At 33.7% G+C, this 60,072-nt stretch overlaps 2 protein-coding genes and 1 long non-coding RNA gene across 6 annotated transcripts; 2 read left to right on the forward strand and 1 right to left on the reverse strand.

Annotated features, from left to right (window-relative positions):
* Window positions 1–10,501: 10,501 nt before the first annotated feature.
* On the forward strand, window positions 10,502–15,151 carry LOC130801011 (probable pectinesterase/pectinesterase inhibitor 40). The gene is made up of 3 exons (XM_057664763.1): window positions 10,502–10,886; window positions 10,933–11,010; window positions 14,922–15,151. The coding sequence occupies exons 1-3, from the start codon at window positions 10,502–10,504 to the stop codon at window positions 15,149–15,151; spliced, it is 693 nt and encodes a 230-aa protein (XP_057520746.1).
* Window positions 15,152–17,883: 2,732 nt separating this feature from the next.
* LOC130801692 (uncharacterized) lies at window positions 17,884–20,695 on the reverse strand. Its single transcript, XR_009039659.1, has 3 exons — window positions 20,334–20,695; window positions 20,119–20,255; window positions 17,884–18,957 (listed from the first exon to the last, which is right to left on the reverse strand). It is a non-coding gene; the product is annotated as an uncharacterized LOC130801692 (long non-coding RNA).
* An 803-nt stretch (window positions 20,696–21,498) lies between these two features.
* Window positions 21,499–31,380, forward strand: LOC130801326 (diaminopimelate epimerase, chloroplastic). 4 transcript variants are annotated; one of them, XM_057665153.1, is made up of 13 exons: window positions 21,543–21,791; window positions 25,502–25,700; window positions 25,844–26,042; window positions 26,148–26,225; window positions 26,784–27,085; window positions 27,213–27,380; window positions 27,724–27,794; window positions 28,611–28,668; window positions 29,705–29,884; window positions 30,433–30,517; window positions 30,610–30,669; window positions 30,812–30,885; window positions 31,029–31,380. In XM_057665153.1, the coding sequence occupies exons 5-13, from the start codon at window positions 26,795–26,797 to the stop codon at window positions 31,143–31,145; spliced, it is 1,104 nt and encodes a 367-aa protein (XP_057521136.1). In that variant the 5' UTR covers window positions 21,543–21,791; window positions 25,502–25,700; window positions 25,844–26,042; window positions 26,148–26,225; window positions 26,784–26,794; the 3' UTR covers window positions 31,146–31,380. The 4 variants fall into 4 exon arrangements, with proteins under 4 accessions (XP_057521135.1, XP_057521136.1, XP_057521138.1 ...); XM_057665155.1 differs by lacking the exons at window positions 25,502–25,700; window positions 25,844–26,042; XM_057665154.1 differs by lacking the exons at window positions 21,543–21,791; window positions 25,502–25,700 and having other exon boundaries at window positions 25,829–26,042.
* The last annotated feature ends 28,692 nt before the right edge of the window (window positions 31,381–60,072 follow it).

The raw sequence follows: 60,072 nt of genomic DNA on the forward strand, positions 1-60,072 counted from the left end.
GAATCGTCGAAATTTATTGATGGCGTATTAGAATTTTGTAATTTTGCGGTTGAACATCAAGTTAGGACGGGGGAAGTTGGTTTTTATTGCCCATGTGTCAGTTGTGACAATGTATCAAAGGTAGATCGTGTTGATATCCTTAGGGAGCACATACTTCAACGTGGGTTTAGGCCTCAATATCATGTTTGGGTTTGGCATGGTGAGGAGGGAGTTTACAAAGAGAAAAGTATTGTTCAGGGCGTCAATAATGTGGCTGATGTCAATGAGGATGTAGTAGATCATGTTGATGGGTATGAGACAGATGAAGAGAATGTCGATGAGGATGTGGATCGTGTTGATGGGATGATGGAGGGAGTCGAGGATGAGTTAGGAAAACGTCCTCGTGTTTTTGACTTGTTGACAGAGGCTTCTCAAAAGCCTTTGTACCCTGGATGTACAAAGTTCACCAAACTAACAGCAGTGTTGACAATTTTCAACATTAAGTCAAAGTTCAATTGGAGTGACGCTAGTTTCACAATGTTATTAGAAGCGTTAGGTGAGATGCTTCCTGAGGGAAATGAACTTCCAAAGTCGACATATTATGCCAAAAAGCTCATGTGTCCTTTCGGCTTAGAGTACCAGAAGATTCATGCGTGTCCGAATGATTGTGTGTTGTATCGGAATGAAAACGAGAACTTAGAAGAGTGTCCTAGGTGTAGGTTATCGCGCTACAAGCGTAAAGGGGCTCGGGATGCTCAAGGGCCCCCAGCTAAGGTATTGTGGTATCTTCCAATAATACCTAGATTCAAACGCTTGTTTTCTATAAAGAAAGATGCGTTAAATTTGAGGTGGCATGCAGATAGGGTAAAGAAAGGTCACTTGCTCACACATCCGTCTGATTCTCCATAGTGGAAGAGTATTGATAGGTTGCATAAGACTTTTGGGGATGAGGTTCGTAATTTAAGGCTCGGACTGTGTACGGATGGAATGAACCCATTCGGCAATCTTAGTTCTCAACATAGTACTTGGCCGGTACTTTTAGTGATCTATAATTTGCCACCTTGGTTGTGTATGAAGCGTAAGTACATAATGCTTTCGCTTCTTATCTCGGATCCTAAACAACCTGGCAATGACATAGATGTGTATCTTGCACCTCTCGTTGAGGATTTGAGAAAGATGTGGGATGAAGGCGTTTCTGTGTTTGATGCATATGCTAATGAGGAGTTCACCTTGCGAGCAATGCTTTTATGCACCGTTAATGATTTTCCGGCATATGGCAACTTATCGGGGTATAAGAACAAAGGGAAGAAAGCATGCCCAATATGTATCGATGACATGGAATCCACGTGGATTCCTAAGTGCAAACACGTATTCATGCACCATCGAAAGTTCCTCCCACGAGACCACCAATATCGTAAGAAGAAGAAGTTGTTCAACGGGGAGGTTGAGGACCGTGTAGCTCGTCGACCGTTGACCGGTTATGAGGTTTATGAACAGGTTAAGGGAGTTGAGACTGTATTTGGTAAAACGGGGCAAGTGCAAGAGGGTGAAGACCGATTATGGAAAAAAGAATCAATCTTTTGGAAGCTTCCATATTGGAGAGATCTACAGGTTAGGCATTGTCTTGACGTTATGCATATAGAGAAAAAAGTATGCGATGCCATACTCGGGACTCTCATGAACATTCCGGATAAGACAAAAGATGTTAGGGTCGTGCGAGATTGGTTTGAATGTAAGGGTCTTCGTCCGGAGTTATGGGCACATGTTAAGGTGAGTAAGAAAATAATAGAGCTGATGAAGTTGGTGGCAGTAAGAAGAAGATGAGTAATGACAAAGTTTATTTGCCTCCAGCTTGCTACACATTGTCCAAAGCAGAGAAGCGGACATTTTGTGAGTGTTTGTATGGCATTAAGGTTCCGTCTGGGTACTCATTCAACATGAAGAGATTTGTGAGCCTAAATGGTGAGCTGAAGTTGGGAAGTATGAAATCTCACGATTGCCATGTAATGATGCAAGTGTTCTTACCAATTGCAATCCGTGGAATACTGCCAAAACATGTGAGGTATGCTATTACCGAGCTATGTTCGTTCTTCAACACAATTTGTAGTAAAGTTCTTGATCCCTTTAAACTTGATGCACTTCAACTCGACGTGATTGTAACTTTATGCAAGTTTGAGATGTATTTTCCACCTTCTTTCTTTGACATAATGGTTCATCTTATTGTCCATCTTGTTCGTGAGATCCAGCTTTTAGGTCCAGTTTTTTTAAGGTGGTGTTATCCTTTTGAAAGACACATGGGTGTTTTACAAAACAAGGTGAGGAATCCAGCACAACCCGAGGGAGTATGATTCAAGGCACTGTGAGCGATTAGTAACTTTATAGCCGAGTATTTGGCCATGGCAAAGCCTATTGGACTTCCCACCTCTAGACATGAAGGAAGGCTTGAGAGAAAAGGAACAATTGGCTCCAAATCGGTCACACCTCCTCGAGAAAGCCTTCTACAAGCACACTTGTATGTGTTGCATCATATTCCGGAAGTTCATCCTTTTTTGAGTGAGCATTTTGATATATTGCGCGCAAAACATTCTTCTAAAGGGGATAGGGCATTGATGCAATTGCATAACAAGACGTTTATTAATTGGTTTCATAATCGAGTAATATGCGAAGAACTCAAGGGTGTATCCGAAATTGTTAAGTGGTTAGCTTTTGGTCCTCGTGATGATGTCAACAAATATGAGGGTTACGATGTCAATGGCTTCACATTTTGGACTGAGGGTCAAGACAAGAAGTCATCGTATCTACAGAATAGTGGGGTTTCTATTTTGGCGTCATCTACATTTTATGCGAGTGCGAAGGATCAAGCACCGGTTGATGCTAAATTGGTATACTACGGGCGGGTACATGAAATATGGGAGATTGACTACTCTACTTTCAATATTGGTCTTTTCAAATGTAAGTGGGTAGATAATAATCAACGATGCATTAAAAATGACGACCCTTGTGGATTTACTCTTGTAGACTTAGCTCGTTTGCGTGATAGTGAGGAGCCATTCATACTAGCTACACAAGCCAAGCAAGTATCTACATTCTCGACCCGCCTGATAAAAAATGGTCTATTGTTGTACCGGGAAAAAGAAGTATCCTTGGTATAGGTGATGTTGAGGATGAGGAAGAATATGATGCTTTTGAAGACTCCCCTCCCTTTATCTATCCAAAATCAGTGGATCAAGATGATGTAGATGATGTAGATGTTGGTTATATGCGTGTAGATCACACGAAAGGAATACATTTGAATTAAGTGATTCCCAAGGTATGAAAATATTTAAAGCTTTTTAAAGTTTTTTTGGCACTTGGTTTGTTTTGCATGAAACATTGCACATAACACTATTTGTTATATATTATTGTGTTGAACGTATTAGAATTGTTTGTCATATTCTTAATATTACTTTTGATCATTTATCCTTTAATGAACACTGTGCACGTCTTCGACTCAATACAAAAACCTCAAAGCCCACCTCGCAACACAAGATTCAAATCGTTGTTGAATGCGTACGTAATATTAATTATTTTACCAATTTGATTTAATTAAGTGTTATATATATATATATATATATATATATATATATATATATATATATATATATATATATATATATATATATATATATATATATATATATATATATATATATATATATATATATATATATATATATATATATATAAATAGTATTACTTTTCCCATGCGTTTCAGCGCAATGAAAAGAGTGCGTGGACAAATGGGATCTACATCTAGAGCCACATTTCCAAAATGGATAGCAAGAAAGGTACACAAATTCGATTTTAAGTTGCGATTTTAAGGGTTTTTAAGCGTTTTTATCAATTTCGCTTGTAACGTAGGTCAAACATGGTTTGTTATGCACGAAACATGGCACACAACACTATTTGGCATATATTATTGTGTTGAAATGGTTAGAAATGAAAATAATAGTCATATGCTAGAAATTAGGTGTTAAGTTGCGATTTTAAGTATTTTAAAGCGTTTTTGTCAATTTCGCGCGTAAAGTAGGTCAAACATGGTTTGTTATGCACGAAACTTGGCACACAACACTATTTGGCATATATTATTGTTTTGAAATGGTTAAAATTGAAAATAATAGTCATATGCTAGAAATTAGAAGTTAAGTTGCGATTTTAAGAGTTTTTAAGCGTTTTTGTCAATTTCGCGCGTAAAGTAGGTCAAACATGGTTTGTTTTGCACGAAAATTGGCACACAACACTATTTGGCATATATTATTGTGTTGAAATGGTTAGAATTGAAAATAATAGTCATATGCTAGAAATTAGAAGTTAAGTTGCGATTTTAAGTATTTTTAAGCGTTTTTGTCAATTTCACGCGTAAAGTAGGTCAAACATGGTTTGTTATGCACGAAACTTGGCACACAACACTATTTGCCATATATTATTGTGTTGAAATGATTAGAATTGAAAATAATAGTCATATGCTAGAAATTAGAAGTTAAGTTGCGATTTTAAGTATTTTTAAGCGTTTTTGTCATTTTCGCGCGTAAAGTACTCAAACTTGGTTTTGATGCGAAACCGGGGCTGATTAAGGCCTTGGTTATGCAAGGATTAATGTTGTGCGTAAGCTTTGATTAATGACACAGTCAAAAACTACAAATGATCATGAAAAGAACACGAAACAACCACAAACACTTAAACAAAATTCTGATCTAGCAAACTGTCGAGCAGCCCTCCTTCAACTCAGCTTCTAGGAGTCCACGGGGATTTTTAGAATGGTTTTAGGACCTTGATAGCTAGATCCAAGTATCAAGATTCCATTTCCACTTTAGCCTAGGTCCTGGATGCATAGGTTTGGTCTCCACGTGTCGTGCAAGGTGGTCTGGTCACTAGTTTGCTGCTGTGTCAATTTCGCGCGTAAAGTAGATCAAACATGGTTTGTTATGCACGAAACTTGGCACACAACACTATTTGGCATATATTATTGTGTTGAAATGGTTAGAATTGAAAATAATAGTCATATGCTAGAAATTAGAAGTTAAGTTGCGATTTTAAGTATTTTTAAGCGTTTTTGTCATTTTCGTGCGTAAAGTACTCAAACTTGGTTTTGATGCGAAACCGGGGCTGATTAAGGTCTTGGTTATGCAAGGATTAATGTTGTGCATATGCTTTGATTAATGACATAGTCAAAAGCTACAAATGATCATGAAAAGAACACGAAACAACCACAAACACTTAAACAAAATTCTGATCTAGCAAACTGTCGAGCAGCCCTCCTTCAGCTCAGCTTCTAGGAGTCCACGGGGATTGTTAGAATGGTTTTAGGACCTTGATAGCTAGATCCAAGTACCAAGATTCCATTTCCACTTTAGCCTAGGTCCTGGATGCATAGGTTTGGTCTCCACGTGTCGTGCAAGGTGGTCTGGTCACTAGTTTGCTCCTGTGTCAATTTCGCGCGTAAAGTAGATCAAACATGGTTTGTTATACACGAAACTTAGCACACAACACTATTTGGCATATATTATTATGTTGAAATGGTTAGAATTGAAAATAATAGTCATATGATAGAAATTAGGTGTTAAGTTGCGATTTTAAGGGTTTTTTAGCGTTTTTGTCAATTTTGCGCATAAAGTAGGTCAAACTTGGTTTTGATGCGAAACCGGGGCTGATTAAGGCCTTGGTTATGCAAGGATTACTGTTGTGCGTAAGCTTTGATTAATGACATAGTCAAAAACTACAAATGATCATGAAAAGAACACGAAACAACCACAAACACTTAAACAAAATTCTGATCTAGCAAACTGTCGAGCAGCCCTCCTTCAGCTCAGCTTCTAGGAGTCCACGGGGATTGTTAGAATGGTTTTAGGACCTTGATAGCTAGATCCAAGTACCAAGATTCCATTTCCACGTTAGCCTAGGTCCTGGATGCATAGGTTTGGTCTCCACGTGTCGTGCAAGGTGGTCTGGTCACTAGTTTGTTCTTGTGTCAATTTCGCGCGTAAAGTAGATCAAACATGGTTTGTTATGCACGAAACGTAGCACACAACACTATTTGGCATATATTATTGTGTTGAAATGGTTAGAATTGAAAATAACAGTCATATGATAGAAATTAGGTGTTAAGTTGCGATTTTAAGGGTTTTTTAGCGTTTTTGTCAATTTCGCGCATAAAGTAGGTCAAACATGGTTTGTTATGCACGAAACTTGGCACACAACACTATTTGGCATATATTATTGTGTTGAAATGGTTAGAATTGAAAATAATAGTCATATGCTAGAAATTAGAAGTTAAGTTGTGATTTTAAGGGTTTTTAGCGTTTTTGTCAATTTCGCGCGTAAAGTAGGTCAAACATGGTTTGTTATGCACGAAACTTGGCACACAACACTATTTGGCATATATTATTGTGTTGAAATGGTTAGAATTGAAAATAATAGTCATATGATAGAAATTAGGTGTTAAGTTGCGATTTTAAGGGTTTTTAAGCGTTTTTGTCAATTTCGCGCATAAAGTAGGTCAAACATGGTTTGTTATGCACGAAACTTGGCACACAACACTATTTGTTATATATTATTGTGTAGAAGTTTTTAGAATTTAAAATCATAGTCATATTCTAGAATTTACGTGTTAAGTTGTGATTTTATGCGTTTTTAACCGTTTTTGACACTAATTAACATCTATTTTCTCTTAGTGCTTTCAACAACCTTCTTCTTCCGTTGACTGCGGCTACTACGCGCTGAAGTTTATGAACGATATTATAAATTCCGTGAAGGACTTTGGAGTCGAAAATATAGATGCCGTAAGTATTTGTTACCTTCTTAATTAAATATATTATTGGTAATAAAATCTAATGTTAATATTAATCTTTGATTTTAATATTATATATAGGTTTTAAACGACATTTCGAGGGAAACACGCCCTTTGAGAAGTGAAGAGATGCGCGAATTAAAAGACAAGATTGCCGTGCATCTTGCTAATATTTGTCCTTGATAAATTGTAATTAGTAGATTATTTTTTACACTTTAATGTGTGTGTATATATATATATATATATATATATATATATATATATATATATATATATATATATATATATATATATATATATATATATATATATATATATGTACGTACATAATATTATATTATATATACGAGCGAGAGTTTATTATTATTGCATTATTATAATGTTGATTAATGTGATTATCATTGGATTAATCACTGTATTATTATTGCATTATTATAAAGATAAACAGAAAAAGAAAAAAAAAAGAGTATTTGCTGCGGTTCTTGCCAAAAACCGCAGCAAATAAGGACTGTTATTTGCTGCGGTTTTAGCCCATGACCGTAGCAAATAACACTCCTTATTTGCTGCGGTTTTAGCCCATGACCGCAACAAATAACACTCCTTATTTGCTGCGGTTTTAGCCCATGACCGTAGCAAATAACACTCCTTATTTGCTGCGGTTTTGAACCGCAGCAATTAAAGTAAGACATTTGCTGCTACCACATGCTGGGGGCCAAAACCGCAGCAAATAATGGCAAAAAAACCGCAGCAAATGATGTTTTTTCCACTAGTGAAATTCTGTAAACAACACGGCATCAAAAAGGAGCTCACAGTCAGACGCACACCACAACAAAATGGTGTTGCAGAAAGGAGAAACAGGACAATTGCTGAAATGGCTCGGAGTATGCTGCAAGGAAAAAATTTGCCTAAACATTTTTGGGCAGAAGCTGTCCACACAGCTATTTACATACTTGACAAGTCTCCCACAAAAGCGGTAAGAAGCATGACGCCGTTTGAAGCTTGGCACCAAAGAAAGCCAAGGGTTGAGCACCTCAAAGTTTTCGGGTGCTTTGCATATGCCCACGTCCCGAAGGAGAATCAGGATAAGCTAGATGGAAAAGGTGAAAAATGTATCTTCATTGGATACAGTGACGAGTCTAAAGGATATCGTCTCTATCAGCCCGAATTCAAGGAGTTGATCATCTCCAGAGATGTCATATTCAATGAAGGAGCACAGTGGCAATGGAACAAGAGCAATCCAGAAGTTCGCAATCCAGAAGTTCCAGTGACAGTCATTCCACCTCCAAGCCCAGACCAAGGCGAAGGCACAAGCAGGCTAAGATCAACACCAAATAGCCCAAGATCACCACCAAGCAGCTCTAGATCACCATCAAGCTCGAGTCCAACACCAGAATCAAGTCCAAGTTCGACGATCACAAAGACCCAGACGTCCTCCAGCCTTCTTGGATAAATATCAGTGTAATCATGCTATCATGGCTCTCATTGCCAACGAACCACAAGGCTTCCAAGAGGCAGCAAAAGAAGAGGAATGGATTGACGCCATGAATGAAGAAATCAAGATGATCGAGAAGAACCGAACATGGGAGCTTGTTGACAAGCCTCGAGACAAAGAAATAATAGGCCTCAAATGGGTCTATAAGATCAAATACAATGAAGATGGCTCCACTCAAAAGTACAAGGCTCGCCTAGTTGCAAAAGGCTATTCACAACAACCCAGAGTTGATTTCAACAAGACATATGCTCCAGTTGTTCGAATGGAGACGATCAGGTCAGTCCTTGCACTCGCAGTTCAACTTAAATTACATTTTTTTCAATTAGATGTCAAATCTGCTTTTCTTAATGGCGAGTTAAAAGAAGAAGTATATGTTTGAGCAACCGCAAGGATATGTAATCGAAGGCAAGGAAGAAAAGGTGTATCGCCTTCGAAAGGCCCTTTATGGGCTCAAGCAGGCTCCTCGTGCATGGAATAACAATATTGATGGCTATCTTATTCAAAATGGGTTTACAAAAAGCCCAATTGAGCCATCGCTTTACATCAAGACACAAGAGTCACATGATTTTCTCATCTTGTGCCTTTATGTAGACGATCTCATTTACATGGGCACTAACTCAAAAATGATCGAAGATTTCAAGAAAGCAATGATGTCGGAATATGAGATGACCGACCTTGGAGCTATGAAATACTTCCTTGGCATGCAAGTTAAGCAAGGTCCAGGAAGAATTTTTCTCTCACAGGAGAAATATGTTGAAGATATGCTCAAAAATTTCAACATGAGCGATTGCACGCCAATGACGACACCAATGGGTAAGAATGAGAAACTTTTCAAATATGATGGAAAGGAGAAAGTAGACGCATCGCTCTATCGTGGCATGGTCGGATCTCTCATCTATCTCACAAACACAAGACCAGACATCGTTCATGCAGTCAGCATCATCTCAAGGTTTATGAGTGAGCCAAGCAAAGCTCACTTAGTAGCAGCCAAGAGGATACTCAGGTATATCAAAGGAACAAAAAGCTATGAGATAATGTACGAGTCCGAAGCAGACTACAAGCTCATAGGCTACACGGACAGTGACTGGGTAGGAAGCATCGATGATCGAAGAAGTACGAGTGGATACGTGTTCCAGCTAGGGTCCAAGTCTATCTCATGGTCATCAAAGAAACAAGCTACGGTAGCACTATCATCATCAGAAGCAGAATACGTATCAGCTACAAGCGCGGCATGTGAAGAAGTATGGCTAAGAAGAATCCTAAAAGATCTACAACAAAAGACAGAAGATGCAACTACCATCTATTGTGACAATATGTCAGCAATAGCCATGACAAAGAATCCAGTCTTCCATAGTCGCACAAAGCATATTGAGATACGACACCACTTCATTCGAGAATTGGTCGAGAAACAAGAGATCGAGCTACAATTCTGCAAGACAGGGGAGCAACTCGCAGACATATTTACCAAGGCACTTCCAACGGAAAAGTTCATCGAATTTAGAAGACAGCTTGGAATTCAAGATTTTTCAGATTAAGGGGGACTATTAGATGTTAATCTAGAAAAATCTATGTAAAAAATCTAAACAAGAAACTTGTAGAACATGTTTCTAGAATATTGTTAGTAAAAATCTTAGGAAAAATCTAGAATTAGCAACCTAGAATAATCTCAAGAATTATCTAGATATGTATATAATATTCTAGAAAGTGTATAACACTCTAAGCTTAGCTAGAATAGCCTAGAAACTAGGAGACTTACCAAGGCTATAAATAGCCACTTCTTGTACTTTGGAAAAATTAAGTAATGTAAGCTATATTTACTTAACAATTCAAAAATATTGTTCAACTCATCTTTACTCCTCCCCTAACTTGCAACAATAACCCACTAACTTCCGCATATTAATTCTAACAAAAAATATCAGTTTGTTTATTTTAAAAAACTCCTTACGCGGCCAATTATGAGTGATCAACAACAAATAGCTCCTTATCAAGGGCCGGGGTCCCATTTCCTTGCATCTAAACTTCAAAATCATCTGTAAACCATACTATTCTTGTTTATGCAAAGTTAAAATAAATCACTCACTTTATTTCCCTTTTTTGTATCTACATAATCCATACACTAAATACTAAAACCAATTAACTCTATCACTATTTAATTCCCCCCTTTGATTTTAAATAATAAAAAATAAATAATAAAAATTTAAGAAATGGGTGAAATATCACCAATTTTATTTATTCTTAAAGGTTGTCATCATAAACAATTATTAATTTTGGTGATTTATATTTTAGTGATTATAAAGCAGTTAGTTAAAGGTGATCAAGATGAGTGTTCAGTGACAGTAGCTAAAGATGGAACAGGAAGTTATTGGAGTGTAAATGAAGCAGTAATTGCTGCTCCATCGTATAGCAAGACACGGTATTATGTATGTATAAGGTCAGAAGTATACATGGAGAATGTATTTGTAGGTAGAGATAAAACCAACTCGGTTTTTGTTTGTGATGGTTCAACTATTACTAAGATTACTGCTAGTAGACATGCTCCTGATTTTTCCACCTCTTTCTCTGCTACTGTTTCTGAGTTTTATTTCTTCTGTTTTTTTATACTTTTATTTGAATTATCGGGTTAATTTTGGATTAGGTATGTCTAGTCGGTTCAAAATCGAATCTTATATCCACATTGGTTTTTACATGATTTTAAATTCATTTTTAGAGTCAGGTTTGTTTTAAACATTTTTAGTTTCAACACTCATCAATAGAGGCATATTAATAGACATTTTAAATTGCTAATCTCATAGTTATGTATAAGTAAAAATTTAAAAAAAGCTAATTTATTAAAAATTAATCCCTCCTATTCACTATTATTGTCCCATTTAATTTTTTGATGCTATATATTCATCCATCACCCTTAATTTGTATTTTGTACATAATCTTTAAGTTAAAGTATAGTCAAGTAGGATCTTGTTTGATTCGCTTTGACGTAAATTTTATTAAAATCAATATTTAATAACTAAACACAATTTGAGATATTTATGATTAAATATATGCATTAACAAATGTGTAAAAACCAAATTAGACAATAATAATGTATAGGAGGGAGTATATAAATTATCGGCCTCTCTCAAGAGAGACCATTTTTTCTAAAGACGGTTCTCAAAACTCCAGCCCATTATGTTAATTTAAAAAAAAACTGATGCGCGCATGTAATTGTAATGTGAAAAGTCGCACAATATATTTGGAGTTATAACAATATTTATTTGGGGTTATAACATGATATAATTGAAGCTATAACAATATATAATATAATATATATATATATATATATATATATATATATATATATATATATATATATATATATATATATATATATATATATATATTTGAAGTTATAACATAATATATAGTTTAGTATATAATGGTTTGTGTTTGAGGGTATAGTATTTTTATAACACCAAATATATTATGTTATAACTAGAGGTGTTCATTCGGGTGATCGGGTCGGTTTCGGACGGGTGTCATTCGATTCGATTGTATTTTGGATCGGTTATTTTTCGGCTGTGTGTTACTACGGGTCACACTGGGTCGAGTTGGTTGGTCACGGTTCGGTTGAAGATCAGTTATTTAAGCTATCGGGCTAGCATCGGTTAGGTGTCGGTTGAAGTTCGTGTCGAGTGTCAATCGGTCTCAGGTTGTAATCAGTTACTAATTGGTTCAGTTTTTCGGGTACAGATCGGGTTTGGGTTTTATTTTTTAACAGAATTCGGCTACGTATTATTAACTACTATTGATCGAATCAATATCAGTTATTTTTTAATTAATGACAAGATTTTCTTTACTTAAAGCAAAATAGTTAAAATGCAAATCAATTAGTAATCATTATTACTTTGTTACTTTTACTTGTTTGATCGGAAATTAAAATTATAATGTTCTATCAATTTTCATCTAATTCGATTAAATGTAGTTAAATAAAAATTGACCATTGATTATTAACTCTAAACATATGAAATCATGTATTTATAAAATTTAATTTATTAAAATATCTACACTTTATTAGATTAACTAATAAGATGATTGAATATGAGTCTATCATACTTCTATGTTAAAAATTGGTTCCGATTTACAGTAGTTCGATCTAAAATTCGTTCGGTTTAAGTCGATTTTAGCCGGATAGAATTCGGTTTCGAGCATGATTCGGGTCGGATATGACTCGGGTCGGTCATTATTAGATTCGGGTAATCTCGGTTAACGGTTATGTGTCGGTTACAAAAATTGGTTACAGCTCGGGTTCAACTTTCCCATTTTCGGTTGTCAATCGGTTCGGGTACTGTCGGTTCGATAAACCTAAAAAAGAAACACATTTTAGGGTCGGTTTACTTTCAGTTTCGGTTCGAGTTTTCGAGTCGGGTCACTTTTGAACAGCTCTAGTTATAACCCAAAATATATGTTGTTATAACTCCATATATATATTATATTATTACTTCAAATATACATTGTTAGAATTCTGAATATATTACTCCCTCCTATTCACCTTAGGAGTCCCATTTGACTTTTCACGGATTTTAAGGAGAGTCAAAAGTGGGACTCTAAGGGTAGGAAAGAGAGTGGTATTATGGGTTTTTTAATGTAAGGAAGGAAAATTAGTATGGGTAATGGAGGGTATAATTGAAAATAGGATAAAGTTACTAAAGGCATAAAAGTCAAAAACCCATACCAAAAATAGAAATGGGACAATTAAGGTGACTTGACCATAAAAGAAAATGGAACACATAAGCTGAATAGGAGGGAGTTTGTTATAACCCCAAATATATTATGTTATAACCACAAATATATGTTGCTATAACCCCATATATAGTATGACCTCAAATATATATATTGTTATAATTTCAAATATATTACGTTATAATCCAAAATAAATTATGTTATAAACCTCAAATATATGCTGGTATAACACCAAATATATTATGTTATAACTTCAAATAAATGTTTTTATAACCCCAAATATATTATGTAACTTTTCACATTACACTTAACATGCGTGTTAGGTTTTTTTAAATTAATATAATGGGCTAGATTTTTTAGAACCATTTTCTCAAGTAAGAATTGTTGATAAATTATAAGTAATATATATTGTTATAACTTTGGCTATGACTTTTTTTAACTCCCTTACTGTAAAATTCGGATCCGCAGTCTAATTAATAAGGGTTATTTGAAAGTGTCCATAAAATACTTGAAAATGAGACTGAAAATTGCTGCATATCTATCTACACTACACATATTTGTGGCACTATGTTATTCCGTTCTTAAATACTCGCTGCATTACTCTTATTGATATTATTCATCGTTCAACCTTATTTTATATATTTTGGTTAATGCGTAAGCAAAAATATAGTCAAGTGGGATCTTGTTTAAATTGTCATAATATTGACTTTTTATAATTTTTAGATGTGTATAATTTAATATATAAATGATTAAGATAATACGTTGAGTTGCGTAAAAGTTAAATGTAGTTAGTATAATGGAACGGAGGAAGTATAAGTGTATAAGTGCAAATGTTTCTTTTGATTATGTTTAAACTGATGAGTTTACATGTGCAAAAACTATTAGAAAAGTGGCAAAAGAGATCTTGGGGGTGTCGTCGGGTAAACCAAAAGTGTTCAAAGAGTCGTGGTGGTGGAACGATGAGGTGGAAAAGAAGATAAAGGATAAAAACAAGAGATTTAAGAAACTTATGGCATGCACGGAAGAGGAGGATAGGATAGAAAAGAGTTGAGCTATAAAGAAGCAATGCGGGGACCGAATGTTGGCATGTAAAGAAGATTTTTGAACATAAGATGAAAGTTACAAAATGCGTATGCTGAGGTGAATGAATGGGCACACATTGATGGATTGAATTAAGAACCAAGAATTTAGGGACAAACTAGGGGTAGCCCCTATTTCTGAAAAAATGCGCGAAAATAGATTGAGGTGGTTTGGACATGTATAGAGAAAGACTTTCGACGCCCCTGTGAGGAGGGTAGAAAGCATTATAGTAGTGGGTAAGAGGAGTCGAGGAAGACCCAGGAGAACTTGGGATGAGCAAATAAAAGTTGACTTGCATGAGTTAAACCTCTCTGAGGGCCTGACTAGGGATAGGGGTAGTTGGAGGCACCATATCCATGTGTTTAGACTACTGATATCCTCTTATATTACCTTTTGGTGTTCTTGCGCTCTTGCTTCTCTCGGTTCTTTTATTATTAGTTTTTTTGTTTTCTTTTATTTTGTAGTTGGTTCTACTTATTTATTTTATTTATAGGCATTTAATTTATCTTTCCTGTGTAGTTACGTCTCTTTATCTTTCTTGAGTCGGGGGACTCCTTTGGTCGCGCTCTCCTTTATGGGTATGAGTTGCTGCCGTCCTTCCCTCCCCAGACCCTATCCATAGTTTTTCTATGAGCGGGATACACTGGGTAGGATGATGATGATGATGAGTTTACATATGTTAGATGTGGAAGGAGATGGATTTATAGCAAAATGATACATAACATTTGAGAACATAGTAGGGCCACAACATGGACAAGCACTAGCAGTTCTAAACATGGCTAGTCACTCAATTTTCTACCAATGCACATTTCTTGGGTACACATATAGATACCTTATTTAACAAAAAATTTCTCCAATTCTATCAAGACTGTGATATTTACGATACAAGAGACTTTATATTTGGTGATGCAGCGACTACTTTTCAAAATTGTAACTTGTATGCTCGTCTACCAAACAATGTCATTATTTTCACTGCACAAGGCCGAAAAAGGCTTGGTCGAAACACTGCATTTACGATCCAAAACTGCTCGATAACTGTAACGGTTCAGTTTAAGTGACCCGAAAATTTATATGAAAATACAGATTCCGGTTCACTCTTTGGACTCTAGAAAAGACTTTCCTCTAGGATCGTCAACGTTCCGTCGATAAAGAAATGTAGCTAAAACAGAAAACAGTACCAGCGTGAAAGAAAATAAGTCAGCGGAAGCTCTTACCTACAACTCGAGAGCCTAAAAGCCTCTAGACAAACTAATTGAAATAAGCGGAAGTGAAAAGTAAACTACACTATCTCCTGTTACATAAGTACGGAGTTTCTTTCTACTCATAATCCAATACAAAAAGGTAAAAGCATAGTCTTGATGATTACGGGTTCTAAGTCGAAACCTCACTCCAGACCCCACCTGCAATCAACCTACTAGTCGTCGTATGACAACACAGAGTAGGTTCCAAAGAAACAAACCAATACACGTCAGAGACTTCATACAAATATCAATCAGGTTGAATACAAGCAATATGTTTATCCTAGCATGCATAGGCTCTAATACAATCATTATTAGTTAATCCCAACTTGTAACGTTGCCCGTCCTGTTCGGGTCGTTCAAGTATAAATTATTCATTATTAGATAATTCCAACTTGTAACGTTGCCCGTCCTGTTCGGGTTGTTCAAGTATAAATCCAATCCTTTTGGAGGAATACACTTGGGAGAGCTAATCCCAAGGCAACCACCGACCTAAGACGTTGCCCGTCCTGTACGGGTCGTCAAAGGCTAAAGTATGCATACCCCCATGGTGACCGTAATGATCCAAAACTGCCATGGGAACAATATTGTAATAATCCAAACAATACGTTAACCCCTTTGGGTAACATAATATAACCAAACGTCAACCCCTTTGGGTGACAATACATAAATTCTCAATTTCAAATTAATTTCTTTCAAATTATTTGAGGTGTCTAATCCTTATGTGATTTACAAAACCTCGATTAGAAATGAAACAACACTACTTGCACAACCACATAAACAGTATGGTCTAAGCGTGTAACTTTAAGCGCTGCAACCAAACGATATTTAACCACGATAGAAATTTTTCCCTCTTATGAATCGAGGTCCTAAATAACACACACACACACCAAACAATCACGTATTAGAACGTGTTTACACATTTAATCCACTCCATACTACTAAGACATCACTAGAATTTGATAATTTTAAATGTTTTCATCAAATTCCTGATAGTTCCAAACTGTAAACTTAAACCGGAAACTTAAATGATCGATTTGGACAGTTTAGAAAATTCAAATGAAAAATCTGACTTCGCCGTTGCGTTCGGAACGCGTCAATTATCTTGGGTACCAAATTTCATAATTTCTAACATCCAATTACTATTTTTAATTATTTTAAGCGTTTAACGAGTTTTTTAACGCATAGGTATATAAAACAACGGGACACGACTAACGTTCCCGGATCAGCACTATTTCCGAGACAGGACTGCTGCTGCTGCCGAAAGTTTTATTATTATTATTATTATTATTATACATATATTCATTATTCAAATGACTAACCTTTTAAATCTCATGACCAAAATAATTCTAACAAGGTCACATTCACAATTAGTAACATAAAACAAACAAGACTATTTTTTCTCACCCAACCACTTGATATTTCCACACAGGTTTAATACTCAAACCCCATCATCAACACATATAAAATCATCAAATAAAAAGAAACATGCCCATCAACAAAATCCTTCAAGAACTTAAAATTTCATAAATTATAACAATTAAATTAAATACTTAATTCTCTTAACAAATTAAAATTTTGTAGAGAATCATAAAATCAAATCACCCCCTTTTAAAACAAGACATATATATATAAACACAATCCTTCAAACAAAATAAATTTTGCTAAAGGATTTATAAATTCTTGGATGACTACATTACTTGATCCATACCATTTAAATTTCATCTAACAAATAGAAATTTTGTTAGAGAAAAGTAAACCATAAGAAAATTATTTAAATATCAATATACTTTAAATTCTTAGTTCTTATAACAAATTTAAATTTTGTTAAAGAATATTGTTCAATAAGTTATTTTCTTAATCCTTTTAACAAATTAAAGTTTATTAAAGGATTATTAGAGAAAATTTTCATATATAAAAGACAAGTATTCAATCCTCTTATAAGTCATAGGATATCATCATACATAAAATATAATTCATTTTAGAAATCTTTGTATATAAAATCTATAATTAACAATTCAATTAAACTTACCCTTTGATCAAAAGATTGAATTGAACAACAAGAATTTTTTTTTTTCTTTTGAATGTGCCGAAATCAAGGAGCAAAAGGGAGAAAAATTTCTGAATATTTTTGTTTACTTGAAGTTTTGAAATGGTGAGGAAAACCAAAAGAGTTTAAGGATTAATAGGCACTTAAAAGCAATGATCTTAATTAGCCATAATACACAATTATGAGAGGAGTTACAAGACTCCTGCCATGCTTCCACCAACTGGCCACCCCCTCAAATTCCCTAACTTTTATTTTTTTAAAATTTAATTAATTAATTAACTAATTATTATATTATTGTTAAAACAGAAAAGAAACGTCATGCGATAACATCGTACGCGATAAAACGTTTTACCGTTAAATTTTAACTTACTTTATTTCTTGTAATTATATATGTAAAATAATATAATTTAATAATACATATTTATTTTATTTTATTATATTATCTTTTTAAACCCGATAAATTACGGGGTGTTACAATAACAATGGATCCGAGCCTAACTTCTTCACTTAAGACTTCGATTCGAGGATTTCTTGATTGGTCTTGGTTTAGTTATTCAAGGGTGATGGTTATGGAGTCATATTTGGATAGTATTATTAACCTTCTTGGATGGTTTAGTTGGGCTAAGGATCCGATTAATTAATTGAGTTATCGAGAGTTTAGGAACCGGGGGCCTGGATCTTATACACAATCAAGGGTTCTTTGGAGTAGTTTTAAAGCTGTGACTTGGGCTAATGAAGCTAAACCTTTTTACTGCTTCTAAGTTGATTGATAGAGATGCTTGGATTACACAGACTGGAGTTCCTTATTATGGTAGTTTTGCAACCAATGTATAGTAAAATATTTACGGCCTGTTTGATAAGTGGTAATAAACGGTGGTAATGGGAGCGAAAATTAGTGTAATTTTGGTTGAGAAATCTCTTGGCTACCTTGATGGCCATGCTTGTCAAGCTTCAATCATCTCATTTTCTTCATAAAATTCATTCCAATACATTACCATTAGAACATGTTGTATTAGACTATTAGGTGGTAATAGAAATTTGTGAACAAAAAACCTTTTTTGTGATCAAAGTTTCATTACCATGTAAATGAAATGGAGTTTTTGATAAAATTTTACACTATAAATCATTCTCATTACCTCCATTTAGTACCACTAACCAAACAAGCCGATAGTATGTATTTTGATATGTGATCTTCACTTCTTTTCGATTATTATGAGTGTATATTAGGTTTGGGTGTAACAACCTGACCCACCGTTGACTGAGCAAACAGGGTCATCACGGGGTTCATTTCCCAAGAAACTTAAATCACACTTTCAAAACTTGAGCAAAAGGGTCACCATCTCTTTAACGTAACTAACTCAACTAATTCTCAAACCAAACATCTAACTAAAACACAAGTAATCATACAATTCACTTCGAATTGAGTATAACCAACACAACCAAGACTAATAAGCATTTATCCAAAAACATAATACAAAACTACAGATTTTCATGTGCTCAGCTCAATATGCATCCTTGGAACGCTATTCAACACCACTAACCCATCGTTCCCGACCGGTTTCGATCTGTGATCAAACTAAAAAATGGAAACAACAGAGGGTCAGATTAAACTGAATGAGAAGTAACAATCCAAAACAACAAAACACCGTAATTAAAAAAAAAAAGTTTAATAGCAACATCAGTTTCCTAGATCTATGTGCGCACAAGGAGTCTAGTTTGAGAGGTGCCCCATAGCTCTAAGGCTATGTAGCTCTCGGGTGAAGCTAGTCAATATTTGAATGACAACTCGCCTCAAAAACAGGGAGTAGGGAACAATGTTCCTCAACTCCATCAATGACCAGCTCGTAAGCCCGATCCATTGACCATATCATAATATCAACATAAGCAGTCACAACAACATTTGTCTCAACAATTTTCAATTTCAAAAAAAGTTTATTTACAAGAATGTAATCTGGCCAGACCTCTTTTTGGGACTGTTACTACTCACTAACAAAACACTTCAAAGAGCCATGATCGATTCGCAGCTATCAACTAGAAAGAGCGCGCAGAGAAATCGTTTCCCGAAGAATAACAAGATCATAACATCACTCAAGAGCGTTCGGTACAACTTTACTAACACAAAACTTATTACATCTCCTCCTAAACTCAAGCTTAACCAAAACTCTTATTTTAGCATTTCTAATCATCAATAGTAAAACTTTGATCTTTAATTCACCATTATAAAATAAAGTTCATGACCAAATCTAGATTGTTCAACCTCTCATGCTCACCACATCCAAAAGCTTCCATTTATACATTTTATCAAGCACAAAAGTAGTCATCGAAGCCCGTAATTGACCATACTCATAAAGACTCATAATTCCCCTAATTTGACAAGTATTTCCAATTAAACATCAATATATACATTCAAACTCAACACTGAAAATCCTCAAAGAATCAAATAATCCCTTCAAGAATATCAATTATTCAATAATTTTACCCATAACAAACTTTTTTCCAAAATCCTTAATTCTCAATATCCACTAATTTAATATCAAACATCTAAAGTTCTATCTACTTTAATGACCACAAGTCTATTTATTTATCTACTAAATCATGAAATCCACTAATAATCTTACGTTAGTGTTGATACTTGATGATTAGCAACAAAATATTGATGTAGTACAAAAGTAAGAGATCTTACTGCAATTTCAAAGAATAAATATTAAGGGCATAATAATTAAGTTATATATTGTACCCTTGATTTACGGTTCTAGAGACCAAGAACAAGGAGCTTGCTATTGTTTGCTTCAAGAATTAGTCAGAGGAAAGAAGAATGACCACCACCATCTTGTTTCTCAGAAAGATCGGGTTTGTGACGAGCATGGCTTGATTCTTGAAAGGAAAAATCAGAATGAATAAGGAGAAGGAATCAAAACAATAACACATAAAAAAAATTAAAAGGATTGGAACCTTAATTTGACACAAAGAATCGAAAGGGAAACCCATTGATTTGTTCAATGGAACGAAGGCAAGCAAGATTTGCGGTGTCTCTTGCGAAAACCAAATGTAGAAGATGACTAATGCTTGCTTTGCCCTATTGTGCGAAAAAAAGGAAAGGGTTTATGCCCTAGATTTCGAAATTTCTGGAGGAAGAAGGTGGGTAGTGCTGTTCGGTTTTGACGCAAGGAAGAAGAGGAATAATCCATGGTTGAAGACTCATGGTTGCTTGCGAAAAAATCAGAGGAAGGGTTGTGATTTGGGTTATGCGAATGAAAGAGAAAGAAGGGTTTGGGTATTTTTAATCCAATTAAACGAAAGGAAAAGAGAAAAAAAAAAAAAGTTTAGAATATATTTATATTATGTATATTTAAGATCATTCTCATACTAGCAATTCTCTTAAATACACTCATCTTAATTATTTATTTCTCAAATATTACATTGGGTTCGATTAATTGTACTTGTATCAAACAATAATATTTTATTATTTTGATGTCGTTTATGGTTTTTAACTAGACATGATTCAGTGGATTAACTGTACGCATCTATACCATTTTTATTAACAAAGTTGTTTTTGATTTACTCTTCATTGCAAGAATTACCCTAATGTCATAAACATGGTCATACATGAAGAATGAAGAAGAAATACATATTATAGATGACTTTGCTTCAACAAAATGATATAATTAGTGAGTAGCGGAATGGAACTGAGCTTCAACATTGACATTTAATTACCCCAATATTATAAAGTGGCTTCCAATTCGGAAAATCAGATGAAAGCAACATTACCTTTTAAGTAACGAAGAATATTTTTGTCTTCATATTCACTTGATTTGTAAGTCATTTACAAATCCATTAGTCCAAATTCAATGAACTACAAATCTTTGACTTTATGGAGCATTACAAAGGTCCCTAATCCAACAATAGTATGAGATGCAAAACTTTAAAAAGGTAAATTACTCATTGTCAATACTAATTGAAGCACATTATAATTAGAGCACTTAATCAACAAAAAGAAGGAAGTACAAAATTACAATCTTTCCTACAACCAAATTTGATAAGAATATTTAAAGGTTGTCAAAATTTTAAATATATTTTAAAATTATTATTTATAACTAAGACTTATGTACAAACTTATATTCATTAACATATTTATAAGTTAGATGTCTCAAGTTTTTAATTATTGACAGCAGTCATCTGAGTTCAAGTCTCAACAACAACATTTTGAAACTTTTTTTTTCAACACCCAATATTACAATGCAGTGACACGCATACTTCTCACAATTCTCCTCTCCATTTCTCTGATTTAAAACCTTCATCCACTGTGCCGCCAGCCTCCAGCTCTTCCGGACACCGCACAGCCTCCAGCCGGAAGCCACCGCCCAGTAGCTCTTTCTGCACTGCCGCAGACGCCGGCCGACAGCCACCAAAGTATATACCTTTTTTCTTTTTCTTTTTTTCCCTAAGAGTTTTAATTTCAATTGTTATATCTTTTTAATTTCTTTGAGTTTTAATTGTTAAACATTGTTTGTTCATTAATGATTGATGATTATACAATACCTCAAACCATATTTGTAACCAATTTAGGGTTTTGGTTTAATTGGTGTTAAATTTCTGAATTTAGGGTTTCATAATTAATTTCTTGGAATTTATTAGAGTTTTAGTTGATTAGTAATTTAATTCTACAATTGGTTTAGGTAATTTGTTTGAATTTCTAATTTCTTACAATTAGAGTTTAGATAATTGATTTAGGGTTTTTAGCTATACATTTTCAAATAGTGGATTAGTGATTTAATTCTACAATGATTGAAACTTGAGGAGATTAAAATCTAGAAAGATTTGGGTTTTTCTTACAAAGTTTTGGTTTTATGATGAGAAAAACCCAGAAAAGATTAAACAGTGGTTTAATAATGTGCAATCATATTAATTAATCATAGCTAAGTGGGTGTCGGCTAATTCGGGGAAGTAAATTTTGGTTGTTGGATTATTATTAGAGATGAAGAAAGAAAAAATGAGAGGTGTTATATGGTAACATAGCATGGCCTTAGAACTTAGAAGAGAAGGGATGATTAAAAGATAGAGGCCATAAAAAAGGAATTGAAGGTCTGAAAGTGGTAGCAAGAGTACAGTAGACAAGAGCAAGCATTATTAACACTTAGCAGACAGTAGTAGAGGAGGAGTGAACGAGGGACATCCAACCACCAAGGCTTTTGACTTTTGTGTTATGTTGATGATCATAGAATATAGCTCATAGATGTAATTCAAAATAGATGATAGAATATAGTCAATTACAGTTCAAATTGTGAATTTGTGATCTATTAGTTTGATGGTTCAAAGGTTGTATTATAGTTAAATTAATTAAAGTTTATTATGTAAATTAGTTTGATAGTTTAATCGCGATTAATGAATGTATTTACAGTTCAATCGCGATTAATTAGTTTGACATCACTTTTTTTTTTTTTTTTTTTTTTTTTTTTATTTTGGATCCGCACTTGTCTTCAAAATTATTTAGTAGAAATAATTTAGAAACAAACTCATGTTAGTTAAGACTCTTATATTATAAAACTAATATTTAGAAGGTTGTACATATTAAATTTAAAACTAAAAAGTTATTTGCTTATTCTTTCTTTCTTGGTATCAAGAGCAAGTTAGTTTCTTGTCCTCGGAAAAGTATCGATTATAACCACCACCATGAAATCCGACGGAAATTCATATTCGGTCAAACTACTCTTTAATTTTCATTTATTAAATCTCTTAGGAAAAGGGTATGTGGATGAATTATTCATTGTCATCATTGATGGGGAAAAGAAGATTGTTTCAAATGTTAAAAATAGAAAAGAGCACGAAAAAAGTTCATCCACCATCAATGGAGACATCTAAATCTTTAAGAAAGATCAGGAAAGTAGTAAGGTAGCTCCAAACAAAAATATTTCTTTTACTATCAACTTTAAAGGGAGTATTACCCATGGTTGTTAAAATCGTGATCTGGATCGTAGAATCGTACGATTCTACGACCCAGATCGGACCCTACGACTAGGATCGTTAGTAGAATCAGAATCAGGTGGGACCGTTAGTAGGATCGAAATCAGGTGGGATCGTTAGTAGGATCGGTAGAATCGGTCAGGATTGTGTAGAATCGCGATTCTCTAACGATCCTAAGGCAAAGCTTGTGATGCGTGTTCATTTGGGCCTAAACCTTATTTAGCCCACAAAAACCCTCAAAAACCCCTAATAGTCACTCAGCCTCCTTCCTTCTTTCCCCTCAAAACTCACATGCCCCTTTACTCACTTAACCCTAATCGCCATTTCTTTATTGGCTGCTACAACGCAGTTGTTCTTTCAGCCTCCTTCCCACTGCAAGTTCTTCACTTCATTCAGTTCATCTCATTCTCGCTCTTCCTTTAAAACTTCCCTCACCATAAATATGGAGAATCGTAAGGTTTATTGTATCCATGATTTTAAAATATTATTTTGGATAATACAATTTCTTAATAAGAGTTAATTACTAGTGTTTTTTCTGAGGCAGCATCAGTTCGATCTTTTCTTTAAGCTTCTTCAAAGACTGAAAAATCCTCACTTCCTCTTGATGTTGTTCAGATTGAAGGCTTTGTTGTTCTGTGTCCTTTTCTTTGTTATGCTTTCACTCTCCCCGTTCTTAATTAATTCCTACATAGTGTTTTAAGTTATTTTTTGAATTTTAGGAATATGTAATTAATAAGTTGAAATTATAAGGGAAGGAAATGTTGCAATTAATTTGGGACCACCCAAAGCTACTAACTTGAGACGTAGAGTAATAGAGACTAAGATTATTAGAATGTTGTTCGTGATTCACTTGAATTTCATGAATTTTGTTTTTTTTTTTTTGAATGGTACTTATTGTTACTCTTTGAAACCGAGTAAATCATGTTTTGCTTATTTTTGATGAATTAAATCAAACTATGTAACCACGACACAATAGTTGCTTTAGTGTGTATGTGTTCTAAATATATTGTGAGTAGTGTATATCTTATATATATTTTGTCATTTCATTAAGAAAAATGAACCAAAACAACAGCAAACAAGCAATATGTAAACGTTAAGACAATGTATGTGTTTTTAATGCTTTTTATATTGAAAATGATCAAACAATAAATATAGTCATAATACAACTTGTATTATCTGCAAATCTGTAGGATCGTACGATCCTACGATCCGATCCCACCAGTTGTTTTCGAACCTACGTAGAATCCCGATACTGACAACCTTAAGTATTACCGGAAAAATTGAAGGAACCACTAATGAGGTAAAATCTTGATTTGAAAAATATGAGGAAAATGTGGGTGAAAAGGAAAATAGGAGAAGGAGAGCATGAGTAGTTCTTGAGATAAGGTGTGATGGAAAAAGTCACAAAAAGAAGTATTTAAAGGTACAAACAAAATCTGAACCTAAAATCCTCTATTCCTTATCCTAAAAAGTTGAAACATGGGAGATGCGTAGCAACTCAAATCATTCGGATTTATGGCTAGTTTTTTGGGCTAAAACATTCCTCTATAAATAAAGCTAAATTGGAATCCAAATCTTATAACAAAAATTGGCCAACTTCACCATGGAAAAAGGAAGAAAACTGGATTATTGATTACGAAGCTATTGATACTATGCCTTATGATCCAATAGATAATTATCCTGTACACCTAAAAAATTGACTTTTAGTGGTGGTGCATGGGTCAAAACTTGAGGATGAATTTGATTATGTGTGGTGCTTGTGTCTTGGAATGGGGTTTTATTCAAGGTATGAGGAAACGAAGATGGGGATGCAAGGTTCATGCATGATTGGTACTTTGGTGATTGTCGTGATTCTTCAAGGGGCGGGTGAGTGGTAACTCTAGTAAGGCCAGGGGCGAAATCAAGGGGTATCCGGGTAGGCACTAGACAACACTTAATTTTTTTCAACTATTAGATAAAACAAGAGAAAAAGTTACTCTATGTTCTTTTTTGTTTGTCCACTTTACTTTTTGCACATATTTCTAATTAGATAGTTGGTAAAGTGTTCTTGATGATAACCCAAGCATCCCATATTCGAATCCCCAATTTACCCTTTACATTTTTTTAATTGTTGCTGTTTTGAAATTTAAACCCTAACAAATGTACATACTCCTACGCAGCCCACATCCAAACCTTCATTCCTAAATACCAAAATAGAACTGCCTCCTTGTCTCCATCGAACCCGGTCATGGCCTCATCGGGCACCTCAAAACTTCTCCCAACCTGTGCAGCCTCTCCTTATTAGGTCATCATTCTACTGATTTGTCCCCTGCTTCCCTGTGGTACAGCCATAGTACAATCCCTCAACGTTTCAATTAGGTATATTTTTGTCTACTTGTTTTATTAATTTCTCTTTTGATTGAATTTGTTTCTATTTCTTTTGATTTATCCACTGATGTATCTGACCCAATTGTTGCTGTTTTGAAATTTAAACCCTAACAAATGTACATACTCCTACGCAGCCCACATCCAAACCTTCATTCCTAAATACCAAAATAGAACTGCCTCCTTGTCTCCATCGAACCCGGTCATGGCCTCATCGGGCACCTCAAAACTTCTCCCAACCTGTGCAGCCTCTCCTTATTAGGTCATCATTCTACTGATTTGTCCCCTGCTTCCCTGTGGTACAGCCATAGTACAATCCCTCAACGTTTCAATTAGGTATATTTTTGTCTACTTGTTTTATTAATTTCTCTTTTGATTGAATTTGTTTCTATTTCTTTTGATTTATCCACTGATGTATCTGACCCAATTTTGCGTTATAAGTCGCGAAATCGACAAAGGGTAAGACGAAAAAAGCAACTACAAATTGCGTGAAATTGTTGGAATTCCTAGCTTGGTGAGGTTAGTATTTTTCTTCAATCTGAAGAAATTCCAGGGTTTATGTAATACAGATTGATTGTAGGACATTGCCGTTTTTAGCTCAATTGTCATGCTGTAGCTCGCATTAGTTTTTTTAAAGATTTCATTTTCAGCTCAAATTATAGACTTGGCTTTGATTGCAGTGCATGAAATAGTTACTGTTTATAAAAAAAGCTTTTATTTGAATCCACACTTTACTAGTATGTTTTATGCTATATCTCTATTAAAAAATTTGATAATTTGATAATTGGATTATTTAATATCCTTGTTAATCTACTGTCTATAGTGCTTAATGTTCAATTGTGTTCTCAACGAGTATAAGTAATGAATGGCAGCATATTATTCAATATCTACTGTCTATGGAGCTAAATGTTCAATTGATAATTTCAATTGCAGTGCATGAAATGTACTTCTCTGAATTTGCTGCGTGATCTCTGTACTTGGTTAATTTTTTAATTATTCGATATCTTGGTTAATTTGCTTTATTGCTCATGTTGAAAAAGAAATAAAAACCATCTTTGAAACCAATTACTATGGCAGCATACTAATAAATGGCCGCCAACACCACAAGCTCCATTTCAGTATCGTCTTCATCCTCCTCATTGTTCCCGAGTTCTCGAAGTTATCTGCCCACTTTGGTTCAATCCCAGAATCGTTTGTTTTTAAGAAACAATTTAGCCTTGAACAAATCGATTAAAGGAAGTTCGACTTTCCGGATCATGGCTGTTTCATTGGCCCCAAAAATTCAGGAGAAAGCTTCACTCTCCTCCTTCCTTGATCAGAAGGAGAACGGATTTCTTCATTTTGTCAAGTACCATGGACTCGGAAATGACTTTATTTTGGTAGGCAATGCCCCCTTTCTCTTGCTTGGAGATTGTCTTACTGAGTGAATTGAATTATCCTTTTTCCATTTCTTCTGTTAAGAAGTTTGCTTAATTTCCATCTAATTATGTAGTTTGTGTGGATTAGGTTGACAATAGGGACTCAATAGAGCCCAAAGTAACTCCTGAGCAAGCAGTGAAGCTATGTGATCGGAATTTTGGTGTGGGTGCTGATGGGGTGATCTTTGCAATGCCTGGAACTAATGGTACTGATTATACTATGAGAATTTTTAATTCTGATGGAAGCGAGCCAGAGGTGGGTTTCTTTCTATGAAAAATTTTGTTCTCATAAAAGTGTGATTAGCATGAAATTTGAGTGTTGTGTTGATGTTTGAGAGCAAGGGTTGTTTCTTTTTGGTCTATGTTTGTTTTTTCAATCCACAAGTTTAAATTTACAATGATAATGTTGAACATCAGTCAAATTGTTTCATTTCTTGAATGAAATATGTGTAAAACTTTTTATATGAGATAAACTTTCTTCATTTTAGTTGTTCCAAGCATCGAGGGTAGGTTTCATCCAAAAGAATTTTAAAAAAGTTGCTCAAGTTGTTAGTCTCATATATTATTGAATTTAATTTATTTCTTTTTACTTTTTCTAGATGTGTGGTAATGGAGTGAGATGCTTTGCTAGATTCATTGCTGAGCTTGAGAACTTACAAGGAAGGCATAGGTATATGCTACTTTTATGACACAATTTTCCCTTAAAGCTCCATGTAACAAATTAGTGGTATCCATATCATGCTTCCTGGCCATGTAGAAATTTGTGGATTAGTTATTTGACGTCTGATACAATAAATTATTCATTGTTGGTACCAAAAATTTCATGCATATGAAGATTGGTAGAGTTCTGAATGTTGATTTCAGTATTCTGCTAATCTAAATAGTTGTGATGTTGCTCTCTTCCTTCGTGACTATCTAGTACAAATTCAACTCAAGCTTTAAAATATCTTTTACTCATTGAGATTGATGGACCTTGCATTTGAATTAATTATAAAAACTTCCGTTGTTTTCTCATTTACTCCCACATTAGTGTGAATGCATCTTCATTAACCTTACCCATCTAATAACAAAGAGGTTTACAAACATCATATACAACTTGACATAAATAGTAATCACAAATTTCTATACCTTTTCAATGTAGTCCATTGTAATCAAAAAATTATAAATCATTGGCTCTATCGAGAATGGGCATGTTTGTTAATACTGCTCCATACCCAGAATTTTGAGATTAAGGCTTTGAAGTTACTGATAGTGGTGGTTTTGGGGAGAAGAACGAGCAGGGTTCCCTCCTAGTTCAATAGAAGATTAATGCATATGTATTGCTCCATGATTTTTTAGAATAAACGTCAGATGATCATTTTATTCATAATATTATTATTGCATTTGTTCTTATGGTTGCTAAATTTTAGGTATTGTCTATTAAACACTAGTTTCATCTTTGTTTTACTTTACTGACTGTCTTGTCTTTTCCTATGCTCTGTTTCAGTTTTACTGTCCATACTGGTGCTGGTTTAATTGTCCCTGAAATTCAAGATGATGGACAGGTACATTCCATTGCTTCCACCTCCTTAATTGTTATCCATGTCAATGTTTTTTTACCTTGTTTCCCACTGCAACTTAATATGTAGTGGTTGCAATTTATAATTCATATTTGTCCATCCTTGATGAAGCAATAAAATTATAAATGGTCCATTAAATCATGTGCACTTTTTATTTATATTAATCAAGGGTTAATCGGAAATAACCTTGTTTTTAGAAAGGTAAGATTTAAACCACTTAATGACGTTAGGTTAATTGAATGTTTAAGCTATACAATGAAACAATCAGAATTTCTACTCATGTATATTAATATAGTAGGTTCTTAATATTTTTTAATCCCTTGTTCCCTTTGAAATTGACACACTTTCATTTAAATCTTTCTCCTTTCGCCTCTATGTATCTATAACACTTTCTATCTGCATCGGTCCTAGAACTTCTCTACATTTTCTTTTTTGGCTGTGGTCCCACATTCTCTCTTTAATCTCATCCACAAATTGATTATCTTTCCTCATCCCTTATTCCCATCCATATATTTCTTTTATTCACTTTTTTTTGTCTTGTTCTCTTACTAAATATCTATAAACTAACTATCTCTAACATCTAATTAAGAGAAGAGGGAAATACATATCTATAGAACCCTATTAGTAATACAATCGCATCTTTGAGGTTCTACTAGTAGATATGGTTGTTACATCATACATAATGATTAGTAAAATTTTTACATTTATGGATACAATGAGATGAAATGGTTCGTAAATGTTAATGTATAGTACTTTCACTAAACCTATTTGTAATAATGCAACTTAATTTATAAAGTTGTTTTAATATGCCAGTATCAATAAATCTGATAGTTAGAACTATCACAAGAATCTATTGCCCATTTTGTAGATATGCAAAAATTTATACCCTAAAATTATAGGCTAGGTTTACTCTGGTGTCCTGGAATTTGACAATTATGAATGCTCATAATTTGCGCAAAAATGTCTCTTTTTTAAACATGTCAGCTTTTTATTTATTCTGTCTTTGCTTGGTGTATTTCAGGTTAAAGTTGATATGGGTGAACCAATACTTACAGCAGCTGATGTACCCACAAAACTACCTGCAAACAAGGATTATGCTGTAGTTAAATCAGATCTAGTGGTTGATGGAGAAACCTGGATTGTCACTTGTGTGAGCATGGGAAATCCTCATTGTGTTACTTTTGGAAGGAAAGGAGACCAGGTATAGCTTTATTTGTAATGTAAAATCACAAAGTGATTGTATGCAAGTTAGAATTCAATCTGTTGAAGAGATTAGTTGGAAACTGTTATTTTATGATTGGTTGGAAGTTCAGTCTGGAATCATGTCTGTCATTGTGGAATTGTAGATCTGTGGTTCACCATTTTTCTGTCTTGTAGACAAATGGTTACTCTCTTTGACGCTGTCGTGAACACAAAGATCCTTTGTAGTTGACATTTACTTGAAGACTTTCTTTCGGCTTCCAGTCCTTCTACTAAATTTGGATATCTACTTTTTCTACATAATCTTTATAGGAATTGGTATTATCCAATCCAATTTGGGATAACCCCTTCTGCCTTGTGGCAAAGAGAAGGTTGAAAGGAAAAAATTCTTTCTTTTTTGGTATTTGAGAATTACGGTGAGAGGAAGGTTGTGTGAAAGGAAATAATTTCACATGTTAGTTGTTGATTTGCTTTTGTTTGCTTTTCCTGTTGGATTTTGCTTGTTTTCATGGGTATACTTTTGACTTTTTATGTTCCATGACCAAACAGAATTTGGTGGTTGATCAAATAAACTTGGCTGATGTTGGTCCAAAATTTGAGCACCATGACGTTTTTCCAGCACGAACCAACACGGGTGAGTTTTCATTTTTTTGTTTATTCTGGTTGAAAGTCTCTTGGCTAATGAGGATCGTGAATATTCAAAAAACCATTGTATTGATCTTGCAGAATTTGTTCAAGTTTTCTCTCGATCACACCTTAAGATGCGTGTTTGGGAACGAGGAGCAGGTTTGATATTAATTCTTAAGAGTGGATTACATGCTTAGAAACCTTTCTAGATATATTTTTGAAAGAAGTGTTTTTATCCAATTATCTGTACAACACCCTTCAGTCCACATGCATGTGAAACTTTGTTTGTTCGGCTTTTCAGGGGCTACTTTAGCCTGTGGAACCGGAGCTTGTGCAGTTGTGGTTGCTGCAGTGCTAGAAGGCCGAGCTGAGAGGGTAAAATCTACTCTGTTTATTTAAATACTTTTTTACGCTTTCGGGTATTCCTTTCTTTGAGCTTTATCAGTTTCTTGTTACAAATACTACTAGACATGGTTCCTGTGGCTGAATGTTTACCCCCGTTTTTTGGTTCATAATAGAACTGCACGGTTGATCTTCCTGGAGGACCATTGGACATTGAATGGAGGGAGGAAGACAACCATATCTATATGACAGGCCCAGCCGAAGTTGCATTTTATGGATCTGCCCCACTCTAATTTCTTCTGAAGGAAATTTAGCTTCAGTCTATCATTTTATTGGCGCTTATATTTTTTTTTGAAAGAAATCTAATAATTTATTGATAAAAATGTCATACGATATTTAAAATAGAGTAACAATCGATCGAAATATTGGCGCTTGTATTTATTGTTGACAAGATTACTGAAATACTGGTCTGAAGGCATTGGATTATAGACTCAGTTTTGTTTCACTTTGATAATATCTTTGTAGTTACTCCTCGGTTCCATTTCCATTTTGATTTTACAATTAGTTTTAAATGCTCTCATTGATAAGCGTAACGTAGATTTTTTTTTTTATTTTTTTTTTTAACAATTATTAAACCTTACCCAACATTGCGATACTTATATTTCTATTATATACAATATCATGTTTTTAGTAGAAAAAATATATTAAATCACTATGTTAATTTTTATTAAACATTCAACTTCATTTTAATTAAAAAAACTACTAGGTTTTCAATTTGAAATTTAGACTCTTTTTTTAATTTTTCATAATTTTAGTGAATGATAGAAAATGACTAAAACATCATTATTCCAATTAGCAAATGTTTTAAAATAGATATTATCCAAAAATATTTTTAAATAGAAAGGTTAGTTTTACATGCAAAAACTGTTATTATTAATCAAAGCTGAATTTTTATTGTTTTGAATTGAATTTATTTTTACAGAAAATTTTTGAATTTCAAAATTTCACATATATGATCAAATGTCCTTTTTTTACTATTTCACTCTTAAATTGTATTTTATTTTCAATTTATAAAAATCAAGTGTAAAACATAATTAAGTTGGATTTTGTCATTTCAATTATAATTAATATAATCTTATTATAATTTTAAACCAAACGTAATTAGAGATATTTAGAATTTGATTAAAATATGTGCGAGTATTATTTTTTTATCTAATATTTTTTTGATTGCTTTACCTATTCATATCGATTCTTGTTACCTAACACTAATGCAAATATATAATGCAAAAACAAGGATTTTTGGTGTAATAATACTTACTTAAAATGCATCCAAAAATGATAAAGGTACTTTAAATGAACAAATGATATTAAATAGAAATTTTATATATTAATCAAAAGGTGAAATTTTTATGACTCAAACTGATTTTAACTAATTAAAATTGATTGTAAATATGTAATTGATTTTAAGTAATTTAAATTAATTTTTATCGGTTAAACCTGAAAACTATTGATTAAAAATGTTTTTAGTGAATACTAATTTTTTAAGGTAGAGGAAATAGGGTGTTACTTATTTTTCTTTGAAGAACCCAATTTTATAATAATAATTTATAGCAATGGTATTTTAAAAATTTGGATATATTGATGTGTTACATTTAAAAAATGCTTAAACCAACACTATTCACCATTGTTCATTTTGCTTTCTATGTGATTTGATAGTGTAAGTTTGCAGAGAATATCAATAGAAAGTTAAAGTTTTGACGAGTTTACTATAAAAGGGAGAAAAAAAATATGATTTTGGGGTTTCATTAAGATCTTGTTTACTGAGTTGAAGAAGATATACATAAGAAAATAATGGACAAAGTAGGTTTCTGTCGTATGTTCGAAACCGCTTCCTATTATCGTTTCATTTTCATAGGCGAAGCCACATGGGGTGCTGGGGTAGGCTCGACCCCCTTGCCGAAAACGCGTTCCTTTGTAATTTTAGTTTTGGCCCCCCTTGCTAATATGATATATAGTTTAAAGAACGTAAACATATAACAAATTATTATAGCTTAATACTTGAAGTAACACATTTGAAATCTAAGATTAAGGGATCTAACCTTAATTTAAACTATTATTTTTTTATAGACTAATAAATTTATATTATAATGCCATTACTCTTTTATCTTTCATATTTTCACATTCATCCTTTTTCATGTGTTTTTAATTTTTCTTTCTTAATTTTGATAATGTTTTTTTGGGAGACTTATGAGGCAAATATATGGAGTCAAAAACTCTTAGTTTTTTTTTAAAGGATAATTTATTGGGAAGTTTCAACCATTTGTTGAATATAATGTTTGCAATGATTCATGTTCATTTCAGTATATATGATTTTAAAATTTCCATAGCTTAACTAGTGTTAATTAGAGGAGTTCATTCGGGTCATCGGGTTGATTTCAGGTTAGGTGTTTTGATCGATTTGAAATTGAATTTTGCGTCCATATTGTTTTTACATAATTGTAAATCATTATGAAGTCGAGTCAAATCGGTTCGATTACAATTTTTGGTGATCGTGTCTGTTTTGAATACTTCTAGTTTTATATGGTAATAATTTGCTAGTATATCGACAATGTGACCCCCCTAATTAAAAATCCTGGTTTCACCCTTGCTCATTTTACAGATTAGAAATATACACTGATACATTTTTGAATTCAATCATCAATAGTTAACAAGTTATACATAATAAGGATAAGAACAAGAGTCTAATTCATAATATGTTATTTTTTGGGGATGTTGTATGCTTTTAGTGATTTTACAACCATGTAGGATTTATTTCATCTTATTTATGATACTTTTGAGGATGGGTGTCAAATTGCTTGTGTTGTTGTTGCATTAAAGAAAGACAGTCCAATTTATAGCTGAACATGTTTTAAGTAAGGATAAGAAAATTAGATTTGCATAATGAAAGCTATAATAATATCCATTATCAATGTAATAATAATTTTAAGGTAAATAGAAGTCCATGTTGTACTATGTGGTTAGTTTAATAAGTGTGTCATCAATCACCTTTAATATTGAAAGGTGTTGATTAGCTACAATGTAGGCATGTCTATATCTTTCAAAATACTATTTAAGAATCTGAATATAATGTTGAATTTCCTTTATTTTTCGTACAATACTTTTGGGGGAGGAGTATGTGGTTGCTTATGTAATTTTTACTTCAACAAAGAGACTGTCACTTATTTTAGATTTGGATTATTAGTAGCTAAACATGTCACAGGGTAAGGATAAGAAATAGAGATTGAACAATACTTTTGATGAAATCTTTGATTTTTAGAAAATGGCTAGGCAAAATATGGAATATCAAGATAAGGACTTTAAGGAGAATCTCATGGATGGAGTGTATATCGAAGACTCATAAGAATTCAATGGTTTTATCTTGGAGACTAACAATGCAACTATTCAATTATAACATTGTCACTTATCCTTTTGAATTCTATATTTGCTAATGCATAGATTTGTTTAATGGATCAAAGTGTTATATATTGGCAACTTGCAAGAAATAAATTTCTAATTGGAGATATGAGCATGTGAGTGCACGCCAAGGTACTTTATACGGACAATGCAATTGTGATGAACAACGCTACTTTTTCATATATTTAATTGTGCATCATTATATATGATAAATGTTAACATAATGTTAATTTAAAGGAACTTATTGATGTTCTTGTACTTCTCAACAAAATGATTTATGCTTTGTTTTAATCAGATTTTGTAATATAAACTAGATGCTAGAATTGAATATATACAAGTACGCTTCTTTCGCCTTTTTAATCCTCAAATATACGCAGATTAGAGGCACGAAGAAGCTTATCAACACATGATATAATCCAAATGCATTTCTCTGTAATAGAAGAAGAAAGTGTAAAGGTACCATTACAATTTTGCTCAAGAGTAAGATGTTTAAGTTTTATTGTTTTCTTTAATGAAAAGATATTATTTGGTTTTATAGAAGCAACGTTGAAATACGTACAATCTATGCACTCTGATTATGGAGGTGGTTTTCTTCCAAGAGCAGACGTATGGTTTCTACTGAAGCTAATGGTTGTAGTTTATCTAAGAAAGCATACAAAGTAAATGGATTATATAGAATACACCTATTTTCAGTGAGAACAGAATCTAATAACATTCGCATGCAACATATGATTTTATTTTTCATAATGGTAATTCTGCATGTTTTGGTGCACAATGTTTGGCTTACAATTCACAGTATAATTAAAATGAAGCACGTTTTACTGTTATTGACATATTACTGATATATTATATTTGTTTTGCATTGTTAGATATTGAGTTTTATAATATTTAATGCGTGACAAAGTTTTATTTATTGAAGTCACAGAAACAATGTTGACAAACATACAATCTATAAACTGTGATAATAGAGGTGGTTTGAATAAAAGTGTATCTAGCAAATATTACAAGAGCGAATGTTCGATTTCTACCAAAGTTGATAATTGTAGTGAATCTAAGAAAACTTACAAAAGTAAATGGATTAAATAGAATACCACTTTTCATGATGTTATTTTCAACTCTTTTGATGCACATTGTTCATCTTACACTTTCTCAACAACATAACCAAGACTATAGAGGTAGCAATATATAACTTATATATTATAGTTCTTTTCAATGTTGAATAAATTAGAGTTATTTAATTTTATAGCAGTAATGTTGAAAAATGAATAATCTTTGTACATTGATAATGAAGGTTCTTTTGATACAATTGTAGCCACCAAAATTACAATAGCACACATTTGATTTTGGAAAATGGACAACTTATATAGTGTGATAATGAAAGCTTTTTTGATGCAGATTTATGTACCAAACATTACAAGAGGAAGAGCAAGTGTTTGGTTTCTACTGAAGTTGGTAGTTGTAGTTCAGAACGTACATTCAATAATTATTTTGTGTTAAAGAAAAGCAGTACATGTATTTTCCTATTTCAATGACACATAAAATGATTTGTGGTGAATAGTGTTTGATTAGAGGTTTTTTTTGCGATCATAGATCATAAATTGTGGTACAAAATTATGAATACACCACGTTTTATTGTTAATGATATGCAGAACATAACTTTCCAAATGCACCGACGAAACTACAAGCTCTTAGATTTTGTTCTATATGTGGTGCAAAGAAATTTGCGTATGAATCATTAATGTTTTATTGTAGTGGAGGAGAAGTCAAAAGTTCTGATAATGAATATCATCCTATGTTCATTGATCTCTTTTGTTCTGAATTTGAAATTGTTGTTCATTTCAGAAAGTGCTCAAAGTTATATTAGAATATGTTCTCTTTTAGTTTAATTGGGGGCTCAATTGATGCATTTACAAAGAAAGGTATTTATGTTTTTAAACTATATGGACAGTTGCATTATTTTGTTCCAGATTTGAGATCAAATGACAATAAACCCAAATTCTTACAACTTTATTTTTATGATGCTCAACATGAAAGAGAAAAATTGATTTGGGTTGTTTCCTAAACTAATGCCTGATACAGGGAGAGTAACCCATATGCAAAATTCTTTAAATCATTGCAGCATGTTAATGTCGAGAAAATACAAGGATTTTATTGAACAAGAACACAACTTTAATCACATAAAAATTATCATTATTATGGATGTTATGATCCTTTACAGTATCTAATATTGTTTTCAAAAGGTGAATGTGGGTTTGAAGATTTTATAGAGATCATTTTTTTTAGCCTCTTGCTCTAAAGTTAGTAGATAGTGCTGATGATTTGCTGATGGATGAAACTTTTGGTAAGTGCCTTTGTTATTTTTTCCCCTCAATATGTGTCATTATATATATATACATACTTACTGTTGTGCGTACTTATTGTCGTGGATATTATGCTTGGCTTCACATTTGACCTTTTAATTATCTTCTTAGAACCACTCGGCTTTTTAGTAGACATATATGTGAAGATACAAAATAACACTCGTTTGGATTTCATGCGCAATAATCAATCACAACTACGCGCAGAACTATATCAGGGTATTATGGACACAATGAATAGTGGTGAATGTAATGCTGTAAATGTGGGATGTCGTATCATTTTACCACCTTCATTCATTGGTGGTCCTACAAATATGAAGAAATGGTATTTGAATGTTATGGCACTTGTACATAGATATAGGAAAACTAATATTTTTCTCACCAAAATTTGTAATCCAATTTGGATTGAGATCAAAGAAGAATTAGCCGAAGGAGAAAATGCTCAAGATGGGCCATATTTAGTTTCAAGAAGCTTTCGAGCTAAATCAGTGGTCTTAAAAAAACTACTCAAGGGAAAAAAATTCGGTAAAATAATTCATGTTATTGAATTTCAAAAGCATGGCCCACCGCATGCTCATTTCCTCATCATTTTGCAACCTGCTTGGAAAATCAAACAACTAGAACAATCTTATCAGTTTGTAAGTGCTGAAGTTCCTTCATTATCTAATTTATACTTAGATAGTCTTATATATTGCGTCATATGATTCGTGGTCTATGTGGGGCTTTTAATCCACAATGGCCTTGCATGGTATTGCATAATGGAAAACAAAAATGCAAGAACAATCATCCTAAGCGATTTTCTGAATTCACTACACATTCAGATGATGGGTATCCTATGTATAGGAGAAGAAACACTGGTGAAACTGTTCGTGTCCGAGGTGTTGAGCTAGATAACCGTTGGGTAATTCCTCATAATCTAAATCTTCTTGCTTTTTTTTTTTTTTTTTACAATCATATGAATGTGGAAATCTTCTCTACAATAAAAGTTGTTTAGTATATTTACAAATATGAGTATAGGCTCATGATAAGATTTCTTTTAATATTAGAACTAGTCGTGAAATAGATGTTATTGATGAGATTGAAAGATATCAATCAGGTTGATGGGTTTCTCCTTATGAGGCTGCAAGGAGAATCTTCGCTTTTGATCTATATGATATGCAACCATCAGTTATGTCTTTCCAAGTTCATCTACTAAATATGTAGTCTATCTTTTTCAATGCTTCTAAAGATCTTTTAAATGTTGCGCAAAATGAAAGCAGGTCAAAAACTGTGCTGACAAATTTTTTAACTTATAATGCAACGTCAGAGTAGGCTTACATCAGGGATCAGCACTAAGCCCTTTCCTTTCTGCAGTCATTATGGATGAGCTCTCCAAGTATATTTGGAAAACTGTACCATGATGTATGTTATTCGTTGACGATATAGTAATGGTCGCAAAAACTAGTGAAGAGGCTGATACTAGGGATGGCAACAGGTCGGATCTGGACCGGGTCCAGGTGGACCCGGATCCAGATCCGTTTTCAAGAATAGGATCCAGATTCGGATCCAAATCCGCGGGTCCAATTTTGCAGGACCTAGATCCGGATCCGCGGATACTGCGGATCCAGTACCGGATCCGGGTCCAAAACGGGTCTTGGACTGTTTTTTTTTTCTTCATGATATGCATTAACTGCAAATTATCAAAAATATCAGTTTAAGACAAATGGTTTAGTAATAGAAGTATACTGAAATAATACACAACAGTTAAGATGAGTTTTACCATGTGGAGATAACAATAATGGGTAAGCTTAAAGAACAATCAAAACTTATCATCATATCAGTACACATTGTACTTCCTTGTTTTAGAATGCTACCAAAGTTTGATTATTTCTCCAAATATTTGTACACTTATCAACTTAAAATCAATAGAAGTGGTATCAAATAAATAATTAAATGAATGCAAAGAATTAAGCAGCACAAGTAAATGATGAAATGAGAAAAACCTGCAACATCAAGACCATCATAAACACCACGATGAACAGCAGGCATCTATTTGCTCATGGGAAATCAAAGAAATCAATTTATGAGACCTACACCAACTTTTGGATCTGAAATAATCAATTACTATCATGAATAAGTACCAATAGTACAAACACTCACAGGCGGCATTGCAACTCTGACTTCGAAAACTATCTCGCTGCCTGTTAAAAACTCCGCACTTCAGAAAAAAAAAACACAGTAACTGCCTGTTTAAATTTTAATATATATTTAACATAAAAAAAACAAAAAAAAGGGTCCTCCAGATCCGCGGGTCCGGGTCTGGGTATTTTTCTTAGATTCGGATCCAGACCCGTGAAATTTAAACGGATACGGATCCACGGATCCGGGTTGGGTCCAATACCCGTTGCCATCCCTAGCTGATACTAAATTAGAAGAATGGAGGGCGATTTTAGAAAGTAAAGAGTTGCGCATAAGTCGTGTAACAAGTGCAATTTTAAGCTTCTTGTTTATCGTTTTAAGCTGAGATTATCAAAATTTCTTAACAAAATTAAAGTTTGAAATTATGTTATTATTAAAGATTTTACTCAGTATTTAAACTATTAATTTGTATAAATGCTTATTTGATTTGAATTATTTTGGGGAAACCATATAGTGTATAACTATAAAGCTAAGTAGATAAAAAAAAAAAAAAAAAGAAACCGAATATAGTATAAAAATAAATTTAAGTATTAGTTGAATAGAAAAATAAAATAAAAATAAAAATAAAGTTGTACTTTTTAAGTATTAAAGTCAATTCTCAGTTTATCCTTTCTCCCTCATATGAAAGTAGTAGTAGTAGTAGATATAGTAATTAGTAATAGTATACAATATTAATAATGAAGATGATGAGATAAGGATTAAAAAATAAATGAATAAATATATAAATAATTTTTGATGTTTCTTACGTAAGACATAAACAAACGTTCTCATACTGTGACTTATGAATTCAATCTTAATCTTCTTCCTTAAGTAAATTACGGAAACCTAATTTCTCTCATCTTCTTCCTTGAGTAAACACCACTACCAAGTTCCCCATGAAAGTTGCCCACACAGCCACCACCTGGGACGCCCATTCACCACCGCCAAGGCTGCTGCTGGTCAACCGTGTCTAAAGACTGTAAAGATGTTTTTCATCCTCTCCATAAATGTTTCCTCCAATTTCAAGGTGCACCCCACCAAATCAAATTTTATTGAGATTAATTTAAACTGTGTGCATTAGAAATTGTTATTAGTTGTTGAATTCTCGTTGTTAAAAGATTGATATTGTTGGTTCAAAATGAGCAAATAATTGAGATTTTGATCAATTTAGGGTTTAATTGGAAAAGTTTGAAAAAAAAGGAATAAAATTTAGTTCAATAGCTCATGACAAGAACTGTTGTATGTTGAAGTATATAATTGGATTTTGAATTGATTTTTTAAAAGGAAAATGAGTTGTTAAGTGTTAACTTTGAAATTGCTAAGAATTGAAATATAAAAGTCATGCTATTTTTAGCCAATTGAAAAGTCATGTGTTATTTACGTTATTTCAAGAAGGAATATCAAATATATTTTAATAGTATCGAATTTTGAATCGGAAGGATGAGAGTGAATTGGAAATGAAAATGAAAATTTTAATTGACAAGGTTAATTTTGGTTAGAACATATATAAGACTTTGATTATAAGTGGGTATTTTGAGTAGTTTTATGATTCAAGAATGAGAATATGAATTTGAATTAGGTATTGATAAGTGGTATTAAAGGAGAATGAGAGAATAGGTTTGATTATAAGAGTGGCATCGAGGAATCGGTTATGGGCTCAGTAGGTTGACTTGGTTAGGGTACTCAAGTTGAACATAATGCTACAAGCATGAATATGTATTAGAGTTGAGCAAACGAGTATCAAATTGTAATATGAATTTAATGTAATTTTTGCAATAGGTGTTTAACTTGGGATCGGAAATATGAGTTTGAATTGAAACTTAAAAAGTAGGTTGAATAAAGAGTGATCCTTTTGTTGGGTTAATAATGTGTTGTGTTTTTTTAACTTTTTTTTATTAGGACTTCTGAGATGATCTTGTTAGTATAGGGTCATGAGAGGATTTATTAGATGATCTTATTTTGTTGAGAATTATGTAATCAAAGCTAGTAAGTTTGAATATGAGTTGATGTGACTAGCGGGAATTAAGAGTTATTAGTTAATTCGAGATTATGAGTTGGTTTTATTTTGTTTGAATATTGAATGGATTATCAGTTCACATTATATTTAAACTATTAAGTTAGTCATATAGTTAAATTTAAGTTAAGTTTTTCGATATGATTACAAATTATATGTGAAGTGATTAAGTTAAATAAAGGTTATGCCTACATTATTTATAAATATCATTTTGTTTACAAGTATGTATATAATATTATTGATTATATGTTAAATATAAGAAAGATTAGAAGAACATTAAATCAAAAACTAAGAAAACGTGGATGCTTGAGATAAAGGGCAATTGGTGGTTTAACTAAATAGGATATAGGAATTAGTTGTATTAAGTTTGAATAAAATTTGTTTCATAAGATTAAAGTTAAGTAAAGCTCATTAGCTAGTTAAGTCTTTTGTTGGTTATTAAGCACATATATGTTTGTATTGAAAATTTCAATTTCATTGACAAATCGTATTAATTGAGCTTGTTAGCAATTGAAAAGGTTAGATTTTTTACTCAAATCTTTAATAGTTACGAAAAAGGATTACAAATGTATTTTACTTTAGTTGAGATTGGTTTGATTACAGGGAGATGTTCTTCCTAAAATAGAAAGTTGTTTGTCGAACCTTGAAATCATAGAATAGTTACGAAAAAGGTGTAGATGGTTTAATGTTTTAAAACGGTTGGGATTACCTTTGTGGTGTCTCAAGGAATTGGAACCTCGTCGAGATTCTTGACACTACATAATAGTTGGGGGTGCGTTGATCAATACCTCGGACTTAGATCTTCTGCTACGGTTTGGCCGTTTGTAGGGTGTGCACACTAGGGATCTTTGTCTAATAGTTATCCGGAGAGTCTAGCTAGCCCAATGGAAAAATAAATTTGGTTCCAATCCATTGATTTGATTAATGATTTCAAGACTTTGAAAGAAAATGTTTAGCAAAGAAAATGGGAAAGTATTTGATTTATAAAAGCGAAAAAAGAAGAAAAAGTGTTTCATAAGGTATTGACAAAGTAATGTGTTTTTAAAAATATGATTAAAATATCCTACTAGCACGTGTAATTTGACTTCTAGCATGGAATCTAGCTCAGCCTATTTAGCTGTACATAAATAAAGGTTGGAAATAGGCACAAATAGAGGTGTTCATTCGGGTGATCAGGCCGGTTTCGGACGGGTGTTATTCGATTCGATTGTATTTCGGATCGGTTACTTTTCGGCTGTGCGTTACAACGGGCCACACTCGGGTCGAGTCCGTTTGTCACAGTTCGGTTGGAGATCAGTTATTCAAGCTATTGGGTTAGCATCGGTTCGGTGTCGGTTGAAGTTCGTGTCGAGTGTCAATCGGTCTCAAGTTGTCATCGGTTACTAATAGGTTCGGTTTTTCGGGTACAGATCGGGTTCGGGTTTTTTTTTAACAAAATTCGGCTACGTATTATTAACTACTATTAATCGAATCAATATCAGTCATTTTTTATTGATGACAAGATTTTCTTTACTTAAAGCAAAATAGTTAAAATGCAAATCAATTAGTAATCATTATTACTTTGTTACTTTTACTTTTTTGACCGGAAATTAAAATTATAATGTTCTATCAATTTTCATCTAATTCGATTAAAAGTAGTTAAATAAACATTGCCCATTGATTATTAACTTTAAACATATGAAATCATGTATTTATAAAATTTAATTTATTAAAATATCTAACACTTTATTAGATTAACTAATAAGATGATTGAATATGAGTCTATCATACTTCTATGTAAAAATTGGTTTAGGTTTACAACAGTTCGATCTAACATTCGTTTGGGTTAAGTTGGTTTTAACCGGATAGAATTCGATTTCGAGCATGATTCGGGTTGGATATGACTCGGGTCGGTCATTATTAGGTTCGGGTAATCTCGGATAACGGTTATGTGTCGGTTACAAAAATCAGTTACAGCTCGGGTTCAGCATTTCCATTTTCTGTTGTCAACCAGTTTGGGTACAATTTCGGTTCGGGTACTGTCGGTTCGATAACCTAAAAAAGGAACACATTTTCGGATCGGTTTACTTTCAGTTTCGGTTCGGGTTTTCGAGTCGGGTCACTTTTGAACAGCTCTAGGCACAGAGCAACATCCTCTCTTTTTATTTTGTAAATATTGTTACAATGTTTCCTTTTTGTCAAAGTTTTATGTACTAAAATTAAGCTATATAAATGTGTACTCAGCATAAGCTGATAATGTGGTTTTGTTCTTTGAATCTGTCCTAGTGGGGGATATATTTTGAGAAGATTGAGATTGACGAAATCAACGGCAATTGGAAGCGTAAAGATAGTAACTAACAAAGTAGTCTCAACCAATCATATAAAAGAATGTAAGTAAAGGAAATCTTTTATTTAAAATTATTTTAGCATTTATATTGGATTATTGGAGAAAAGATTCCACCCTACGAGGTGATGTGAATTTAAAATGTTTGGCGCTTGTGCCATTGGCTGGTTGTTATTTTGAAATGTTGGTTTTTAAGCTTGCAGGGTGACTTTTTAAGTCAAAAGAAATTTTTTGTTTATCCGATTTACAAATAGAACTTTGCCGGATTTTCTATAGAATCTTACATATTTTAAATTGTTTCAAATGATTCTTATAATACGATTTCTTTATATCTTTCAAGGGTTGTAAACTACGACATTTAAATCCTTTGATAGATGTTTAGTGGATAATATATTTAGTTGAGTAATTAATCTGGTTTAATCAGCTGGTTAGTTTAAATTAATCTGGTTTAATCAGCTGGTTAGTTTCGGGTTATTACAAGTCGTGTTCAAAAACACAATATTTAAGATGCAATTTTAGTGACAATGAGCAAGTTGACGCTCATGATGTGACAATTGGAGAAGATGTAGTCGTAAGTACGAAAAAGTTCAAGTATCTAGGGTCAGTTATCCAAAGTAATGGGGAGATTGATGGGGATGTTACACATCATATACAAGCGGGTTGGCTTAAGTGGAGAGCGGCTACCGGAGTGTTATGCGATAGGAAGTTCTCGATAAGACTAAAAGGTGAATTCTACAGATGCGCCATTAGGCCGGCTTTGTTGTATGAGATAGAGTGTTAGCCCATTAAGAAGATTCATGAACAAAAGATGGAACTAGCAGAGATGAAAATGCTGAGGTGGATGTGCGGTAACACAATAATGAATAGAATTAAGAACTAAGAGTTTAGAGAGAAGTTAGGCGTTGCTCCACTATCTGACAAAATGCGTGAAAATAGGTTAAGATAGTTTGGACATGTGCAAAAAAAGACTCTCCATTCTCCCGTTAAAAGGATAGAAAGCATCATAGTGGAGGGTAAGAGAAATCGAGGAAGACCTAAGAAATCGTCCCGCTCAAATTGTAACAAGAGTTGATGAGGAAAGATTGCGGCTTTGATCTTGTTGATGAGTGGGAGCCCCATGATGGCATTGTAGGGGAATGTGAGCTCCACCACCGTGAATCGTATAGGCATTGTTCTGCTTCCGTCTTTTTCCCCTACTCGTACAGGGAGGATGATGGTGCCTAGTGGAGTGACTTGATTTCCCCCAAATCCGATCAAAGGTTTATCGAGGGGTTGCAAGTGTTTTTTTTCGAACTTCATCTTTTTAGGCATTCAATAGTTATAAGATCAGCCGTGCTTCCGGTATCTACTAACACTCTCTTGACCTTCATTTGCCCAATTTTGAGGGTAACTACTAGAGGGTCTATGTGCGATTGCTGTAGTGGTTGAGAGGTAGTAGCATCGAACCTCATGGCCGGTCCGTTTGATGTGGTTTTTGGAGGTTCTTTCAGCAGAGTATGGACGCTATCTCTCGCAGCGCGGATGGTAGGATATTCTTCGGTGTAACCTCCAAAAATCATATTGATAGTTCCTTGTGTGTTGGAGCTCTCGCGCCAGGCCTCATCCCTCTTGGGGGATCTGCGTCTTTGATTCCAAGGCCTCCTTTCCGCTTCTTCTCTTACGTCATAGTCCTTCCGGTTGATAAACCTCGATAGCTTCCCCTCGTCGGCCAACTAATGTAGGATACGTTTGAGTTCGCGACATTGGGCCAAGGTGTGGCCATGTTCTTTGTGGTAGTCGCACCACAAATTGTAGTTGCGACGATCGGACGGGGTGGTAGTAGGAGGTGGAGTTGGCAACTCGTCCCGAATGGCGAAGAATATGTCTTTTCTGTTGCGGTTGAACATCAGGTCGTTACCTCCATCTAGCAAATTCCGCGTCCTGGGCTCCCCTTCAGCGACATAGACATGTCTGGATCGTGGGGGTCCCATGTCTGAGGGAGGTTCTAGATGACGCGACATGTAGTTTCTATCTCTTTTCGATGTATGTTCCTCTCTGTTCCTTGAGGATTGATGGGAGGATATGGGATCCTTCTTCTCTGATTTTCGTTTTTTGGGGTCATGTGCCTGACATATCTCGAAAGCCGTGACATAGCTTTAACACTGCTTCATGGCCTCCGCGTATGTCTTCACTTGACTCTCGACTAACTGGAACTTGAGCCTTTGAGCCTTCATTCCGTTGATCAGGGCGTTTAAGGCGACCGATTCCTCTAAATCAGTTACTTCCAGTACCGCCTCATGGAACTTCTTTAAATATGATGATATGTATTCCCCTTCCAATTGCGTTATGCTGAGCAAGTGGAAGTTTGATTTTTCCTGCCTTCTGGATGCTACAAAGTGACCCAGGAATTTGCCTTCTAGTTGGGCAAAGTTGTGGATACTTCCCCCTGGAAGGGAGGTATACCACGTCAAAGCTACTCCTGTGAGAGTAGTTGGGAAGAACTTGCACCACAATGATGGGTTAGTGGTGTACAGCAACATCAAGTTCTTGTAGGCCATCAAGTGTTCCTCTGGGTAGGACATTCCATCGAAGGCCGTCATATTTGGGATCTTTATCTTTGCCGGGTTGGGAGTATTCAGTATTACCGGAGCCAGGGGAGAGTTTATTGGCATGGAGTCTTTGGGAAGATTATCCTTGCCGGTCTCATTCCGCGGCATAGTGATGGGACTGGTGGGATGGCTAGATCCCGTGAGCTGCGCTTTCTTCCTTTATTCTCCATCTGTCTACCAGTGATTGAACGCTTTCGGACGCCCTTTGCTTCTTGCTTTCTAGGTAAGTGATGGCGTCTCAAGAGGCGGTTTTGGATTCTCCATCTCGGGAGTCATTTCTGTCGAGACTCGCATGGGTCCTTGATCTCTCCCGTCTCTTCTTATTTCGTCTACTGGAATGTGACATGCCTGAGTTCCTATCCCTAGGTTCATGGGATTTCGGTATTTCATCATGGGGTTCGATTCGTTCTTGTAGATTCTTTATTTAGTCCGCCATATCTTCCAATACCCGTTGTTGAGCAGGGTTATTATTTATGACGGCGCGGAGTTGTTTGGAAAAGGCGGCAGTGAGGTTTCGTGCTAGCATGTCCAGATCACAGCGAGTCACGGCTTGGTTGTTAGCGTGGCCTGCTGAAGTGTCTGTATATGTGCTGTGCACGGTAGCGGTTTGAGTTAGATTCTTCTTGGGAGCCATGACTTTTTATTCAAGTCCTCACAGACGGCGCCAAATTGTTTCTGTGATGAAACGAGGAAGTGCAAGACACTTGAAGTACTGGAAGTGGAAGCGTTGTAAGGAACGGGGATTCGTGGAAGGAAGTGACTTGAATTCTTGCAACACAACACGTTAGCCTTGTCCGGGGGTGATCTCCCGGAAAACCCCTCCGACGCTCAAGTTAGAACGGAGATCAAAGATTAATGAATGAATGATGAGATGGAGAATACAGAAAAATGAGTATGAGGATGGAAGTTGTTTTATATTTTTGGAAGGCTAGTGAAGAGGGTCGTGAGGACTTTTGAAAGGCTATTCTCAGATGATCTTCCTTCGATGCTGGCTGTCTTTATTTATAATGATAGAGAGGAAGTTATATCTGGGAGATGGTTGGTTATCATGCATAGTGATGGGGAGTTATCAGCACAAAAGATGGGGAACCATACAATGGGGAATGAGGGGTAGTTGCCAAAGGGAAGTTAGGGTATTTGGAAGTTACTAATTCATGGGCCAATCAAAGAAGTTGGGGATATCAGAAAAAGCCCCTTGACCAAAATTCAAGGTCAATCCAAGAGGTCAAAGGGCATTAAGATAATATGACATTATTGATTTTAAATGAATAAATTAATTAAATGAATGTTACCATGACAGAAGCAATTTCCAATAAAGCGTTTTGCAATGACTATTAATAAATCTCAAGGGAAAACTTTGATAAAAGTGGGAGTTTATTTCAGAACCATACTTCTCTCATGGATAACTATATGTTACACTATTTCAAGCTAATATCCAATAACATTAAAGTTTTGGATTAACATTCTTTGCAAGAGAAAAACTAATCATCTTTTATTAGAAATGTTGTTTCATATGATATTTTGAAAAAGCTGGAATTATTGAACAACCCATTGCTAATGGTTGCTTATGTTAGTATTCGGTTTTTTTCTTGGGTTTGTTGTTATGAACTTTCTTAAAGACATATTTTTGTTCTTAGATCAAGTAGCATGGGAAAGTTTTGCTGGGCACACTATAATTGTAATGCATTTTATTTTAAATTCATCCTGCACCTTCAGTTATTATTCGATATATTTTTATAATTTGTCATTGTTTACTTATGTTTACAACAACAGTTTACGGATAGAAAAACAATGACAAAACGTATTTATTTTATTTTGCAATTACTGTTAAGCTTTCTATACCTGCACATAGGCATGGCCACGGGGCGGGTTACCCGGAACCGAACCGGCGGGTAACCCGCCCCGAACCGCTTGGAACCGGATCCGGATCCGGAACCGTTTGCGACAGGTTCCGAACCGCCCCGAACCGCGGAACCGTGCAACCGCCGGAAAAATACTTCATGAACCGGACCTAAAAAATCGCGGTTTGAAACCGGAACCGGTCCGGGTGAACCGGTCCAAGGGTTCCAGGGAACCGGAACCGGAACCGGGACCGGTCCGGTTGAACCGGCTCAACGGTTCCATGGAATCGGAACCGCCAAAACTAGCCGTTAGAGAGCCGTTGCATTTTCCCCTATAAATACTCATCACTTTCAATCATTTTCATTCACAACTCATCTCTTCTCCTACTCTCTCTACTTAATTCTTTAATTACGCAATTATTCTCTTAATTACATAATTAGTCTTTTAATTATTTCTTAATTTAGTTAGTTACATAATTAGTCTATTAATTATTTATTTATTTCTTAATTCTATTATTATTTCAATATTATCAATCATGTCTTCATTTTTGAAAAAGGCCTCAAAAAAAGTTACTAAAATGGCAAAATCATTGGGAGGTTCCAGCTCCTCCAAAAGAAAGGCCACTTCTACTCCGTCGGTATCAACAACACCTTCCACTAGTAATTATAATAATGAACCAAATTATCCAGAAGGGTACGACCCAGAATTACATAATTATGCAGAAGAAGTGGAAAGAGAAATACAAATTGATGAAGAAGAAGAACAAGAAGAGGAACCAACGACCCATATTGGGATACATATATCTCGACAGTCATCAACAAGATCACATAAAAAACAAGGAGAACAACAACAACAAAGACAAGCTCGTGGTAAACGAGTCAATTTCCAAACTATCGGTTAGTTTTATAATTTTATTCTTCAAATTAATTAAATTTTAAATTATTTATTTATTTAATTATAGTTTTATAATTTTAAATTATTTATTTAGATGAAGATGAACCAGTAAGACAACCTTTTCCGGCAATGCCACCTCCTAGTGGTAGAGCTGTTTCACATGTGTGGTCGTATTTCACAAAAGAACCAACCGAGAATCCAGATATTTTCTTATGCACTTGTCAAATTTGTGAAAGTCAAGGAGTAAAGCCCTTAGTTTTATGCAATTTCGCCAGAGGTAAATACTTTTTAAGTTTTTTATACATACATTATATATTCATATTTTATAAAAAATTATTTATTGTGTTTTGTGAATACGTGTTAGGAGGTGGTACGGGATCTTTTAACAAACATTTGGCAAAGAAGCATGGAATCACAAAAGAAACTCATGCAGCAAGCGGCAGCGGGACCACAAGTGGAACTGGAAGCCGACATACACAGTGGGACATTCCCAGCACATGTATGCCTTTTAGATATAATCGTAATGATATGATTGATGAATTTTCTAGGTATGTAATTTGTGATGAATTGCCTTTTAACCACGGTGAAAGTAGGGCACACGAGCGTTATGCTAGAAAAACTTTGCAACCACAATATAGAGCAATCCCTAGGAGCACTCTTAAAAGACACACAATTAAATTATATGAATCAATGCGCTATGAATTAGTTGAAATGTTTAAATCTTTTAATGGTAGGGTTAGCATAACAACTGACATTTGGTTTGCTCCCCCACATTTAGAATCTTATATGTGTGTAACAGCACATTGGATAGATCAAAATTGGATTATTCAAAAAAGAATAATTGTTTTTGAGACAATGCCAGAAAGACATACCGGTGAAAACATAAAATATAGATTAGTAGAGATATGTAGAGAATGTAACTTATTAGATAAGATATTTTGTTGTTCAACTGATAATGCAACCGCGAACATTAAATGTCTAGAACTTTTGTATAACGAACCTGCATTTAGTTTTATCCTTGGGGGTAGCTTATTACACGTACGTTGTTGTGCGCATATAGTTAACTTATCTTGCCAAGCTGGCATAAAACAATTAAGCGATTTATTAGAACCAATTAGGGATATAATGAAGTGGCTTAGGATTGGAAAGATAAAGAGACGATATAAACAATTATGTGACCAATATCAACTTAAAAAAGTGTATTGGTCATTAGATACTCCTACACGTTGGGGCTCAACCAACGATTTATTAAGAAAGGCGATTGCTTATCGTCCAGTTATAACACAACTATATAGTAAGTGTACAGATAGTTAGATAGCTAATGACACTTGGGAATTAGCTATAGGTGTACATAACATATTAGAAGCGTATGACCACACGACTAAGATTTTTTCATATGTTTATGAACCGAACGTTCACTTAGTAATAAGTGAGTGTATTACTATTTTTTATCATCTCCTTAAATATACGCATGATGATACTAACCCATCTTTGAAGCCGATTCTTGCAGATATGATGGAAAAATGGAAGGCATATTTTACCGAATTTCCTTATATTTATGGAATCGCAACCATTTTGGACCCATGTTTTAAGACTGAGTTCCTTACTGAAGTAATAGGATTTTACTACCAATCGTTAGATCGCCCGCCTACTGATGTACATAATTATGTAGGAACATGTAAAAAATATTTAGCAGAACTCTATGATTATTACGCTAGTGTATATAACCCAAAACGCGATACGTCTAGGCGTGCTAGCGTTTCGGCACGTCCCTCTTACTATAATTTGGTAATAGCTAATATAATGAGTCAAGATAATAGTTTTGTAGGATCATCTTCTTACTCGACCTCATATTTAGAACTAGATAGTTATCTTAAACACCACTTTGAAATAGACCAAGGTAGCTATAATATTTTAGAGTGGTGGAAAGAAAAATCTGTAAAATTTCCCATTTTATCGAGAACTGCAAAGGATATCCTTGCAATTCCCGCGTCAACAATTGCGTCGGAGTCTGCTTTTAATGCAGGTAGAAGAGTTTTGGACGAAAAGAGATCTCGTCTTGCTCCACAGAGTATTCAAATATGTGTTTGCAAGAAAGATTGGGATCAAGCGGAGATTCGAACACAAGGACTAAGGAATGATGATGATCAAAACGACGATGATGATCCATGGATGATGATGGATACATCTGCATCATCGTCAGGAGGAGAGTCAGCGGAAGCATCTAACCAACCACATGATGATGACGAAGACGAATAGGATCAATCCGACAACGATAAATCAACATTCAACAACTATAAATAAAAGGTATGACAAAGAACTACGTGGGCTTTGATTCCTTCGGGATACGTAGGCAGCTTAGTATTCCTTTGGGTACTAGGTTCAAGTCCATTTTCTCCCTTTTTTTTATTAATCATCTTTATCGACATTATCATTGATTCGTTTGTTATTAATTTATTTTTTTCATTCTTTTTAGTAAATATTTCAATAACGATGACAACTTGACATGCAATGAATTTCGCTAATAATCAAGTAATCATCAAAGGTACGTCCGCAATATTATAGTATTTTTTTATTATATAAATATTTAAAGAAAAAATAAAAATGGAACCGATGGTCCGACCCGCCCGTCCCGTGAGTTGGAACCGCCGGAACCGCCTCATGCACCGCCAAGGAACCGGTTGGAACTGCCCGGAACCGGAACCGTTCGCGACAGGTTCCAAATGGAACCGGAACCGGGTGGAACCGAAACCGGATGGAACCGGAACGGAACCGGACCAACCCGGACCGTGGCCATGCCTACCTGCACATGTTTTTCTTGACCTCAAATTCATAGCATTAGCTCCTTTCTGTTTGTTTTATATACTTGGATGCTCATGTGTAGTCTACAAATTCTCTCTTACATGTTAATACCTTGTCTCTATTTTGATAGTTGTGTTCCTTTTGGATTATCATTGTATATTTTGCTTTTGACAAACACTTAAGTGACCAGACCAACCATTTGTAGTGATATGTGTGACAGCATATGAACATAATTCAATTATTTTCCTTTTGGTGCCACAATGCCACTTTACATAATTTACGTTGCCACATATCATAGCTCACTTGACACCAACACAATTGATAAATTACTCATAAACAATACCCAATTACTATAGATATATAACATAACTTACTTTTCCCCCACAATGCCACTTCACATATTTTACCTTGTCACATGTTATACCTCACTTGACACCAACACCATTGTTCACTAGTGGAAAAAAAACGTATTTGCTGCTGTTTTTAATATACGCAACAATAAATAGGAAAAATAATTAAAAAAAATAAATTCAACAAATGCTGCGGTTTTCCAGCAACCAGCAGCAAATAACATCAATTGCTGCGGTTATCAATAGGCCCGCAACAAATAACAAAAAAAATTTGTCAATTGTTGCGGTTATTGTACAAGCCCGCAGCAAATAAGGCTTTTGGTATTTGCTTTATCTCAATTGCTGCGGTTTTTCTAAGGGCCCGCAGCAAATAATGCTTTCACACAAAATTAAAACTCGCCATTTAACGTTTCATTTTTCACAAATTAAACTCGACTACGTACACTCTGCTGTTAGTATTCTCTCAAACCCAGTGAAAAAACTGCTTCATCTTCATCTTCATCTGCTTCATCTTCTTCATCTTCACAAACACTTTACTGTGTTTCATTTTCGCAAACTGGAGAAACACTGTGTAACGTACAGTTTCTTCAAAGTTCTTCATCTTCTTGGTTCATAAACCCACGAAATTTAATACTTTGGTCTTGTTCATCTTCAAAACCCATGACATTAAGGTATTTTTTTCTCTTTTTAATTTGTTAAGCATTTAAGTTTTGCAAGATATTCATGAAAACAATCGAAAATTAGGGCAACTGTTTGTATACTAATTTTGTTTCTCTGTTTTTCGTTGTAGATAACATAACGCACGATATCAATTATATTTATTTTACTAATTTTGTATATCGAAAATTATATTTATTTTACTAATTTGCAAGTTCATATCTTTATTCTTTAACATGTCATTTAGTAATTTAGTGCTAAAGATATCAAATTATTTGTGAATTTTACATTATTCAAGTTTATGTTATTAGTTTGTTAAATATTTGTGTAATTTGTTAAAAATGTGGTTTGTTGTTATAGTTATGTCTTTAACTATTAGAATTAGAATATGATTTTATTTACAATGTGGTGCTTAATATTGAAGTATGAAGTATAGAATTAGAATATGAAGTACGTATATTTAGGGTTAAATAGAATTGGTATAAATAAGTATATATTTTTAGGGATAAATATGTTTGTTATAAATAAGTATAGATGTTTAAAAGTTGTGTATTAACTTTGTTTTGAATTAATTAATCACACTAATTAGGATGACAAAAGATCGTTCTTGGATGTATGGAAGCATTGAATCGTTAGAATTTATTGATGGCGTATTAGAATTTTATAGTATTGCGGTTGAACATCAAGTTAGAACGGGGGGAGTTGGTTTTTATTGTCCATGTGTCACTTGTGGCAATGTATCAAAGGTAGATAGTGTTGATATCCTTAGGGAGCACATACTTCGACGTGAGTTTAGGCCTCAATATCATGTTTGGGTTTGGCATGGTGAGGAGGGAGTTTACAAAGAGAAAAGTGTTGTTGAAGACGTCAATAATGTGGCCGATGTCAATGAGGATGTAGTAGATCATGTTGATGGGTATGAGACAGATGAAGAGAATGTCGATGAGGATGTGGATCGTGTTGATGAGATGATGGAGGGAGTCGAGGATGAGTTAGGAAAACGTCCTCGTGTTTTTGACTTGTTGACAGAGGCTTCTCAAAAGCCTTTGTACCCTGGATGTACAAGGTTCACCAAACTAACAGCAGTGTTGACAATTTTCAACATTAAGCCAAAGTTCAATTGGAGTGACGCTAGATCACAATGTTATTAGAAGCGTTAAGTGAGATGCTTCCTAAGGCAAATGAACTTCCAAATTCGACATATTATGCCAAAAAGCCCATGTGTCCTTTCGGCTTAGAGTACCAGAAGATTCATGCGTGTCCGAATGATTATGTGTTGTATTGGAATGAAAATGAGAACTTAGAAGAGTGTCCTAGGTGTGGGTTATCGCGCTACAAGCGTAAAGGGGCTCGAGATGCTAAAGGGCCCCCGGCTAAGGGATTGTGGTATCTTCCAATAATAGCTAGATTCAAGAGCTAGTTTTCTATAAAGAAAGATGAATTAAATTTGAGGTGGCATGCAGATAGGGTGAAGAAAGGTCACTTGCTCACACATTTATCTGATTCTCCGGAGTGGAAGAATATTTAAAGGTTGCATAAGACTTTTGGGGATGAGGTTCGTAATTTAAGGCTCGGACTGTGTACGGATGGAATGAACCCATTCGGCAATCTTAGTTCTCAATATAGTACTTGGCCGGTACTTTTAGTGATCTATAATTTGCGATTTTAAGGGTTTTTAAGCATTTTTGGCACTTTTGCACATAAAGTAGCTCAAACTTGGTTTGTTTTGCACGAAACTTGGAACACTACATTATTTGGTATATATTATTGTGTTGAAGTGGTTAGAATTGAAAATCATAGTCATATGCTAGATATTACGTGTTAATTTAGTTGCGATTTTATGCGTTTTTAAACTTTTTTAGCACTAACATCTATTTTCTCTTAGTGCTTTCAACAATCTTCTAATTCTGTTGATTGCGGCTACTACACGATGAAATACATGGACGATATTATTACATCCATGAAGGAGGTTGGAGTCGAAAATATAGATGTCGTAAGTATTTGTTACGTTCTTAAATTATATTATAATATATATATTTACTATAATATTATTTTTTTATTATTGGTAAAATCTAATGTTTATTAATCTTTTAATTTTATATTATATTATAGGTTTTATACGACATTCCGAGGGAAATGCGCCCTCTGAGAAATAGAGAGATGCGCGAATTAAAAGACAAGATTGCCACGTATCTTGTTAATTTTTGTACTTGATAAATTGTAATTAGTATAGATTTTTTAGGACTTTAATGTATATTATATATATATGTACGTACATAATATTATATTATATATACGATCGAGAGTTTATTATTACAAAGAGATTATTGGTGATTATTTGTGATTATGATTGGATTAATCATTGTTTATTACATTGTACATTATTCTTGGATTAATATAGTATTAAACGAAAAAAGAAAAAAAAATACTAACTATTTGCTGCGGTCAACCCTTAACCGCAGCAAATAAGTGAGAGTATTTGCTGCGGTCAACCCCAAAACCGCAGCAAATAATCTTACTTATTTGCTTCGGTTTTGGGGTTGACCGCAGCAAATACTCTCACTTATTTGCTGCGGTTAAGGGTTGACCGCAGCAAATAATGCCATTTTTTGCTGCGGTTATAAACCGCATCATTTAAAATAGGCCATTTGCTGCTTTTCCTATTGCTTGGGGCCAAAACCGCAGTAAATAATGGCCAAAAAAGCCGCATCAAATGAGGTTTTTTCACTAGTGGTTGAATTGCGCATGAATAGTTACCAATTTCTGTAGATATAACATAACGTGCTTTATCCCCACAATGCCACTTCACATACTTTACCTTGCCACATGTCACAACTCACTTGACATCAACACCATTGCTGAATTGCTCATGAACAATATCCATTTACTGTAGATATAACATACTCCCTTCGTTCCTTAAAAGTTCTCATTATCCATTTTAAGGTGTTTCAATTGTTGTTCCCGTAAATAATCTTTCTATTTATATTGACAGAAACAACCTTATCCATTCTCATTTTAATATTTTAATAATCCTTATGGGCTCCATCTCTGACTAACTTTATTTTTACAATTTTATATTTCTTATAGTCCCCACATGTTTAATTCCCACTAACTTTTTAAAAATATTTTTTAGTAGTTATGGTTTCCATATTTTTTCCACTAATGTTTTTAATACATTTTTAATGTTTAAGGTTTCCATTTTTCCTCCTTTAAATTTATAAAATAATATATCTACTATTTGAAAGATTCTATTTTTCTTAATTTCCATGAACATTTCTTATGGAACTTTATTAGGGAACGGAGAGAGTAACCTAGTTTACCTTGCCACCAAATATTGCATTTTCCTACATACATATCCACAGTTATATAGGTGTCCACCATGCAACAATAACAAAAGGTACTATCCTTTTCTTTTAATCATCTACTTCTTTATATACTAACGATTTCGAACATATCTTGAATTGCAGGTCATGAAGTTGATATCTACAAGTTCACACAAGATAATACCAAAATGAACTCAAATAAGTGTTTCTTATAGCTTTTATAATTTATAGAATTACATCTTAATGATATATACACTTCATTATTTTATCGCACAAAATTTAATGAACCAAAAAGAATGCAAAATATACCCATGAAACTAACAAATAAGGAAAATGTCTTTTATTTAAATCATTTAATTATAACAATTATTTGTGCTTATTAGCTTTCTAATTATATAAGATTATATTATACTCATAGTTGACTTTATGCTTCAGAGTCATTCTACTGTTAAAGTACGACTTTTAGTGAGTGGGTATTAAATACTCCATTCGTCCAACTAATTAGTTTTTCATTATTCGTAAATGATACAAATATTAATGAGTCAAATATAGCGACTTAAATTAGTAAAGTTATTTCAAAGAAAGTGTAATATTCACATGTTTTCAGAAAAAAAATAAATATATAAATATATATAAAAGTAAAAATAATAAATATATTTAAAGGATATTCTATGTGGTAAGCACCAACTATAGCAAAGGCGAGTAGTAGCAATTCTTAAAATTTTTTCCACACTTAACTCTTAGAAAATTAACTACAGTAACATTATTAAGGTAAAAATGTTTAATTTTCGTTAATATTTGGTAAAAGTCATAAATGCTCCTAAAAAATTCCAAATTTTTTCCACAAAATAGTACTCAACTCTTGGAAAATTAACTAATGTAACATTTCCGTCAAGTTGGGCTTTACATTTGAGATTTATTAGGCACATTTATGACTTTTACCAAAACTTAACGGAAATTGAACGTTTTTACCTCTATAATATTACTGTAGTTAATTTTTCAATAGTTGAATGTTATTTTGTGGAAAAAATTTTAAATACAATAGTTGGTGCTTACCATATAGGATATCTCTATATTTAATATCTAAATTAAGATTTTCCATAAAATGAATTGCAGTTTTATTTTCTATTTTGAAATTACAAAATAATTTAATTGTTAAAATCCACAAGTTGTATACGTAAGTTTTTTTCCAAACCTCTCACTTGTCCTCCCACTTTCTCCTGTATCTCCATTCACATCAGACTCTTTCTTCAACTTCTCCTTATCCTACATTTTTCTATCATTATAAATTGATGATGGTATTCTTCAATTTCTTTTCACTATTATCAGTTTATTTCTCCTTCCTTTTTAACTATTTTTCTCAACTTAATCGTCTTATTTTCTTTCTTTACACTCATAAACAGTTTCTTCTCCTCCTTTATAATATTTTTCATGTTTTATCTATTTTCTATCTACAAATTACAAACAATAATTAATACTTTGGATGTCGGATTTATAGCCGAAGGTTACTAGTAGCATACTTAAATATTTTAGGCTCGTTTCACTAAGTAATTTTTAATGTCCATTTAATTAGGATTATCCCATTAGTATTATGTGCTAAGTGATAATATGTTTAAATGATATATATGATTTTGTTTTATATTACACTTTATATACTTATTATATCTTCTAATAATTTTTGTTATCGGTTTAATTCATAATATTATTATTTTAACGACGAATTTTTAAATGCGGTTAAATTTGAAAAGATAAATATATACTTGCCGAGACAACATTTTAACCCTTAATATCTTAAATTATTCTTATTTAAAAATTATAAAAAGTTGATATTAATAATGCTTGTATTAAGACGAATCAAACAAGATCTCACATGACTATGTTTTAACTTATAGATTAAGAGTAAAATACAAATTAAGAGTGATAAGTGAATAGTGCCAAAAATCAAATGGGACATTTAGGCCGAATAGGAGGTAGTATGATATTAACTCTTGTTGTCATCAATGGAGGTTAAAATGGTGATTTGGCAAATGAGATTACAATTGGATATTATTGAGATATATATTTGTTGGAAAAATTTTTGTATGTTTGATTACATGATTGTGTGCCCATGTCTAATTATTAAAATATACTAAATCACTTAAAGTGAACTATGAGAGAAATAAAGCTCTTATGTTTGTTGTGATCCAAGTATAAGGGTGTTGAACAAGTTACCCTGTTTGGTTAGTATAGCTATCGATATGTTTTATTTCTGATACTTGATACAAATTTTAGTCTTCCTTCTATTTGTTGTAATCCAAGTAGAAAGGGTGTGCACATTAGGGTTATCTGAGACTATTCTGCTACCTTGAATTATTTGAGGTAATGACCCCTTGATGAAGTAAAAATAGGGGTGAAGCCTCGACCTACTAGCGCTCTCGTTCCCTCAAATATTAAAATTGGAATATTTGTTTGTCATTGAAATAACAAATTAATTGATTGGTTTATGTGATATATTTTATAAGTACAAATTATTATAAAAAAAAAATTATAAGTACAAATTGAATTTTCAATTCAAGTATATATTATTTTCTTAAATTATTTTAGATCATCCATTCTATCTATATAGGATTTGACCTTGGACTACCATGTCAACTACTATACTAACAAAATCATGACAAGCGATAAACCAAATCCACTTAGACATTGGTAAGTAAAAATATGCACAAATTTCATGGTTAAAAATGTAACATAAGTATACACCCCACTTTAATCATACCATATTATTATATATATTAGCTTATATTTCAAGGTAACTACTCATACAAGCTTACAATCTGAAAGGAGGAACACAATCTTACATACGCAAATGCCATCACGCCAACAACATATTTGTACAATCGCTTGAGTCAAAGAAAAAACAGTGAGTTATTAAACAACTTCAGCTCCACTCTATTACATTACACTTTCGTCTTTTCTATTCTTCACAATTATTTATTAGCTTCGAAGCACAACTTAACTTATATAAACATAACCTCCACAAGACAAGTTGGCAATGGCAACTGATGGCTTGCTTGAATATACTGTTGTTTCTTAGGCTTTTGATTCCCGAAATTGTTGGTTTTATGTATGTCCTCTTGTATGTAATTGCTTTAGTATTCCTTCGATTCTTCTACATTGTATTATTAAATTCTGTGTTTCATCAGTTTATTTCTTCAATTTCTTTTATTTTACTTTAATTTTGGTGAAGTAGAGCTAGTAACTTGTAATTATTATGATTACATGCATTTGTTGATAGCATTTGTTGTTGTACCGTTGTTGGCCATTTTAGAATTGTTTGATTGTTGTATTATTTTCCTGTTGTGTAGAAAATGGTGCCTCACTAATTGTACCATGATGATATTTTTATGCTACCATAGTCAATACCAGTATGTTGTGTTAGGCTATGGTACATACTGCTTTGGATTGTGCACTACTATTGTTGTTTGGGAAGGGTTAATTCAAGCTCCACAGTCCGTTGCCTTGAAGATTAAGGAAGGGATTGAGATATGCCGATGGATGCTGCATGATTCTCAATGTCTGCAATAATCTTTCTGGTACTGTCAGTATGTGCAGCTACCGGTTCTGTCGATGTTGATGTGTGCAACTGCATTCATCTATGTATTGTTGTTATACCATCTGTTTGTAGATAATATGCCTACTATTGCTTGCATCACATAGTGTTTTGGTGGCTGATTTTATTTCTAGTCTTCTAACTAATGTATAGCCCTAATTTTGATGTATAGCTTTTTAACAGCCTTTTATGGCTATTTTTTTTATATATATTTTGGTTCCTCCCTTCTTCAATGCATATAAAGAGTAGGGTGCGAGTGCGCGACAAAATGGATTTTATTTCTATACTGATGCAATTAAATTGAAAAGTTTACAAGTTTTGGTTGTATAGTCTTTATTCTAGTGAATGAAAAATCTTTATTTACCAAATAATAATAAAAAAAAAATTGTCGATTTCACATTCTAAATTTGATTATTAGCTCCAGAATGTCTACTATTTTAAAGGACCTAAGGGAGAATCTCTATCAATGTTATAGGATTTCATATGCCTCGGCTCATAGTTTGTTTCGTTCTTCACAAGTTTGGAAAGGAAAAAATAACGAGCAATAAATATTGAGAGTTCTTACTGGAAAAAAGATAAGTTTGTAAATTTACCTCTTTTACTCTCATTCATTTTTCTTTTTGCTTGATAGTTTTTGCTAATTGTATTCTTACATTATACTTCAGTAATCTATGAAAATATTTAAAATTACATGTTATGTACAATTATCATCAATTATTCTATTTTTTTAGTTACATTTTAAATTAAATAGAATTACTTGGGGTGCATGTGCTATTTTATACTCCCTCCAATTCACATCAATTGGCCCATTTAGTTATTTGATACTTTTTAATCACTTTTTAATTTGTATTTTATTATTAATCTAGACGTT

This window comes from Amaranthus tricolor, chromosome 15 (genome assembly GCF_026212465.1).
Source record: "Amaranthus tricolor cultivar Red isolate AtriRed21 chromosome 15, ASM2621246v1, whole genome shotgun sequence".
NCBI lineage: Eukaryota > Viridiplantae > Streptophyta > Magnoliopsida > Caryophyllales > Amaranthaceae > Amaranthus > Amaranthus tricolor.

Excerpts from the sequence above, each read along its gene's own strand:
- LOC130801011 (XM_057664763.1), top strand. The coding sequence starts at position 10,502 with ATGGGTGAAATATCACCAATTTTATTTATTCTTAAAGGTTGTCATCAT. Across the intron at positions 10,887-10,932 it reads TTCTGAGTTTTATTTCTTCT|GTATGTCTAGTCGGTTCAAA; the intron begins GTTTTTTTATAC and ends ATTTTGGATTAG. Across the intron at positions 11,011-14,921 it reads AAATTCATTTTTAGAGTCAG|ATACCTTATTTAACAAAAAA; the intron begins GTTTGTTTTAAA and ends GTACACATATAG.
- LOC130801326 (XM_057665152.1), top strand. The coding sequence starts at position 26,795 with ATGGCCGCCAACACCACAAGCTCCATTTCAGTATCGTCTTCATCCTCC. Across the intron at positions 27,381-27,723 it reads CTGATGGAAGCGAGCCAGAG|ATGTGTGGTAATGGAGTGAG; the intron begins GTGGGTTTCTTT and ends TACTTTTTCTAG. Across the intron at positions 28,669-29,704 it reads AAATTCAAGATGATGGACAG|GTTAAAGTTGATATGGGTGA; the intron begins GTACATTCCATT and ends GGTGTATTTCAG.